Genomic DNA, 70,569 nt, shown 5'->3' on the forward strand with positions numbered 1-70,569 from the left:
CACATGATTCAGCAGATTGTGTGTCGAACGCGGACATGTAAACAAACAAAAATATTGGTGAATAACTTTAACTGCTTTGTTGTAGGTCGGGGGACTTATGCTACCGATGCGCATAATAAAACCCGTTTGGCACGCTTCGAATAAATTAGGGTGATATTATGTGTTGTGGTTGTTGTTGTTGTTGTTGCTATTTATACAACACAAGCGATCGTATTATGTTTTAGTTCAAACAAACAAAAAAAAAAATAAAAATAAAATAAAAAAACAGTGGGTTGTGATCGCAGCTGTATAACCTCAGCCAAAAGCCCTTAATCTAAACATATTTTGAGTTACGTTATGTGGGAGGTTCGAAAGGAGTGGGCCAATATTGTCCCCTTCGTATATGACCCAAGTTTGATATTTGCATAATATCGTTCATATATCCTTGCTTTATATGAGATGTGTGATGATTTTTGGAAATTTTTGAAATTTTTTTAACAAAAATTGATGATATATTTTCAGGTGTATATTGAATATATATGAACTTTTTTTGTTCCGAGACTCCCAATGAAATTTGATCTAGAATAATTCTTCCTTTAACACTTTTCCCCAAAAATTAAGTATAAGGGTTGATTTTGACTTGGATTGAAAACGTGTTAAATGAACAGCAAGAAAGGCAAATACATAATTTTCACATGTCCAACATAAATTTCGAATGTAGTTTTCATAAAAACTATTAATCTTAGCTGTATGATTTGTTCTGAGATTTTTAGTGAAATTTTGTGTAGAATATTTCTTCTTTTGAAACATACCGCCTAAAATGAAATTTTATGTTGCATTCAGGCTTCAACTCGAAAAAAGTCCAAGGAAAAATTCATAAACAAAATTTGCCAATATTTTTTCGTTTTTTTTTTTTTTTTTTTTTTTTTTTTTGGCATCATCGATGTAATTATTTTGTTGATATACAGTGAAAATAGAGATATCGTTTCTTTGGTGACATATAGTGAAATTTGGTAAGGAATATTTTTGTCCTTGACATCATCCTTCTAAAATTTTGCTTTGTGGGAGATTTTTGCATAAATTCACATAAGGTACGGTTTTAGCCTCAAAATGTGTTTACATAAGATTTAGACTTTTGACATTCTCTAGGATCTATAGTAGAATTTTATGATAAATAATTTTGTGGAATATTTTTATTTGCTACGATACCCCGTTTAAAAGGAGTTTTTAACCATATTTTCACAAAAGTACCAAATAGACCCCTTTGTTGGGTCCTCCGAAATATTCTTCGTTTTTTTTTTTTTCTGCAATATTTCTGAAGACAATATATACCTAAAATGCCCACCTTGCGAGAAATCTTCGTCCGGAAAAGTGTGGAAGAGGATGGAACTTGCCGCTTCCATTTGGGTTACTTTGCACTCTAAATTTTCAAAACGCCGATACACGTGTCTTCTTTTATACCTCCACTTCCATATTCTGTTGGATTTTCGCAGTAATTATTGAATTTTGTCGCACAGTGATATGGCTATCCAAAATGCTAGGTTTCTGCCCTGTCCTAAAATTTAACCTCATGCGAAATTTCGTCGGTCTTTAATGCGACTGCAAAATCAGGACATTTTTCTGCTTTTGGTCCATTTTAACACTTAACAATATTTTGCGATCATCTTCAAACACGATAGGGGTATATTTTGACCCTAACCCAACATTCATTAAAAATTTCTTGTGGTAGGGTGTAAAAAAACATTATGAAACGAAGAGCGAAGACAAAGAAGTCTATCTGGAATTCGTCCTGTATGACTTCTAACCCAAAATCCTAGGAGTTTCGTCCGAAAAATACTACAATAATAGCCACAAATAGCCACAAATAGCCACAATTCTATGTTATCTGTGATATTTTGAAAATTAGAATCAAGATCCTTATCTTACTTAGGATGTATTCAGACTTCTGTGAACAGAAAAAAATTAAAAGTGCAACCTTCTACCGACGACATTTGGAGAATTTCTTCAATTTCTTCAGATTTTGGATCATTTTGTAGCCGGCTTTTCATAAAAGACATTTTGAGGGGTTTAAATAGAAAATGAAGGTCATTTACTGTCAGCAGATCATGTAAGATCTTTCAGCGAGGATAGACCACACAGATATCTTCTACGACTATTTGAGGTCTATTGGGGGTCTCAATAAAGATTTTTTTGTTAGTTATATAAATTGAAAAAAAATTAGGATTTTTGTAAAAATTGTTGGAGTTTTTGTTGTCTGAGAATTTTTAAGGACAATTAGCCAAATATTCAAGGATTTGTTAAGAAACTTCTTTTAACTAATTCCTCTATGGTGGGGTAAAATAAATTGATTTATTTTACCAGGACAAAAAGCCAAAAATGGGGATTTTTAAGTTTTTTTTTTTTAAGGACGAAAAGCAGGATCCCTTATTTTTTTAAATTAAAATATAATCTACGATTCAAGGATTTTTTAAGAAACTTCCTTCAACAATTTTCTCTATAGATATAAAGAAACCAGTGGAGTAGAGATATTGAAATATTCTATCAAGGACAAAAATATTTTTTTTTTTCAAGGACGAAAAGAAGGTAATATGGATTTATTTACTAATTACAATCTACAATTTTATGTAAGGATTATGAAAATACCATTTTGACATTTTTGGAGGTAGGAAATTTTGTTTAAATGGTATCAAAGGACGATCATCCAAAAAAAAAAAAAAAATATATATATATATATAAATATATATATATATATATATATATATATATATATATATATATATATATATATATAATATATATATATATATATATATATATTAAAAATTATAACTAAGGATAATTGACGAAAAAGTCGGTGATTTTTAAGATTTTTCTTCCAAAGACCAGAAAAAAGGGGATTTTTATGATTTGTTTTTCAAGGATGAAAAGCAAGAAATATGGAATTTTACGAATTTTGAAAGGATCAACAAAATAAAAATATGACATTTTGGGAGATACAAGATTTTTGAAGAATAGTTTCAAAGGACCATGGGACAAAAAAAACTTATGAAGAATTTTTTTTTTTATAAAAGACAATAGGGCAATATATCGGAGATTTTTAATTTTTTTCAAGGACCAATGGCTTAAAAGGCAAGTTTTTTCCACGAATTTGTAAGAGGTTCTCAGCCAAATTATATGCGATTTTTCCAAGGACAATTAACCAACAAATTGGGAATTTTTATGGGATTGAGGTTTATGAAAAATGTTTTCAAGGATCATCAGCCAAATAATCGATGATTTTTTAAGATATATTCTCCGGAACCAACCACCAAATAATCTCTAAAGACAATAAATATAATTAAAAAATAAATAAAAAAATAATTATAAAAATATTATAAAATAATAAAGAAATAAAAAAATAATAAAAACATAATATATAAAAATAAAAATAAGAAAACTATTAAGAACGTTTTATCAAGGATAATAGGACAAAGATAACATTTTTTGGGGATTTTAAAAATAAAAAAAAATATGCTTTCCAAGGAGCATCATATTTTTCAAGAATTGTTTAAAAACCATAAACAAAATCTAAAAATTTCCTAAGAATTTTTTAATGATTTTTTTATAGATTTTTTTTTCAAGGACCAAAGGCTGGAATTCGTATTTTTTCCATGAATTTTTAAAATTTCCATCAATCAAATAATCAGTGATTTTTTCAAGTAACTAAACAACAATTCGAGGATTTTATGGGGATTGAGTTTTTAAAGGAAGTTTTCAAGGATCATTCAACCAAATTATTTTTTAAGTATTATTCTTTTTATCAATATTATATAAAAGTTAAAAAAAATATACTAATTATGAAGTAATAAAAAATAAAATAATAATATAAAATTTTAAGAATTGTTTATCAAGGATAATAGGCAAAAAATCGGGATCAGAATAAAATTCAAAAATTTTTAAAGAGATTTTCCAAATTACCCCATTCATAATATAATCAATCTACTAACTTTTTGCGATAAGAAATTGTTAAAGAATACTTTTCAAGGACTTGTTAAGAACATTTTGTGAAGGACAATAGGCCAAAAAATCTGTGATTTTTATACCCTAAACCACAAGGTGGTCAGGGTATTATGTCTTTGTGCATTTGTTTGTAACAGGCAAAAGGAAACGAGATAGACCCATAGTTCCTTTTGATGATCTGCATAGAATCACATTCTGAGTCGATTTATGCATGTCCGTCCGTCCATCCGTCTGTCCATGTATTTTTGTGAGCAAAGTACAGTTCACATTTATTACCCGATCCAGATGAAATTTTGCACAAATCATTTGTTTGGCCCAACGACGAACCCTATTGAAATTGGAGATAATCGGTAAAAATTTAGATATAGCTCCCATATATATCTTCGTCCGATTTGCCTTATATTGTACACCAAACGTGTAATATCAGTATCGAATAGTATGGAATTTTGCACATACAACCAAATTAGGCCTGAAAATAAATATGCCAAATTTAATCGAAATCGGTTCAGATATAGCTATAGCTCCCATATATATTGTTCATCCGATGTGTTACATTTGTCCTCCGCTGCCGTAATATGCACTCTGTAACAACAATATTTGGGGAAATATATCAAATGCAGCTCAGAAATACCTTTGCTAAATTTTATCGAAATCCGTTCAGATTTGGATATAGCTCCCATATATAACTTCGTCCGACTTACCTTTTATTGTGCACCAAAAGTCTAATATTTGTTCAACTGGGATGAAATTTGGCACTTACGACCAAATTGGGTCTAGAAACTAGTATGTCAAATTTGGTGAAGATCGGTTCAGATATAGCTATAGCTCCCATATACATTGTTCATCCGATTTGTTGTATTTGTTACCCACAGCCGTAATATGCACTCCATAACAACGATATTCAGGGAAATATATCAAACAGAGCTCAGAAATATATTTGCTAAATTTTATCGAAATCCGTTCAGATTTGGATAAAGCTCCCATATATAACTTCGTCCGACTTACCTTTTATTGTGCACCAAACGTCTAATATTTGTCCAAATGGGATGGAATTTGGCACTTACGACCGAATTGAGTCTAGAAGCTAGTATGTCAAATTTGGTGAAGATCGGTTCAGATATAGCTATAGCTCCCATATATACTGTTCATTCGACTTGTAACCCACAGCCGTAATATGCAGCCCGTAACAACGATATTCAGGGAAATATATGAAATACAGCTCAGAAATATTTTTGCCAAATTTTATCGAGATCGGTTCCGATTCGGATATAGCTCCCATATATATCTTTATCCGATTTCAAATAAATTGTGCACCAAATGGCCAATACAAGTCCGAATATAAAAAATTCAAATGTTTCGGCATATTTTGTCCTTTGAACTTTAAATTATAATTATAATCATAGCGTGTAAGATTGAATTCTTCCATAAAACCTATTAATTGTTATGTGGAGCTCTACTAAATTAGCAAAGTGGTGTAGGGTATCATAAAGTCGGCCCCGACCGACTTTAAGCCTTTTTTTACTGGTATTAGAATTTTTTTAAGAACAAAAATCTGGCAATAAATTTCTTTCCACGAATATTTTAAAATCTCTATCAGTCATATAATCGATTATTTTTTTTAAATATTTTTTCCGGTACCAACCACAAAAAATCTGTATATTTATTATATATAAGTAAAAAAAAAATAAAAATTTCAAGAATTTTTTTTTTATTATTTTAAAGAACTTTTTCAAGGACTCTCAGCTTAAATTTCTAAAATTTAAAAAAAAAAGTTTCGATCCACCATCATTTTTTGGGGACTAGAAATTTTTAGAGAGTAGTTTTCAAGGACCTTCAGTCAAACTATATAGGATTTGCTGTTAGGAATTATTTGCCATTTTCTAGAATTTTCAAAGTATTTCCTGCAAGGTCCTTAAACCAAATGGTTAAAAATTTTCCAAGGGAAATACACCAACATTTTTTTTTTTTGATTTTTTGAGGATTGAGGTTTTTTTTAGGAATAATCTGTCTCAAACTTTTAATGGAATCTCTTCTTGAACCACCAGCCAAAAAAATCACTTCATATACATAAAATCTGCTCAATGTTTTTTTTTTTACAAAATAATTTGAAATTTGTTTCTAGTACTGGTTGCCGAGCACAATATTTGAAAAAAAAAAATAGACAGATTGTCTGGAGAAGCTTTTGAATTATCTAATCTCGTTTCATGGCTCCTCTCGAGAATATTATTGTTCATAATATATTTTAATCTTCCTCAATATCGCCGAAATCTTATCAGGGACAAATAGGCATCAAGGAAACATGTGGCTAAGTACCATCCAAATAAATTCAAATTGATTAGCATGACTTGGCACAATGGTAGGGGGGGGGGGGGGGGGGGGTCTTAATAATGGCCAGCATAAATAAAATGAAATTTTAAAAAATTCAAATCCTGCAATAAATCTACCCCTAATTCATAATTCTTGTGTCATAACATAAAATTGCAAAAAAATCTCCAATATTTTGCACATCATTCAATTCCCACGTTTATCGCTTGCAAGCTGCCTGCCATCTTTTTTGACTTCTAGTTTTTTTTATTATTGTTATTATAACTATTTTTATTTTATTTATTTTTTTTCTAAAATCTTTATCAACTGCCACCCATTTCAATTCTCCGCCGCTTATCACCAAAGTGTGTCGTCTCATTAGCAGAATAATTACAAGGCAAAAAATCGCAAAATATCACAACGTTATCAACGAGGAACAATAATTTTTTTTTTTCGAAAATTTTGCCAAATCATTTAGCGTGCGAGTTAAAGACCTCCTCTGAGAACGGTGGCATCTAATAAAACAAATAAATTTACACAAATAAAAATAAAAGCATTTTAAGCGCTGTGACTAGACATTTTCAGAGCTGTTATCATCAAGTCTTTTTGTTGTTTTATTTAAACTCGCCCAGTAAAAACAATAACAATAACCATATAATACGAAGGATGACAAAGTGAAAATCGAATATTTGGTCTGTGTCGGGAGCTACGCGAAGATGGGGAGGTATAGGTGGTTTGTGATACTACAGAGACTAGAGGAAGGGATGCAAGGGGAAAGGGGAGATATTTTGAGCAAAATGAGAGAGAGTGACTGAGAGAGAGATAGAGAAATTAAAGCCAAGTGATCTTCTTCCAAAATATGTCAGATATTTTTCTTTCCTAGGAGACCAAGTATTTTTCTTGGTCTTCTCTGGCAGAAGACCATCTGCTCTTCTATGGCAGAAGACCTCCTGGTCTTCTGTGGAAGAAGGCCTCCTGGTCTTCTCTGGCAGTAGACAACCAGGTCTTCTAGGGCAGAAGACCACCTGGTCTTCTATGGCAGAAGACCACCTGGTCTTCTATGGCAGAAGACCACCTGGTCTTCTATGGCAGAAGACCACCTGGTCTTCTATGGCAGAAGACCACCAGGATTTCTATGGCAGTAGACCACCAGGTCTTCTATGGCAGTAGACCACCAGGTCTTCTAGGGCAGAAAACCACCAGGTCTTCTAGGGCAGAATACCACCTGGTCTTCTAGAGCAGAAGACAACCTGGTCTTCTTTGCCAGAAGACCACCTGGTCTTCTATAGGAGAAGACCACCTGGTCTTCTATGGCAGAAGACCACCTGGTCTTCTATGTCAGAAGACCACCTGGTCTTCTATGTCAGAAGACCACCTGGTCTTCTATGGCAGAAGACCACCTGGTCTTCTCTGGCAGTAGACAACCAGGTCTTCTATGGCAGAAGACCACCTGGTCTTCTATGTCAGAAGACCACCTTGTCTTCTATGGCAGAAGACAACCTGGTGTTCTCTGGCAGTAGACAACCAGGTCTTCTAGGGCAGAATACCACCTGATCTTTTAGGGCAGAATAGCACCTGGTCTTCTAGGGCAGAATACCACCTGATCTTTTAGGGCAGAATACCACCTGGTCTTCTAGGGCAGAATACCACCTGGTCTTCTAGGGCAGAAGACCACCTGGTCTTCTATGGCAGAAGACCACCTGGTCTTCTATGGCAGAAGACCACCAGGTTTTCTATGGCAGTAGACCACCAGGTCTTCTAGGGCAGAAGACCACCTGGTCTTCTATGGCAGAAGACCACCTGGTCTTCTATGGCAGAAGACCACCTGGTCTTCTATGGCAGAAGACCACCAGGTTTTCTATGGCAGTAGACCACCTGCTCTTCTAGGGCAGAAGACCACCTGCTCTTCTAGGGCAGAAGACCACCAGGTCTTCTATGACAGAAGACCACCTGCTCTTCTAGGGCAGAAAACCACCTGCTCTTCTAGGGCAGAAGACCACCTGGTCTTCTAGGGCAGAAAACCACCTGCTCTTCTAGGGCAGAAGACCACCTGCTCTTCTAGGGCAGAAGACCACCAGGTCTTCTATGACAGAAGACCACAAGGTCTTCTATGACAGAAGACCACAAGGTCTTCTATGACAGAAGACCACCTGGTCTTCTATGGCAGAAGACCACCAGGTCTTCTAAGGCAGAAGACCACCAGGTCTTCTATGGCAGAAGACCACCAGGTCTTCTACGGCAGAAGACCACCAGGTCTTCTATGGCCCTGTGGTCTTCTCCCATTGAACATTTTCCCAGATTTCCTCCCAACTGTAGTTGATCCTGAAGTCGCTGCAGTCTACCCCTAAATTTCTCCCTGTAAATGCTACGCATTTACACCTCCAAGGGTGCTTTGTTTTCGTCTAATGGAATTTATTAACAACAACAACAACAAAATTGTTATATTGCACTCGAACGCCACGCTATTATCAAAACATACAAACAATTGAAAATCCAATTGAATTCTCTGATAAGAAGAAGATGCTTACAACAACAAAAACACTCCCTCAAGTGCGGTATATATAATTCAGGATTGCTGGGTAGCTGTTCAGTTAGTCCGGTTGGTTGCATTGCATCAAGGCATCAAGTTACATTATGGAGACATCGGGAGTTTTGATATATCTCATTTTGGTCATTGCCTCGGCTGTGGTTTATTTGCTGAGAAGGAATCTAAGCTATTGGAAGAGGCTGGGTATACCCCATGAGGAACCAACGGCCCTGATGGGCAATATGAATGGGTTGAGGACCCAGCGGTGTATGGGTGACATTTTGGCCGATTATTATAGGAAATTTAAGGGCTGCGGACCCTTTGCCGGCATTTTCAACGGCCAGAGACCCGGGGTGGTGCTGCTGGACAAACAACTAATCAAGCAGGTCTTGATCAAGGATTTCACACAATTCACCGATCGTGGTCTGTATTACAATGAGAAATCGGATCCTTTGACTGGACATCTGTTCTTTTTGGATGGCGATAAATGGCGGAACTTGCGCAACAAGCTCTCTCCCACCTTTACCTCGGGTAAAATGAAATATATGTACCCGACAGTAGTAAATGTGGCCGAGCGTTTTATGGAAGTTTTGGCTCAAAAGGTCCGAGAAAATCCCATTGTGGATGTACGCGATATGCTGGGACGTTTCACCGTGGATGTGATCGCCAGTGTGGCCTTTGGCATTGAATGCAATAGCCTGAGAAATGCTGAGGATAAATTTCTGCAGCTTGGCAGGAAATCTATTGAAGTACAGCGCCATAATGCCCTGATCATGACATTGATTGATGGGTTTCCCCGCCTATCCAGAATGCTGGGCATGCGCACTTTGCCCCAGGATGTCCATGAGTTTTTCATGCAGACCATCCGGGAAACGGTGGAATATCGTGAGAGGAATAAAATCCAAAGAAGTGATTTTCTGAATATTCTGATTGAACTGAAGAATACTGTGGATGATAAGTCAGGGCTGGGAGGTATGGAACTGGAAGAGTTGGCTGCCCAGGTATTTGTTTTCTTTTTGGCTGGTTTTGAAACCTCCTCGTCGACCATGGCCTATGCCTTGTATGAATTGGCCCAAAATCAGCAGATACAGGAGAGATTAAGGGAGGAGATCAATGAGGCATTTGAGGGTGATACAAAACCAAGCTATGAGACCATAATGAATTTGAGTTACCTGGATCAGGTGATATCGGGTGAGTTGTATTCAAAAAACATTTTTTTCAGATGTTAATTCCCCTCCTTTCCCCTCTCCAGAAACTCTACGCAAATACCCCATTTTACCCTTCTTAAATCGCCAGGCCTTAAATGACTATGTGGTGCCTGGACACCCCAAATTTCGAATACCCAAGGGAACACCCATCTTCATACCCGTCATGGGCATACAACATGATCCGGAATTCTATCCCCAACCCGATGAATTTGATCCGGAACGTTTTTCACCAGATATGGTGAAGCAACGTGATTCCATCGAATGGATGCCCTTTGGAGATGGGCCCCGAAACTGTATTGGCGCCCGATTTGCCAAAATGCAAACCCGCCTTGGCTTGGCATGTGTTTTGAAATATTTTCGGGTTGTAGTTTGCTCAAAGACCCCATTGCACTTGACATTTCAGGCAAAGCCTTTGGTGTTGACACCACGGCATGATGTCTACCTGAAATTGGAGGCGATTTAGGGGTGGGAGATTATCTCTCTAAAGTTTAATATAAATCAGGACTGATTTTTTTTTGTTTTATAGTTTTGTAGTTTTAAAATAAATAAATGTATTTAATAAAATTTAAAAAAAGAAATTAAGAGCTAAAATCTCCCCAGGAGGAGACCTTTTTCGCATAGAAAAAAAATCTACCTCAGGAGGAGACTTTTTTTCGTATAAAAAAAATCTACCTCAGGAGGAGGAGACTTTTTTCGTATTGAAAAAAAATCTCGTACAGAAAAAAATCTCCTCATTAGGAGGAGACTTTTTTCGTACAGAAAAAATCTCCTCATTAGGAGGAGACTTTTTTCGTACAGAAAAAAATCTCCTCATTAGGAGGAGACTTTTTTCGTATAGAAAAAAATCTCCTCATTAGGAGGAGACTTTTTTCGTACAGAAAAAAATCTCCTCATTAGGAGGAGACTTTTTTCGTACAAAAAAAAATCTCCTCAGGAGGGGAGACAAAAAAAAAATCTCCTCAGTTGGAGGAGACTTTTCTCCGTATAGAACAAAAAATCTCCTCAGGAGGAGACTTTTTGCGTATAGAAAAAAATCTCCTCAGGAGGGGAGACTTTTTTCGTATAGAAAAAAATCTCCTCAGGAGGAGGAGATTTTTTCGTATAGAAAAAAATCTCGTCAGGAGAAGGAGACTTTTTTCGTACAGAAAAAAATCTCCTCAGGAGGAGGAGACTTTTTTCGTATAGAAAAAAATCTCCTCAGGAGGAGGAGACTTTTTTCGTATAGAAAAAAATCTCCTCAGGAGGAGGAGACTTTTTTCGTATAGAAAAAAATCTCCTCAGGAGGAGGAGACTTTTTTCGTATAGAAAAAAATCTCCTCAGGAGGAGGAGACTTTTTTCGTATAGAAAAAAATCTCCTCAGGAGGAGGAGACTTTTTTCGTATAGAAAAAAATCTCCTCAGGAGGAGGAGACTTTTTTCGTATAGAAAAAAATCTCCTCAGGAGGAGGAGACTTTTTTCGTATAGAAAAAAATCTCCTCAGGAGGAGGAGACTTTTTTCGTATAGAAAAAAATCTCCTCAGGAGGAGGAGACTTTTTTCGTATAGAAAAAATCTCCTCAGGAGGAGGAGACTTTTTTCGTATAGAAAAAAATCTCCTCAGGAGGAGGAGACTTTTTTCGTATAGAAAAAAATCTCCTCAGGAGGAGGAGACTTTTTTCGTATAGAAAAAAATCTCCTCAGGAGGAGGAGACTTTTTTCGTATAGAAAAAAATCTCCTCAGGAGGAGGAGACTTTTTTCGTATAGAAAAAAATCTCCTCAGGAGGAGGAGACTTTTTTCGTATAGAAAAAAATCTCCTCAGGAGGAGGAGACTTTTTTCGTATAGAAAAAAATCTCCTCAGGAGGAGGAGACTTTTTTCGTATAGAAAAAAATCTCCTCAGGAGGAGGAGACTTTTTTCGTATAGAAAAAAATCTCCTCAGGAGGAGGAGACTTTTTTCGTATAGAAAAAAATCTCCTCAGGAGGAGGAGACTTTTTTCGTATAGAAAAAAATCTCCTCAGGAGGAGGAGACTTTTTTCGTATAGAAAAAAAATCTCCTCAGGTGGAGACTTTTTTCGTATAGAAAAAAAATCTCCTCATGTGGAGACTTTTTTCGTATAGAAAAAAAATCTCCTCAGGAGGAGATTTTACGTATAGAAAAAAATCTGCCTCAGGAACTGAGGAGACTTTTGTCGCATAGAAAAAAATCTGCCTCAGGAGCTGAGGAGACTTTTGTCGCATAGAAAAAAATCTGCCACAGGAACTGAGGAGACTTTTTTCGCATAGAAAAAAATCTGCCTCAGGAACTGAGGAGACTTTTTTCGCATAGAAAAAAATCTGCCTCAGGCACTGAGGAGACTTTTTTCCGTATAGAAAAAAATCTGCCTCAGGCACTGAGGAACGTCGCAAAAAAGTCTCAAAAATTTCAATTTTCACTTCTCCAAACTTCAAATTGGCCATAAAAAATGCTCCGTCATTACCCACCAATCAAATCCGCACATGCCACCTATAGCGTTCACCTCTTATTTCTGCCGAATCATTATCAAAGTTCTTGTCATGAATACCAAAATTTCGTCTACTTTATTGCCCTATCATCGCAAAAGCGACGTCGCGTCGCAAAATAATCAGTAATCATGAGTTGACACATGTTATAAAAGCTTCTCGACTTCGGCAAACGAAGTCCAGTCCGCAACAAACCACACCGCGACTAACATGGAATTTACAAGCGTGCTTTTATACCTTCTCACCGCTCTCATTTCGGTGGCGGTGCTATTTTTACGGCGAAATCTGAATTATTGGAAGAAGCGTGGCATCCCTCACGATGCCCCGCACATGTTGTTCGGCAATATGCAGGATTATCGTACCAAACGATCGCTGAGCCAAATTATGGCGGATTATTATATGAAATTCAAGGGTACCGGACCCTTTGCTGGGCTCTATTTGGGACAACGTCCGGTGGCCCTGCTCTTGGATATACCCACCATTAAGAATGTGATGATCAAGGATTTCAATAACTTCACCGATCGTGGCATGTACTATAATGAGAAGGAGGACCCATTGACGGGCCACCTGTTCTTCATCGATAGCCATAAATGGCGTAGCATGAGAAATAAGGTATCGCCGGCCTTTACCTCGGGCAAAATGAAGTTTATGTATCCCACGGTGTTGGAGGTAATATCGGATTTCATGACTGTTCTGGATGAGCATGTCCAAAAGGGCGCAAATGGAGCGGTGGATGTTCGTGATTTGCTGGGCCGCCTGGGCACTGAGATCATTGGACGTGTGGCCTTTGGCATTGAGTGTAACAGTTTGAAAAATACCGAAGATGAATTCGTGCGCCTGGGACGTAAATCCCTTGAGGTCCCGCGCCACAATAGTTTGATCATGGCTTTCATTGATAGTTTCCCCAAGCTGGCCAGGGCCTTGGGCATGCGCATCCTCCCCGAAGATGTCCATCAATTCTTTATGAAAACCATTGTGGATACGGTGAAATATCGTGAGGAGAATAAGATTCAGCGGAATGACTTTTTGAATATTTTAATTGAATTGAAGAACAACAAGGAGGACAAATCGGGTCTGGGTGGTCTGAGCTATGAGGAGTTGGCTGCCCAGGTGTTTGTCTTCTTTTTGGGTGGTTTTGAAACCTCCTCCTCCACGGTGACATTTGCTCTCTTTGAGCTGGCCCAAAATCAGGAAATGCAGGAACGTCTACGCCAGGAGGTCAAAGAGACTTTGAAGAAATGCGATTCCGAACAATTTACCTATGAAAGTCTATCGGAAATGCCCTATCTCAATCAGGTGTTGTGTGGTAAGTGAGAACCCATTGAAAACCTTTTCTAAAACAAAAATAACTTCCTTTTCTCCCCTCCCAGAATCCCTGCGCAAATACCCCGTGGTACCATTTCTAACACGCCAAGCCCTCAAAGACTATGCCATACCCGGCTACCCGAAATACACCATTGAGGCAGGCACAATGGCCTTCATACCCACTCTGGGCATACACAACGATCCCGAACTCTATCCCAATCCAGAGCAATTTGATCCCGAACGTTTCTCCCCCGAAATGACACGCAATCGCGAATCTGTCGAATGGTTGGGTTTTGGTGATGGACCACGCAATTGCATTGGCCTTCGATTTGGTAAACTCCAGTCACGCCTCTCGTTGGCCAATATTGTTAATCGTTATCGTTTCACTTTGAGTTCGAAGACGAAAGTTCCGCTCGAGTTCAAACCCGAAGCACCAACTATGTCTACGGTACATCCGATTTATTTGAATTTTGAAGAGATTTAAGGAGACTGTTTTAGAAAATAAAGAAAAAATTGTTATTCATTTATTTTAAATATGGATTTTTTAAAGAATATTTTTTCCAAAGTCCAACAAAGGCGTGGATTTTTTAAAGAATATTTTTTCCAAAGTCCAACAAAGGCGTGGATTTTTTAAAGAATATTATTTTCCAAGGACCATCAAAGGCGTGGATTTTTTAAAGAATACTTTTTTCAAGGACCACCAAAAGGCGTGGATTTTTTAAATAATATTTTTTCCAAAGTCCAACAAAGGCGTGGATTTTTAAAAGAATATTATTTTCCAAGGACCATCAAAGGCGTGGATTTTTTAAAGAATACTTTTTTCAAGGACCACCAAAGGCGTGGATTTTTTAAAAAATTATTTTTCAACGACCACCAAAGGCGTGGATTTTTTTAAAAATAATTTTTCAAGGACCACCAAAGGCGTGGATTTTTTAAAAAATAATTTTTCAACGACCACCAATGGCGTGGATTTTTTAAAAAATAATTTTTCAAGGACCACCAAAGGCGTGGATTTTTTAAAAAATAATTTTTCAACGAACACCAAAGGCGTGGATTTTAAAAAAAATAATTTTTCAAGGACCACCAATGGCGTGGATTTTTTAAAGAATATTTTTTTCAAGGACCACCAAAGGCGTGGATTTTTTTAAAATTTTTATTTCAAGGACCACCAAAGGCCTGGATTTTTTAAAGAATATTTTTTTCAAGGACCACCAAAGGAGTGGATTTTTTTAAAAATATTTTTTTCAAGGACCACCATAGGCGTGGATTTTTTAAAGAATATTTTTTTCAAGGACCACCAAAGGCCTGGATTTTTTAAAGAATATTTTTTTCAAGGACCAAAGGAGTGGATTTTTTAAAGAATATTTTTTTCAAGGACCACCATAGGCGTGGATTTTTTAAAGAATATTTTTTTCAAGGACCACCAAATTCGTGGATTTTTTTAAGATTTTTTTTTCAAGGACCACCAAAGGTGTGGATTTTTTAAAGAATATTTTTTTCAAGGACCACCAAATTCGTGGATTTTTTTAAGATTTTTTTTTCAAGGACCACCAAAGGCCTGGATTTTTTAAAGAATATTTTTTCAATCAACACCAAAGGCGTGGATTTTTTAAAGAATATTTTTTCAATCAACACCAAAGGCGTGGATTTTTTAAAGAATATTTTTTCAATCAACACCAAAGGCGTGGATTTTTTAAAGAATATTTTTTCAATCAACACCAAAGGCTTGGATTTTTTAAAGAATATTTTTTCCAAACTCCAACAAAGGCTTGGATTTTTTAAAGAATATTTTTTCCAAACTCCAACAAAGGCGTGGATTTTTTAAAGAATATTTTTTTAATCAACACCAAAGGCTTGGATTTTTTAAAGAATATTTTTTCCAAACTCCAACAAAGGCGTGGATTTTTTAAAGAATATTTTTTCCAAACTCCAACAAAGGCGTGGATTTTTTAAAGAATATTTTTTCCAAACTCCAACAAAGGCGTGGATTTTTTAAAGAATATTTTTTCCAAACTCCAACAAAGGCGTGGATTTTTTAAAGAATATTTTTTCCAAACTCCAACAAAGGCGTGGATTTTTTAAAGAATATTTTTTCCAAACTCCAACAAAGGCGTGGATTTTTTAAAGAATATTTTTTCCAAACTCCAACAAAGGCGTGGATTTTTTAAAGAATATTTTTTCCAAACTCCAACAAAGGCGTGGATTTTTTAAAGAATATTTTTTCCAAACTCCAACAAAGGCGTGGATTTTTTAAAGAATATTTTTTCCAAACTCCAACAAAGGCGTGGATTTTTTAAAGAATATTTTTTCCAACTCCAACAAAGGCGTGGATTTTTTAAAGAATATTTTTTCCAAACTCCAACAAAGGCGTGGATTTTTTAAAGAATATTTTTTCCAAACTCCAACAAAGGCGTGGATTTTTTAAAGAATATTTTTCCAAACTCCAACAAAGGCGTGGATTTTTTAAAGAATATTTTTTCCAAAGTCCATTAAAGGCGTGGATTTTTTAAAGAATATTTTTTCCAAACTCCAACAAAGGCGTGGATTTTTTAAAGAATATTTTTTCCAAAGTCCATTAAAGGCGTGGATTTTTTAAAGAATATTTTTTCCAAAGTACATTAAAGGCGTGGATTTTTTAAAGAATATTTTTTCCAAAGTCCATTGAAGGCGTGGATTTTTTAAAGAATATTTTTCCAAAGTCCATTTAAGGCGTGGATTTTTTAAAGAATATTTTTTCCAAACTCCAACAAAGGCGTAGATTTTTTAAAGAATATTTTTTCAAGGACCACCAAAGGCGTGGATTTTTTAAAGAATATTTTTTCAAGGACCAACAAAAGCGTGGATTTTTTAAAGAATATTTTTTCAAGGACCAACAAAAGCGTGGATTTTTTAAAGAATATTTTTTCAAGGACCAACAAAAGCGTGGATTTTTTAAAGAATATTTTTTCAAGGACCAATAAGGCGCGGTTTTTTTAAAGAATATTTTTTCAAGGACCACCAAAGGCGCGGATTTTTTTTAACGAATATTTTTTCAAGGACCAATAAGGCGCGGATTTTTTAAAGAATATTTTTTCCAAAGTCCAACAAAGGCATGGATTTTTTAAAGAATATTTTTTCCAAAGTCCAACAAAGGCATGGATTTTTTAAAGAATATTTTTTCCAAAGTCCAACAAAGGCGTGGATTTTTTAAAGAATATTTTTTCATGGACCACCAATGGCGTGGATTTTTTAAAGAATATTTTTTTCAAGGACCACCAAAGGCGTGGATTTTTTACAGAATATTTTTCAAGGACCACCAAAGGCCTGGATTTTTTAAAGAATATTTTTTTCAAGGACCACCACAAGCGTGGATTTTTTAAAGGATATTTTTTCCAAAGTCCAACAAAGGCGTGGATTTTTTAAAGGATATTTTTTCCAAAGTCCAACAAAGGCGTGGATTTTTTAAAGAATATTTTTTCCAAAGTCCAACAAAGGCGTGGATTTTTTAAAGAATATTTTTTTCAAAGTCCAACAAAGTCGTGGATTTTTTAAAGAATATTTTTTCCAAAGTCCAACAAAGGCGTGGATTTTTTTAAGAATATTTTTTTCCAAAGTCCAACAAAGGCGTGGATTTTTTAAAGAATATTTTTTCCAAAGTCCAACAAAGGCGTGGATTTTTTAAAGAATATTTTTTTCAAAGTCCAACAAAGTCGTGGATTTTTTAAAGAATATTTTTTCCAAAGTCCAACAAAGGCGTGGATTTTTTTAAGTATATTTTTTTCCAAAGTCCAACAAAGGCGTGGATTTTTTAAAGAATATTTTTTCCAAAGTCCAACAAAGGCATGGATTTTTTAAAGAATATTTTTTCCAAAGTCCAACAAAGGCATGGATTTTTTAAAGAATATTTTTTCCAAAAACCAACAAAGGCGTGGATTTTTTACAGAATATTTTTTCAAGGACCACCAAAGGCCTGGATTTTTTAAAGAATATTTTTTTCAAAGACCACCACAGGCGTGGATTTTTTAAAGGATATTTTTTCCAAAGTCCAACAAAGGCGTGGATTTTTTAAAGAATATTTTTTCCAAAGTCCAACAAAGGCGTAGATTTTTTAAAGAATATTTTTTCCAAAGTCCAACAAAGGCGTAGATTTTTTAAAGAATATTTTTTTCAAGGACCACCACAGGCGTGGATTTTTTAAAGGATATTTTTTCCAAAGTCCAACAAAGGCGTGGATTTTTTAAAGAATATTATTTCCAAAGTCCAACAAAGGCGTAGATTTTTTAAGAATATTTTTTTCCAAAGTCCAACAAAGGCGTGGATTTTTTAAGAATATTTTTTTTTCCAAAGTCCAACAAAGGCGTGGATTTTTTAAGAATATTTTTTTTTCCAAAGTCCACCAAAGGCGTGGATTTTTTAAAGAATATTTTTTCCAAAGTCCAACAAAGGCGTGGATTTTTTTAAGAAAATTTTTTTCCAAAGTCCAACAAAGGCGTAGATTTTTTAAGAATTTTTTTTCCAAAGTCCAACAAAGGCGTGGATTTTTTAAGAATATTTTTTTCCAAAGTCCACCAAAGGCGTGGATTTTTTAAAGAATATTTTTTCCAAAGTCCAACAAAGTCGTGGATTTTTTAAAGAATATTTTTTTCAAGGACCACCAAAGGCGTGGATTTTTTAAAGAATATTTTTTTCAAGGACCACCAAAGGCGTGGATTTTTTAAAGAATATTTTTTTCAAGGACCACCAAAGGCGTGGATTTTTTAAAGAATATTTTTTTCAAGGATCACCAAAGGCGTGGATTTTTTAAAGAATATTTTTTCAAGGACCACCAAAGGCGTGGATTTTTTAAAGAATATTTTTTTCAAGGACCACCAAAGGCGTGGATTTTTTTAAGAATATTTTTTTCAAGGACCACCAAAGGCGTGGATTTTTTAAAAAATAAATTTTCAAGGACCACCAAAGGCGTGGATTTTTTAAAGAATATTTTTTTCAAGGACCACCAAAGGCGTGGATTTTTTGAAGAATATTTTTTTCAAGGACCACCAAAGGCGTGGATTTTTTGAAGAATATTTTTTTCAAGGACCACCAAAGGCGTGGATTTTTTAAAGAATATTTTTTCCAAAGTCCAACAAAGGCATGGATTTTTTAAAGAATATTTTTTCCAAAGTCCAACAAAGGCATGGATTTTTAAAGAATATTTTTTCCAAAGTCCAACAAAGGCATGGATTATTTAAAGAATATTTTTTTCAAGGTCCAAAAAGGCGTGGATTTTTTAAAGAATATTTTTTCCAAAGCCCAACAAAGGCGTGGATTTTTTAAAGAATAATTTTTTCAAGGACCACCAAAGGCATGGATTTTTTAAAGAATATTTTTTCCAAAAACCAACAAAGGCGTGGATTTTTTAAAGAATATTTTTTCCAAAAACCGACAAAGGCGTGGATTTTTTAAAGAATATTTTTTTCAAGGACCACCAAAGGCGTGGATTTTTTAAAGAATATTTTATTCTACGACCAGCATAGGCTTGGATTTTTTAAAGAATATTTTTTCAACCAACACCAAAGGCGTGGATTTTTTAAAGAATATTTTTTTCAAGGACCACCAAAGGCGTTGGATTTTTTAAAGAATATTTTATTCTACGACCAGCATAGGCTTGGATTTTTTAAAGAATATTTTTTCAACCAACACCAAAGGCGTGGATTTTTTAAAGAATATTTTTTTCAAGGACCACCAAAGGCGTTGGATTTTTTAAAGAATATTTTTTCAAGGACCACCAAAGGCCTGGATTTTTTAAAGAATATTTTTTTCAAGGACCAGCAAAGGCGTGGATTTTTTAAAGAATATTTTTTCAAGGACCACCAAAGGCGTGGATTTTTTAAAGAATATTTTTTCAAGGACCACCAAAGGCGTGGATTTTTTAAAGAATATTTTTTTCAAGGACCACCAAAGGCGTGGATTTTTTAAAGAATATTTTTTTCAAGGACCACCAAAGGCGTGGATTTTTTAAAGAATTTTTTTTTCAAGGACCACCAAAGGCGTGGATTTTTTAAAAAAATTTTTTTTCAAGGACCACCAAAGGCGTGGATTTTTTAAAGAATATTTTTTTCAAGGACCACCAAAGGCGTGGATTTTTTAAAGAATATTTTTTTCAAAGACCACCACAGGCGTGGATTTTTTAAAGGATATTTTTTCCAAAGTCCAACAAAGGCGTGGATTTTTTAAAGAATATTTTTTCCAAAGTCCAACAAAGGCGTAGATTTTTTAAAGAATATTTTTTTCAAGGACCACCACAGGCGTGGATTTTTTAAAGGATATTTTTTCCAAAGTCCAACAAAGGCGTGGATTTTTTAAAGAATATTTTTTCCAAAGTCCAACAAAGGCGTAGATTTTTTAAGAATATTTTTTTCCAAAGTCCAACAAAGGCGTGGATTTTTTAAGAATATTTTTTTTTCCAAAGTCCAACAAAGGCGTGGATTTTTTAAGAATATTTTTTTTCCAAAGTCCACCAAAGGCGTGGATTTTTTAAAGAATATTTTTTCCAAAGTCCAACAAAGGCGTGGATTTTTTTAAGAATATTTTTTTCCAAAGTCCAACAAAGGCGTAGATTTTTTAAGAATATTTTTTTCCAAAGTCCAACAAAGGCGTGGATTTTTTAAGAATATTTTTTTCCAAAGTCCACCAAAGGCGTGGATTTTTTAAGAATATTTTTTTCCAAAGTCCACCAAAGGCGTGGATTTTTTAAAGAATATTTTTTCCAAAGTCCAACAAAGTCGTGGATTTTTTAAAGAATATTTTTTCCAAAGTCCAACAAAGTCGTGGATTTTTTAAAGAATATTTTTTCCAAAGTCCATCAAAGGCGTGGATTTTTTAAAGAATATTTTTTTCAAGGACCACCAAAGGCGTGGATTTTTTAAAGAATATTTTTTTCAAGGACCACCAAAGGCGTGGATTTTTTAAAGAATATTTTTTTCAAGGACCACCAAAGGCGTGGATTTTTTAAAGAATATTTTTTTAAAGGATCACCAAAGGCGTGGATTTTTTAAAGAATATTTTTTTCAAGGACCACCAAAGGCGTGGATTTTTTAAAGAATATTTTTTTCAAGGACCACCAAAGGCGTGGATTTTTTTAAGAATATTTTTTTCAAGGACCACCAAAGGCGTGGATTTTTTAAAAATAAATTTTCAAGGACCACCAAAGGCGTGGATTTTTTAAAGAATATTTTTTTCAAGGACCACCAAAGGCGTGGATTTTTTGAAGAATATTTTTTTCAAGGACCACCAAAGGCGTGGATTTTTTGAAGAATATTTTTTTCAAGGACCACCAAAGGCGTGGATTTTTTAAAGAATATTTTTTCCAAAGTCCAACAAAGGCATGGATTTTTTAAAGAATATTTTTTCCAAAGTCCAACAAAGGCATGGATTTTTAAAGAATATTTTTTCCAAAGTCCAACAAAGGCATGGATTATTTAAAGAATATTTTTTTCAAGGTCCAAAAAGGCGTGGATTTTTTAAAGAATATTTTTTCCAAAGCCCAACAAAGGCGTGGATTTTTTAAAGAATATTTTTTCCAAAGCCCAACAAAGGCGTGGATTTTTTAAAGAATATTTTTTTCAAGGACCACCAAAGGCATGGATTTTTTAAAGAATATTTTTTCCAAAAACCAACAAAGGCGTGGATTTTTTAAAGAATATTTTTTTCAAGGACCACCAAAGGCGTGGATTTTTTAAAGAATATTTTTTTCTACGACCAGCATAGGCTTGGATTTTTTAAAGAATATTTTTTCAACCAACACCAAAGGCGTGGATTTTTTAAAGAATATTTTTTTCAAGGACCACCAAAGACGTTGGATTTTTTAAAGAATATTTTTTCAAGGACCACCACAGGCGTGGATTTTTTAAAGGATATTTTTTCCAAAGACCAACAAAGGCGTGGATTTTTTAAAGAATATTTTTTCCAAAGTCCAACAAAGGCGTAGATTTTTTAAGAATATTTTTTTCCAAAGTCCAACAAAGGCGTGGATTTTTTAAGAATATTTTTTTCAAGGACCACCAAAGGTGTGGATTTTTTAAGGAATATTTTTTTCAAGGACCACCAAAGGCGTGGATTTTTTAAAGAATTTTTTTTTCAAGGACCACCAAAGGTGTGGATTTTTTAAGGAATATTTTTTTCAAGGACCACCAAAGGCGTGGATTTTGTAAAGAATATTTTTTTCAAGGACCACCAAAGGCGTGGATTTTTTGAAGAATATTTTTTTCAAAGACCACCACAGGCGTGGATTTTTTAAAGGATATTTTTTCCAAAGTCCAACAAAGGCGTGGATTTTTTAAAGAATATTTTTTCCAAAGTCCAACAAAGGCGTAGATTTTTTAAAGAATATTTTTTTCAAGGACCACCACAGGCGTGGATTTTTTAAAGGATATTTTTTCCAAAGTCCAACAAAGGCGTGGATTTTATAAAGAATATTTTTTCCAAAGTCCAACAAAGGCGTAGATTTTTTAAGAATATTTTTTTCAAAAGTCCAACAAAGGCGTGGATTTTTTAAGAATATTTTTTTTTTCCAAAGTCCAACAAAGGCGTGGATTTTTTAAGAATATTTTTTTTCCAAAGTCCACCAAAGGCGTGGATTTTTTAAAGAATATTTTTTCCAAAGTCCAACAAAGGCGTAGATTTTTTAAGAATATTTTTTTCCAAAGTCCAACAAAGGCGTGGATTTTTTAAGAATATTTTTTTTTTTCCAAAGTCCAACAAAGGCGTGGATTTTTTGAAGAATATTTTTTTCAAAGACCACCACAGGCGTGGATTTTTTAATGAATATTTTTTTCAAGGACCACCAAAGGCGTGGATTTTTTAAAGAATATTTTTTTCAAGGACCACCAAAGGCGTGGATTTTTTGAAGAATATTTTTTTCAAGGACCACCAAAGGCGTGGATTTTTTGAAGAATATTTTTTTCAAGGACCACCAAAGGCGTGGATTTTTTAAAGAATATTTTTTTCCAAAGTCCAACAAAGGCGTAGATTTTTTAAGAATATTTTTTTCCAAAGTCCAGCAAAGGCGTGGATTTTTTAAAGAATGTTTTTTCCAAAGTCCAACAAAGGCGTAGATTTTTTAAAGAATATTTTTTTCAAGGACCACCACAGGCGTGGATTTTTTAAAGGATATTTTTTCCAAAGTCCAACAAAGGCGTGGATTTTTTAAAGAATATTTTTTCCAAAGTCCAACAAAGGCGTAGATTTTTTAAGAATATTTTTTTCCAAAGTCCAACAAAGGCGTGGATTTTTTAAGAATATTTTTTTTTTTCCAAAGTCCAACAAAGGCGTGGATTTTTTAAGAATATTTTTTTTTCCAAAGTCCACCAAAGGCGTGTATTTTTTAAAGAATATTTTTTCCAAAGTCCAACAAAGGCGTGGATTTTTTAAGAATATTTTTTTCCAAAGTCCACCAAAGGCGTGGATTTTTTAAAGAATATTTTTTCCAAAGTCCAACAAAGTCGTGGATTTTTTAAAGAATATTTTTTCCAAAGTCCAACAAAGTCGTGGATTTTTTAAAGAATATTTTTTCCAAAGTCCAACAAAGGCGTGGATTTTTTAAAGAATATTTTTTTCAAGGACCACCAAAGGTGTGGATTTTTTAAGGAATATTTTTTCAAGGACCACCAAAGGCGTGGATTTTTTAAAGAATATTTTTTTCAAGGACCACCAAAGGCGTGGATTTTTTAAAGAATATTTTTTTCAAGGACCACCAAAGGCGTGGATTTTTTAAAGAATATTTTTTCAAGGACCAACAAAAGCGTGGATTTTTTAAAGAATATTTTTTCAAGGACCAATAAGGCGCGGTTTTTTTAAAGAATATTTTTTCAAGGACCAACAAAAGCGTGGATTTTTTAAAGAATATTTTTTCAAGGACCAATAAGGCGCGGTTTTTTTAAAGAATATTTTTTCAAGGACCACCAAAGGCGCGGATTTTTTTTAACGTATATTTTTTCAAGGACCAATAAGGCGCGGATTTTTTAAAGAATATTTTTTCCAAAGTCCAACAAAGGCATGGATTTTTTAAAGAATATTTTTTCCAAAGTCCAACAAAGGCATGGATTTTTTAAAGAATATTTTTTCCAAAGTCCAACAAAGGCGTGGATTTTTTAAAGAATATTTTTTCATGGACCACCAATGGCGTGGATTTTTTAAAGAATATTTTTTTCAAGGACCACCAAAGGCGTGGATTTTTTACAGAATATTTTTTCAAGGACCACCAAAGGCCTGGATTTTTTAAAGAATATTTTTTTCAAGGACCACCACAAGCGTGGATTTTTTAAAGGATATTTTTTCCAAAGTCCAACAAAGGCGTGGATTTTTTAAAGGATATTTTTTCCAAAGTCCAACAAAGGCGTGGATTTTTTAAAGAATATTTTTTCCAAAGTCCAACAAAGGCGTGGATTTTTTAAAGAATATTTTTTTCAAAGTCCAACAAAGTCGTGGATTTTTTAAAGAATATTTTTTCCAAAGTCCAACAAAGGCGTGGATTTTTTTAAGAATATTTTTTTCCAAAGTCCAACAAAGGCGTGGATTTTTTAAAGAATATTTTTTCCAAAGTCCAACAAAGGCGTGGATTTTTTAAAGAATATTTTTTTCAAAGTCCAACAAAGTCGTGGATTTTTTAAAGAATATTTTTTCCAAAGTCCAACAAAGGCGTGGATTTTTTTAAGAATATTTTTTTCCAAAGTCCAACAAAGGCGTGGATTTTTTAAAGAATATTTTTTCCAAAGTCCAACAAAGGCATGGATTTTTTAAAGAATATTTTTTCCAAAGTCCAACAAAGGCATGGATTTTTTAAAGAATATTTTTTCCAAAAACCAACAAAGGCGTGGATTTTTTACAGAATATTTTTTCAAGGACCACCAAAGGCCTGGATTTTTTAAAGAATATTTTTTTCAAAGACCACCACAGGCGTGGATTTTTTAAAGGATATTTTTTCCAAAGTCCAACAAAGGCGTGGATTTTTTAAAGAATATTTTTTCCAAAGTCCAACAAAGGCGTAGATTTTTTAAGAATATTTTTTTCCAAAGTCCAACAAAGGCGTGGATTTTTTAAGAATATTTTTTTTTCCAAAGTCCAACAAAGGCGTGGATTTTTTAAGAATATTTTTTTTTCCAAAGTCCACCAAAGGCGTGGATTTTTTAAAGAATATTTTTTCCAAAGTCCAACAAAGGCGTGGATTTTTTTAAGAATATTTTTTTCCAAAGTCCAACAAAGGCGTAGATTTTTTAAGAATATTTTTTTCCAAAGTCCAACAAAGGCGTGGATTTTTTAAGAATATTTTTTTCCAAAGTCCACCAAAGGCGTGGATTTTTTAAAGAATATTTTTTCCAAAGTCCAACAAAGTCGTGGATTTTTTAAAGAATATTTTTTCCAAAGTCCAACAAAGTCGTGGATTTTTTAAAGAATATTTTTTCCAAAGTCCAACAAAGGCGTGGATTTTTTAAAGAATATTTTTTTCAAGGACCACCAAAGGCGTGGATTTTTTAAAGAATATTTTTTTCAAGGACCACCAAAGGCGTGGATTTTTTAAAGAATATTTTTTTCAAGGACCACCAAAGGCGTGGATTTTTTAAAGAATATTTTTTTCAAGGACCACCAAAGGCGTGGATTTTTTAAAGAATATTTTTTTCAAGGATCACCAAAGGCGTGGATTTTTTAAAGAATATTTTTTTCAAGGACCACCAAAGGCGTGGATTTTTTAAAGAATATTTTTTTCAAGGACCACCAAAGGCGTGGATTTTTTTAAGAATATTTTTTTCAAGGACCACCAAAGGCGTGGATTTTTTAAAAAATAAATTTTCAAGGACCACCAAAGGCGTGGATTTTTTAAAGAATATTTTTTTCAAGGACCACCAAAGGCGTGGATTTTTTGAAGAATATTTTTTTCAAGGACCACCAAAGGCGTGGATTTTTTAAAGAATATTTTTTCCAAAGTCCAACAAAGGCATGGATTTTTTAAAGAATATTTTTTCCAAAGTCCAACAATGGCATGGATTTTTAAAGAATATTTTTTCCAAAGTCCAACAAAGGCATGGATTATTTAAAGAATATTTTTTCAAGGTCCAAAAAGGCGTGGATTTTTTAAAGAATATTTTTTCCAAAGCCCAACAAAGGCGTGGATTTTTTAAAGAATATTTTTTTCAAGGACCACCAAAGGCATGGATTTTTTAAAGAATATTTTTTCCAAAAACCAACAAAGGCGTGGATTTTTTAAAGAATATTTTTTCCAAAAACCAACAAAGGCGTGGATTTTTTAAAGAATATTTTTTTCAAGGACCACCAAAGGCGTGGATTTTTTAAAGAATATTTTATTCTACGACCAGCATAGGCTTGGATTTTTTAAAGAATATTTTATTCTACGACCAGCATAGGCTTGGATTTTTTAAAGAATATTTTTTCAACCAACACCAAAGGCGTGGATTTTTTAAAGAATATTTTTTTCAAGGACCACCAAAGGCGTTGGATTTTTTAAAGAATATTTTATTCTACGACCAGCATAGGCTTGGATTTTTTAAAGAATATTTTTTCAACCAACACCAAAGGCGTGGATTTTTTAAAGAATATTTTTTTCAAGGACCACCAAAGGCGTTGGATTTTTTAAAGAATATTTTTTCAAGGACCACCAAAGGCCTGGATTTTTTAAAGAATATTTTTTTCAAGGACCAGCAAAGGCGTAGATTTTTTAAAGAATATTTTTTCAAGGACCACCAAAGGCGTGGATTTTTTAAAGAATATTTTTTCAAGGACCACCAAAGGCGTGGATTTTTTAAAGAATATTTTTTCAAGGACCACCAAAGGCGTGGATTTTTTAAAGAATATTTTTTTCAAGGACCACCAAAGGCGTGGATTTTTTAAAGAATTTTTTTTTCAAGGACCACCAAAGGCGTGGATTTTTTAAAGAATTTTTTTTTCAAGGACCACCAAAGGCGTGGATTTTTTAAAGAATATTTTTTTCAAGGACCACCAAAGGCGTGGATTTTTTAAATAATATTTTTTTCAAAGACCACCACAGGCGTGGATTTTTTAAAGGATATTTTTTCCAAAGTCCAACAAAGGCGTGGATTTTTTAAAGAATATTTTTTCCAAAGTCCAACAAAGGCGTAGATTTTTTAAAGAATATTTTTTTCAAGGACCACCACAGGCGTGGATTTTTTAAAGGATATTTTTTCCAAAGTCCAACAAAGGCGTGGATTTTTTAAAGAATATTTTTTCCAAAGTATAACAAAGGCGTAGATTTTTTAAGAATATTTTTTTCCAAAGTCCAACAAAGGCGTGGATTTTTTAAGAATATTTTTTTTTCCAAAGTCCAACAAAGGCGTGGATTTTTTAAGAATATTTTTTTTTCCAAAGTCCACCAAAGGCGTGGATTTTTTAAAGAATATTTTTTCCAAAGTCCAACAAAGGCGTGGATTTTTTTAAGAATATTTTTTTCCAAAGTCCAACAAAGGCGTGGATTTTTTAAGAATATTTTTTTTTCCAAAGTCCAACAAAGGCGTGGATTTTTTAAGAATATTTTTTTTTCCAAAGTCCACCAAAGGCGTGGATTTTTTAAAGAATATTTTTTCCAAAGTCCAACAAAGGCGTGGATTTTTTTAAGAATATTTTTTTCCAAAGTCCAACAAAGGCGTAGATTTTTTAAGAATATTTTTTTCCAAAGTCCAACAAAGGCGTGGATTTTTTAAGAATATTTTTTTCCAAAGTCCACCAAAGGCGTGGATTTTTTAAGAATATTTTTTTCCAAAGTCCACCAAAGGCGTGGATTTTTTAAAGAATATTTTTTCCAAAGTACAACAAAGTCGTGGATTTTTTAAAGAATATTTTTTCCAAAGTCCAACAAAGTCGTGGATTTTTTAAAGAATATTTTTTCCAAAGTCCATCAAAGGCGTGGATTTTTTAAAGAATATTTTTTTCAAGGACCACCAAAGGCGTGGATTTTTTAAAGAATATTTTTTTCAAGGACCACCAAAGGCGTGGATTTTTTAAAGAATATTTTTTTCAAGGACCACCAAAGGCGTGGATTTTTTAAAGAATATTTTTTCAAGGTTCACCAAAGGCGTGGATTTTTTAAAGAATATTTTTTTCAAGGACCACCAAAGGCGTGGATTTTTTAAAGAATATTTTTTTCAAGGACCACCAAAGGCGTGGATTTTTTTAAGAATATTTTTTTCAAGGACCACCAAAGGCGTGGATTTTTTGAAGAATATTTTTTTCAAGGACCACCAAAGGCGTGGATTTTTTAAAGAATATTTTTTCCAAAGTCCAACAAAGGCATGGATTTTTTAAAGAATATTTTTTCCAAAGTCCAACAAAGGCATGGATTTTTAAAGAATATTTTTTCCAAAGTCCAACAAAGGCATGGATTATTTAAAGAATATTTTTTTCAAGGTCCAAAAAGGCGTGGATTTTTTAAAGAATATTTTTTCCAAAGCCCAACAAAGGCGAGGATTTTTTAAAGAATATTTTTTTCAAGGACCACCAAAGGCATGGATTTTTTAAAGAATATTTTTTCCAAAAACCAACAAAGGCGTGGATTTTTTAAAGAATATTTTTTTCAAGGACCACCAAAGGCATGGATTTTTTAAAGAATATTTTTTCCAAAAACCAACAAAGGCGTGGATTTTTTAAAGAATATTTTTTCCAAAAACCAACAAAGGCGTGGATTTTTTAAAGAATATTTTTTTCAAGGACCACCAAAGGCGTGGATTTTTTAAAGAATATTTTTTTCTACGACCAGCATAGGCTTGGATTTTTTAAAGAATATTTTTTCAACCAACACCAAAGGCGTGGATTTTTTAAAGAATATTTTTTTCAAGGACCACCAAAGGCGTTGGATTTTTTAAAGAATATTTTTTCAAGGACCACCAAAGGCCTGGATTTTTTAAAGAATATTTTTTTCAATGACAAGCAAAGGCGTGGATTTTTTAAAGAATATTTTTTCAAGGACCACCAAAGGCGTGGATTTTTTAAAGAATATTTTTTTCAAGGACCACCAAAGGCGTGGATTTTTTAAAGAATTTTTTTTTCAAGGACCACCAAAGGTGTGGATTTTTTAAGGAATATTTTTTTCAAGGACCACCAAAGGCGTGGATTTTTTAAAGAATTTTTTTTTCAAGGACCACCAAAGGTGTGGATTTTTTAAGGAATATTTTTTTCAAGGACCACCAAAGGCGTGGATTTTGTAAAGAATATTTTTTTCAAGGACCACCAAAGGCGTGGATTTTTTGAAGAATATTTTTTTCAAAGACCACCACAGGCGTGGATTTTTTAAAGGATATTTTTTCCAAAGTCCAACAAAGGCGTGGATTTTTTAAAGAATATTTTTTCCAAAGTCCAACAAAGGCGTAGATTTTTTAAAGAATATTTTTTTCAAGGACCACCACAGGCGTGGATTTTTTAAAGGATATTTTTTCCAAAGTCCAACAAAGGCGTGGATTTTTTAAAGAATATTTTTTCCAAAGTCCAACAAAGGCGTAGATTTTTTAAGAATATTTTTTTCCAAAGTCCAACAAAGGCGTGGATTTTTTAAGAATATTTTTTTCAAGGACCACCAAAGGTGTGGATTTTTTAAGGAATATTTTTTTCAAGGACCACCAAAGGCGTGGATTTTTTAAAGAATTTTTTTTTCAAGGACCACCAAAGGTGTGGATTTTTTAAGGAATATTTTTTTCAAGGACCACCAAAGGCGTGGATTTTGTAAAGAATATTTTTTTCAAGGACCACCAAAGGCGTGGATTTTTTGAAGAATATTTTTTTCAAAGACCACCACAGGCGTGGATTTTTTAAAGGATATTTTTTCCAAAGTCCAACAAAGGCGTGGATTTTTTAAAGAATATTTTTTCCAAAGTCCAACAAAGGAGTAGATTTTTTAAAGAATATTTTTTTCAAGGACCACCACAGGCGTGGATTTTTTAAAGGATATTTTTTCCAAAGTCCAACAAAGGCGTGGATTTTTTAAAGAATATTTTTTCCAAAGTCCAACAAAGGCGTAGATTTTTTAAGAATATTTTTTCCAAAGTCCAACAAAGGCGTGGATTTTTTAAGAATATTTTTTTTTCCAAAGTCCAACAAAGGCGTGGATTTTTTAAGAATATTTTTTTTTCCAAAGTCCAACAAAGGCGTGGATTTTTTAAAGAATATTTTTTCCAAAGTCCAACAAAGGCGTAGATTTTTTAAGAATATTTTTTTCCAAAGTCCAACAAAGGCGTGGATTTTTTAAGAATATTTTTTTTTTCCAAGGACCACCAAAGGCGTGGATTTTTTAAAGAATATTTTTTCCAAGGACCACTAAAGGCGTGGATTTTTTAAAGAATATTTTTTCCAAGGACCACCAAAGGCGTGGATTTTTTAAAGAATATTTTTTCCAAGGACCACCAAAGGCGTGGATTTTTTAAAGAATATTTTTTCCAAGGACCACCAAAGGCGTGGATTTTTTAAAGAATATTTTTTTCAAGGACCACCAAAGGCGTGGATTTTTTAAAGAATATTTTTTTCCAAAGTCCAACAAAGGCGTGGATTTTTTAAGAATATTTTTTTTTCCAAAGTCCACCAAAGGCGTGGATTTTTTAAAGAATATTTTTTCCAAAGTCCAACAAAGGCGTGGATTTTTTAAAGCTAAGTTTTTTGCAAGGACCACCAAAGGCGTGGATTTTTTAAAGAATATTTTTTGCAAGGACCACCAAAGGCGTGGATTTTTTAAAGAATATTTTTCAATCAACACCAAAGGCGTGGATTTTTTAAAGAATATTTTTTCAATCAACACCAAAGGCGTGGATTTTTTAAAGAATATTTTTTCAATCAACACCAAAGGCGTGGATTTTTTTAAAGTTTTTTTTTTTCAAGGACCACCAGGCCTGGATTTTTTAAAGAATATTTTTTCAAGGACCACCAAAGACGTGGGTTTTTTAAAGAATATTTTTTCAAAAACCAAAGGGGCAATAGAATGGATTTTTTAAATATTTTTTCAAGGACCAAAGGAGCAATAAACTTGGATTTGTTAAAATTTTTTTAAGGACCAAAGGAGCAATAAACGTTGATTTTTTAAAGAATATTTTTTCAAGGACCAAAGGACAAACAAGCAAATTTTTTAAATAGTTTTTCAAGGACCAAAGGACAAACAGGAATAGATTTTTCAAATACTTTTTTAGGGAGCAATAAACCTGGATTTTTTAAATATTTTTTCAAGGAACAAAGAAGCAATAGACGTGGATTTTTTAAATATTTTTTCAAGGATCAAAGGACAAACAAATATAAATTTTTTAAAGACATTTTTTTCAGACCTCCGAAAATGGATTTTTTATTAAATTCCTATTAGTACCACAGGGCTGGTATATTTTTTTAAACCTGCAAACATGGGTGATTTTTTTCATTTCCTAAAAAATACAAGGGCCTGGATATTTAAATATATATTTTATATTTTTTTATAGAGAAGAATATTCTTGTTTACATTCCATTTACTTAGGGTAGGTCTGGTGGTGTTTTTGTTTTGGTTTTTTTATTACTTTTGCCAATTTCGTGTGTTTTGACAATCATCATTGCGGTAGGTCAAAATATTCAATTCACACCACTTCAAATTAATCATTTTGTAGAGTCATTCCGATTCGTACACCCCCAGTGGTTTGTCTACGCCGTCGAAATGATTTGACAGTTTTTCTAATTTTGTTTAACTAATGCCATGACTTGCCCGAAAAAAAGCTGAATGATAAGCTGAAATCGCAATTTTTCGCAAGCAGCGAAAGAAAGCAGAGCGTCCATGAATATAAAAAATTCAGGCAGTCGTGTTTGTTGCGCAGTACCAAGCTATTCGAGCTAGGTGTGATCGTTATCCACGTGAAAGAAGAGAATAAAAAATTAGCGAAGCAATAAAAAAATTATGGATTTCGGTTCATTTCTTTTGTATGCCCTTGGGGTGTTGGCCTCTTTGGCCTTGTATTTTGTGCGCTGGAATTTCGGCTACTGGAAGAGGCGTGGCATACCCCATGAAGAACCCCATTTGGTGATGGGCAATGTCAAGGGTTTGAGGAGTAAATATCACATTGGTGAAATTATTGCCGATTATTATCGGAAATTTAAGGGATCGGGACCCTTTGCCGGCATTTTCTTGGGCCATAAACCCGCTGCTGTCGTATTGGACAAGGAGCTAAGAAAACGGGTTCTCATTAAGGATTTTTCCAATTTTGCCAATCGTGGTCTGTATTACAATGAAAAAGATGATCCGCTGACCGGCCACTTGGTAATGGTGGAGGGTGAAAAATGGCGTAGCCTCAGGACAAAACTCTCACCCACCTTTACGGCTGGAAAAATGAAATATATGTACAACACGGTGCTGGAGGTTGGACAACGCCTGCTCGAGGTGATGTATGAAAAGCTGGAGGTCTCCTCGGAATTGGATATGCGTGATATTTTGGCCCGTTTCAATACCGATGTCATTGGCAGTGTGGCCTTTGGTATTGAATGCAATAGCCTGAGGAATCCCCACGATCGTTTTCTGGCCATGGGAAGGAAATCCATTGAAGTGCCCAGACATAATGCCCTGATTATGGCCTTCATCGATAGCTTCCCAGAGTTGTCAAGGAAACTGGGCATGCGCGTTTTGCCAGAAGATGTCCATCAATTTTTCATGTCCTCCATCAAGGAAACGGTGGACTATCGGGAGAAGAACAATATTCGGCGCAATGATTTTTTGGATCTCGTCCTGGATTTGAAAAATAATCCGGAGAGTATCTCCAAGCTGGGGGGCTTGACATTCAATGAATTGGCTGCCCAGGTGTTTGTATTCTTCCTGGGGGGCTTTGAGACCTCCTCTTCGACAATGGGGTTTGCCCTCTATGAATTGGCCCAAAATCAGCAGCTGCAGGATCGTCTACGCGAGGAGGTTAATGAGGTGTTTGATCAGTTCAAGGAGGATAACATTAGCTATGATGCTCTCATGAATATACCCTATTTGGATCAGGTATTGAATGGTAAGTCAGAAATAAAAAAATTAATTTTCAATTAATATTTGAAATTTTCATTTTTTTCAGAAACACTCCGCAAATACCCCGTCGGCAGTGCACTGACCCGCCAGACCTTGAACGACTATGTGGTGCCGCACAATCCCAAATATGTGTTGCCAAAGGGCACCCTGGTCTTCATACCCGTCTTGGGCATACACTATGACCCCGAACTGTACCCCAATCCCGAAGAATTTGATCCCGAACGTTTCTCCCCTGAAATGGTGAAACAGCGTGACTCCGTCGATTGGCTGGGTTTTGGTGATGGTCCGCGCAATTGTATTGGCATGCGTTTTGGTAAAATGCAATCACGTTTGGGTTTGGCTTTGGTTATCAGGCATTTCCGTTTTACGGTATGTTCCCGCACCGATATACCAATGCAAATTAATCCCGAATCGCTGGCATGGACACCGAAAAATAATCTGTATTTAAATGTTCAAGCTATAAGAAAGAAAATTAAATAAATCGAAGGATATATGTAAGTTTCGAGCATTAAAAAATTTAAAATTTTTATGGTTTCCACTTCTTTGAAATTTGTCCTGGGCAGCGCCATCTGTGGACCAGCAATTAAATCAAAGTAAGTTTGTGTCTGCACTAGAATTACAAAATTTTTAAAAGCTTTTATTTAGTTATTAAAAATCAAAGCTTTTATTAGAACAAAAAGAAAGCTTTTATAATTTATAAAAAAGCTTTTCTTATTAAAAGCTTTACCGTTCTTGGACAGACATCTATCTCATCAATGAACACTAGGCAACAATTTTTTGTTTTGTGAAATATAAAAGATATATATTTTTTCGTGGCTAAAAATATATACAGGGGTTATAAAACTATCCACAGTGGCGGAAAAAAATGCCCACAGTGGTGAATAAAATTATGAAGAGTGGTGGGAAAATTATCCACAATGGTGGAGAATATTATGTAGAGTGGTGGGAAAAAAATTGGTTAAAATCATTCACGGAGGTGAATAACCCTATCCACGGTGGTGGATAAAATATCCACAGTGGTAGATAAAGATATCCACAGTGGTGGATAAAATTATGCACCATTGGTGGACATAACTATCCACGGTGATGGATAAAATTTTCCAGGGATGTGAATAAAATTATTCACGGAGGTGGATAAAAATATCCACAGTGGTGGATAAAAATATTCACAGTGGTGGAAAAAAATTTATTCACCGTGGTGGATGAAAATATTCACAGAGGTGGATAAAATTATCCAGGGAGGTGAATAATATTATCCACGGAGATGGATAAATATATCCACAGTGGTGGATAAAATTATCCACAGTGGTGGACAAAAATATCCACAGTGGTGGATAAAATTATCCACAGTGGTGGATAAAAATATCCACAGTGGTGGATAAAAATATCCACAGTGGTGGATAAAACTATCCACAGTGGTGGATAAAAATATCCACAGTGGTGGATAAAACTATCCACAGTGGTGAACAAAAATATCCACAGTGGTGGATAAAATTATCCAGTGTTGTGGAAAAAAGTTATCAATTTTGGTGGATAAAATTATTAAATTTATTCATCGTGATGGATGAAAAAATTCACAGTGGTGATTAAAATTATCCACAGTAGTGAATATAATTAACCACAGTGGTGGATAATATTATTCACGAAGGTGAATTATATTATCCACGGCGGTCGATAAATATATGTCCACAGTAGTGAATAAATATATCAACTGTGGTGGATAAAATTATCCACTGTGGTGGAAAAAAATTATTCACAGTGGTGGATAAAATTATCCACAGTGGTGGATAATATGATTCACGATGGTGAATATAATTATCCAGGGTGTTGAATAATATTATCCACGAAAATTGATAAATATATCCACAGTGGTGGGTAAAAATATCTACAGTGTTGGATAATATTACTCACGGTCGTGGTTAAATTATCCAAGGAGGTGAATAATATTATCCACGGAGGTGGATAAATATATCCACAGTGGTGGACAAAAATATTCAAGGAATTGACAAAACTTTTTCATAATGGTGGATAAAATATCCACAGTGACGGATAAAATTATCCACTGTGGTGGAAAAAAGTTATCCATTTAGGTGGATAAAAATATCCACTATGGGGGAAAAATTTATTCACCATGGTGGATGAAAATGTTCACAGTGGTGGATAAAATTATCCATTGTGGTGGATAAAATTATCCATAGTGGTGGATAATATTATTCACTATGGTGGATAAAATTATCCAGGGAGGTGAATAATATTATCCACGGAGGTGGATAAATATATCCACAGTGGTGGATAAATATATCCACAGTGGTGAAAAAAGTTATTCATTCTAGTGGATAAAATTTTCCACGGTGGTGGATATAATTATTCAGGGAGGTGAATAAAATTATCCACTTAGGTGAGAAAAATTATCCACAGGGACGGATAAAATTATTCACGTTGGTGGATAAAATTATCCTCCTTCAAAGTGGTAGATAATATTATCCCCCTTGGTGGAAAATAAGATCCACCATGTTGATGCATAAGTTTTTTTCAACACTGTTTATTCTTGTCAACTCTCGTCCTCTCCTCAAAATTCATCGCTCTCACTCTCCCTCGCTTCGGCTCTCTCTCAATATCTTATCGTTTTCCGATAAGATATCCTCCCGCCCCAAGAAAAGAGTAACTCAACATTAGTTGGACAAATCAAAGATGATTTGACGAAAATTTCAAAACTTTATAAATGCAATGATTAAACATAAAATGTTTTCAGTTTGGTTCGGATATTCGTCGGTGGAGGTGGTGGTGTTGAGAAAAAAACATTATGGCAATCTTCATGATATTATTATATATTCTCTTGGCCCTCATAGCCTATGTGGTGATATCGTTTCGCAAACGTTCAAGTTATTGGAAAAGTCAGGGAATAACCAATGAGGAGCCCCATCCCCTGCTGGGTAATATGGTGGGTTTGGGTAAAAGCAAAAGTTTCGGCGATGTCTGGCAGGAATACTATGAAAAGTTCAAGGGCAGCGGTCCCTTTTTGGGTTTCTATTTTTTCCACCGACCATCGGCTTTTCTATTGGATCCGGCTTTAATTAAAAATGTGCTGATTAAGGATTTTAATAAATTTACCGATCGTGGGTTCTTCCACAATCCCAAGGATGACCCGTTGTCGGGACAGCTGTTCCTGATCGATGGCAACAAGTGGAGGCGTATGAGGAATAAGTTATCACCCACCTTTACCTCGGGTAAAATGCGGTTTATGTTTCCCATTGTCACCCAGATTTGTGAGGAATTTGTGGAGGTTTTGGCAAAGGCGGCGGAAGAAAATCCCGTTGTGGAAATGCGTGAAATGTTGGCCCGTTTCACCACCGATGTGATAGGGTCCTGTGCCTTTGGCATTGAATGCAATAGCCTGAAAAATCCCAATGCCATATTTCGGGTATATGGGCGCAAGGGCCTGGAGGAGCAACGTCACGGCCGTTTGGTTATGGCCTTCATGAATAGTTTTCCCGAATTGTCCAAAGCATTGAAAATGAAACTCTTCCCCGAGGATGTCATCCAGTTCTTTTTGCGTATAGTCCGGGAGACAGTGGAATATCGAGAGAAGAATAATGTGAGGAGAAATGATTTCATGGATATGTTAATCGATTTGAAGAACAAGAAGTTAATTAAGTCGGAACATGGTGATGATTTGACAAATTTAACGATGGAAGAGATAACGGCCCAGGCTCATGTTTTCTTCAATGCCGGCTTTGAAACCTCCTCGACGACAATGGGTTTTGCCCTCTATGAATTGGCCCAGAATCAGGAAATGCAGGATCGGGTGCGTCAGGAGATTCGTGATATGTATGAAAAATGGGAGAATAAATTTTCGTATGAAAGTATGAAGGATATGCCTTATTTGGAGCAAATTATTGCAGGTAAGTGGGCAGTTTCTTTGGAAGATATATTAAAATTTAAAAAGAAAATAAAAAACTGAAACTAAAAAAAAATAAAATTTAATTAACCAATAATAATTTTTTAAATTTATTAAAAATTCTTGTCGTGTATTAAAAATTGAAATATATCAAAAAAATATATAATTAATAATAGTATTATTATTTTTACATAATTTTTAAAATATTTCTGATACCTTTTTTTGAAGTAAAAAAATATTTTTTATTAAAATTTTTTAATTAAAAAATTTTATCTAAAAAAATATATTTTTTTTATTAAAAACTCTTGTCGTGTATTAAAATTTGAAATATGTCAAAAATATACTTTTAACTAATAATAGCATTTTTTTAGTAACTTTGATGTATTTTGATATATATTATTATTATAAAAATATTATTTTATTAAATTCTTTAATTGAAAAATTTTATCTTAAAAAAATATTTTTAATTTTTTTTAATAGTAATTTATTAATTAAAAACTCTTGTCGTATATTAAAATTTGAAATACGTTGAAAATATATTTTTAACTAACAATAGTGTTTTTTTTTTAATAACATTGATACATTTTATATTTTTTAGTTTTATTATATATAAAATATTTATTTATTTTTTTCTATATTTTGTTTATTTATTTATTTTGATTATAAAATATTATTTTCAACAATTTTTTTTATAATAATTGTTTTATAAATTTATAAAAAATTATATATATTTTTAAATATTTTTTACATTATTTTAATTTTTTAAATTTAAAAAATATTTATTTTTTTCTATATTTTTGTTTTAATTGGAAAATTTTATTTTAAATCTAACATTTAAATTGAAAATATATTTATTATTATTTTTTTAATATTTTTTTATTTTTTTTAATTGGAAAAATTTATTTTAAATAAAAAAATAATTTTTATTTATTTTTATTTTATATTTAATATTTTTTTCTATATTTTATTTATTTATTTTTTTAATTATAAAATTTTATTTTGAACAAAAAAAAAATATTTTTTTATATAATTATAAAAAATATAATTATTTTTTAATAAATTTATAAAAAAAATTTATATATTTTTACATTATTTTAAATTTTTTTAAATTTTAAATTGAAAAAATATTTGTTTCCATATTTCATTCATTTTTTAATTAGGAAATTTTATTTTAAATAATAAAAACTAATTTTTATTTATTTTTATTTTATCTATTTATTTTTTTATATTTTATTTTTTTAATTATAAAATTTTATTTTGAACAAAAAAAAATTATTAATAATTGTTTCATAAATTTATAAAAAAAAAAAATATATATATTTTTGAATATTTTTTGAATTATTCTAAATTTTTTAAATTTTAAAATGAAAAAATATATAAAAATATATTTTCAATATTTTCTTCATTTTTTTAATCGGAAAATTTTATTTTAAATAAAAACATATATTTTTTTATTTTATTTATTTAATATTTACTTATTTTTTCTATATTTTATTTATTTATTGTTTTAATTATAAAATTGTATTTTGAACAAAAAAAAATATTTTTTTTATTTTTTTATTAATAATTGTTTTATAAATTTATAAAAAAAAATTTATATATTTTTATATATTTTTTATATTATTTTAAATTTTTTAAATATTAATTTGAACAATTATTTATTTTTTTTTTCTATTATTTCTATTATATTATTTACTAAAAATTAAAACATATCAAAACTATATTTTAAACTAATATTAATATTTTTATTTTTCATATACATATTTAAAAACAAAATTGATACATATTTTTATATTTTTTAAATTGAAAACATATTTTTTATTTGTTTTTCTATTTGTTTATTATTTTTTCTATATTTTATTTATTTTTTCTTTTAAATTATAAAATTTTATTTTGAACAAAAAATATTTTTTTTTTATTTTTTATTAACAATTGTTTTATAGATTTATGAAAAAAATTATATATTTTTAAATATTTTTTACATTATTTTAAATTTTAAATTGAAAAAATATTTTTTTAATATTTCATTAATTTTTTTAATTGAAAAAAAATTAATAAAAAATATATTTTTTTTAATTTTTATTTTATTTATTTATTTTTTTCTATATTTTATTTATTTATTATTTTAATTATAAAATTTTATTTTGAACAAAAAAAATATTTTTTTTACTTCGTATATACTATTTCATTTATATATATCTTTTTTTTCTTAATTGGAAAATTTTATTTTAAATTAAAAAAATATATATATTTTTTTAATTTTTTTGATTTTGGTGTCCCAAACAAACATTCTAATACTGTTTGTTTTTAATAATAATTCTTTTTTTAATTTATGAAAAAATATGTTTTTGTTTAATTAAAAAATTCTTTTCTTATATTATAAATTAAAACACATCAAAAATATATTTTTAATTAATATTAATATTTTTATTTTTCATATACATATTTTTAAAAAAATATTTGATACATTTTTTTAATTTTTTAAAATTGAATAACAATTTTTTATTTGTTTTTCTGTTTTTTTTTTTAATATTTTTTATATATTTTTTGTTTGATTTTGATTGATTTAGAATTAAAAAAAATATTTATACTTCTTCCAGAAACCCTTCGCATGTACACCGTCGTTCCCGTGCTCAATCGCCAAGCCCTCGAGGACTATGTGGTGCCGGGGAACCCCAAATACGTGATCAAAAAAGGCATGCCGGTTCTCATTCCCGTTGTGGGCATTCATCACGATGAACGTTACTACCCCGAGCCGCATAAATTTAATCCCGACAACTTTGCCCCCGAATTGGTGGCTCAACGTGATTCCATTCTTTATATGCCCTTTGGCGAGGGGCCACGTAACTGTATTGGTATGCGTTTCGGCAAAATGCAGACTACAGTTGGTCTGGCGATGTTATTGAAAAATTTCAAATTTTCTGTATGCTCGGAAACTCAAATTCCGCTGCAGTATGATAAGAAGAGTTTCCTGATTAGCTCGGAGAGGGGTATAACGCTCAGGGTGACGAGGATTTGAGTAGAGACGTTTCAAGTCATACCCCTGTCAGTAACATGATATCGATAATTTGCCAGCAATAATCACTCTTTATTAGTCGTTTAGTTAATAGTGACGTCACAACCAGTTTGCTGTGTAATGCCATGTTCGACAACTGCAACAACAACACCAAAAATTTCAATACTGTTCTAGCTATAAATATCAATAACCAAAGATAATTATAGGTTTCCGTATTTCCTCTAAGATTTTAATATTTTTAGACAATGTATGAACGTTTTTTTTTTCACATAACAATAAAAAAATACAACAACAAAGACAATAATAATTGTTTATAAACAATTTTCAGCATTCTCTCAATGCCCACAGGGTGACCAGTTTAAGAAGATTTTTTTAAAACACAAATATTTTCACAAAAATATAAAGGCCATTAACGTGGATTTTTCAGGAATATTTTCCAGGGGATATGGGTCCTTGGGATTTTGGATTTTGCAGGAACATCAAAGCCATCAATTTGGGACAGATTTAGGGACTGTCAAGTCAAATCAGAATAGTTTACAAGGAGTTAAAAGGATTTCTTCAGGGACTATTGAAGCAAATCATTAGCAATTGGAGTATATAAAAAATATTTTTTAAATATCTGAATTGCTGCTGATTTTTTGAGGCGAAATATTGAGTTTTCAGATTTTGTTTGTTCCCAGACCCCTAATGAAATTCGTTGCTTAATATTTTTCTCTTTAACATTGAGTTCATAAAATGAAATTTTATGGGAGATTTTAACTCATTTCCCTTAGCAGTGCTACCAAACCTGAAAAAAAGACTATTTTTCATAATAGCGAATTGATGTGGATTTTTTTTAGCGAAATATTCAATTTCCAAATTTAATTTCTTCTGAGACCCCTAGTGAAATTCGATGGCCAATATTTCTTTCTTTAACATAAAGCTCATATAATGAAGGCTTATTGGAGATTTTGGCTCATTTACCCCACGTCTCACGTAATACTAAAGTAAGTCAAAGCATTGAAGATTTTTTTTACATGCGTCTAAATTGCTGCTGATTTTTTAATACGATATATTAAGTTTCCAGATTTATTTTGTTCTGGTACCTCTAATGAAATTCGATGCATAATATTTTTCTCTTTAACATAAAGCATATAAAATTAATATTTATTAGTGATTTTGGCTCAACTCGGTCCACACCTCACTTAACCGTAATGCCAGTCAGAATAAATAAAACATTTCTTTATATAAATTTCTGCCGATATTTTAATAATATATGTTGAGTTTTCACAATTCATTTGTTCCCAGACCCCTAGTGAAATTCGATGCTTAATATTCTTTTCTTTAACACCAAGCTCATAGAATGAAGTCTTATGGGTGATTTTGGCTAAACTCGACCCTTGTATTAATTAACAGCAAATCAAAACAAAGAAAATTATTTTATATATTCTGAAATTGCTGCTAATATTTTAATGATATATGTTGAGTTTCTAAATTTCTTTTGTTCTGGGACCTCTAATGAAATTCGATGCTTAATATTTTTCTCTTTAACATAAAGCTCACAGAATGAACCTTTGTGGCCGATTTTGGCTCAATTCCGTTCACGCCTCAGTTAACTGTAATGCAAGTCAATATATACATGTTTTATATATGCCCGAATTGTTGTTAATATTTTTATGGTATATGTTGGGTTCCCAGATTTCGTTTGTTCGGAGACCCCTAGCGAAATTCAATGCTTAATATTATTTTCTTTAACTGCAAGCTCATAGAATGAAGTCTTATGGGTGATTTCGGCTAAACTCGGACCATGTCTCAACTAACAGCAAAGGAAATCAAAACAAATCATTTTTTTTATATTTTCCCAAATTTTATTTGATTTTTTAATGCAAAATATTGAATTTCAAGATTTCGTCTGTTCTGGAACCCCTAGTTAAATTTGATGTCAAGTAATTTTCTCTTTAACATCAAGTTGATAGAGTGAATTCTTATGTGTGATTTTGGTTAAATTCCACCCGTGCCTCATTTAACTAGTCAAAATTAACATTTTTATATATACCAGAATTGTAGTTAATATTTTTATGGTATATGTTGAGTTCCCAGATTTCGTTTGTTCGGAGACCCCTAGTAAAATTTTATGTCAAGTATTTTCCTTTTTAACATCAAGTTCATATAATGACGTTTTATGGGAGATTTTGAGTCAGTTTGATCAAGCAAATAAAAATACAAGAATCTCTGTTTTATAAGCCGGAATTTCCGTTGTTTTAACGATTTGTGTTGAGTTTCAAGATTTATTTTGTTTCTAGACCCATAATAAAATTCGATGCCGAATATTTCCTTCATTGTCAGCAAGCCCATAAAATGAAGTTTTATAGGTGATTTCCCCCTCCGTCTACGAACCCTTAAGTAATTAAAAATCGAATTTCTTCCTGGGAAACAAAGAAATGAAGGTGGAATTTTATTGAAAACCATAACATCTACGCATATACTTTATTCTGGAGTTGATAGTGAAATTCGACAAAGAATATTTTTTTCTTTGGGTTCATACCCCGAAAAGTATGCTACATGTGTCTTTGGAATGTCAGCTTAAAAGGAGGGCTACTCAATTTATGACCAAAACATTTTAAAAAATATTTAATTTTTGACTCTGGGTTTTTAATGATTTGTGTTGAGTTTCAAGATTCATTTTGTTTTGAGACCTACAGTAAAATTCGATGTTGAATATTTCCTTCTTTACAATCAAGTCCATAAAATGAAGTTTTTTTGAGTGATTTCCCCCATTCGTCAACTAACCTTAAAGTAATTAAAAATCGAATTTCTTCCTGGGAAACAAAGAAATGAAAGTGGGATTTTCCTCAAAACCATAAAATTTATGCATAAACTTTATTCTGGAATTGATAGTGAAATTCGATATAGAATATTGTTTCTTTGGGATTCAGGTGCCTAAAAGTATGCTACATATGACTTTGGAATGACAACTCAAAAGAAGTGTCACAACAATTTATGAGCAAAACATTTTAAAAAAGATTTCATTTTTGACGCTGTGTTTTTGATAATTTTTTTTGAGTTTTCAAATTTCTTTTGTTCTGTGACCCCCAATGAAATTCGATGCTGAATATTTCTTTCTTTGCCACTAAGTCCATAAAATGAAGTTTTATGGGTGATTTCGCCCAGCTCTTCTATTAACATTAAAGTAATTAAAAATCTATTTTTTATTGAAATTTTTGAAAGTGAAATTTTATTAAAATCCATGATACTTACGTATACAGTTTATTCCAAGTTCAATAATGAAATTCGACATAGAATATTTTTTCTTTTGGGCTCATACCCCGCAAAGTATGCTACATGTGACTTTGGAATGCCAAATAAAAAGGAATGTCACGCAATTTAAGAGAAAAACATCTTAAAAAAGATTTCGTTTTTGATGCTGGGTTTTTAATGATTTATGTTGAGTTTCTAGATTTCTTTTCTTCAGAGACCCCTAGTGAAATTCGATGGTGAATATTTCTTTCTTTGCCATGAAGCCCATAAAATGAAGTTTTATGGGTGATTTTGGCTCAATTCAACCTGCGCCTCTATCAACCCTATAGCAAGTCAAAATACAAAAAACTCTTATTATATTTTTCAAAATTGCTGGTGATTTCTTAAGGATTTCTGTAAAGTTTCTAGATTTACTTTGTTCAGAGACCCCTAGTGAAATTTGATGCCAAATATTTTCTTCTTTAGCATCAAGCTCATAACATGAAGTTTTATGGGTAATTTCGTCCCGTTCTTCCACTAACCATAGGGTAAGTCGTAATCTATTTTTTTTTCTTGATAAACAAAAATTAATATAAATAAATTTAATTTTCTTAAAACCCATGGCATTTACGCATATAGTTTACTTCGTGATCGATAATGAAATCTGTCGTAAAATATTTTTTCCTTTGGGCTCATACCCCAAAAGGTATGCTACATGTGACTTTGGGATGTCAAATTAAAAGGAGTGCCACACAATTTATGGAAAAAAATAAAACAAAATTTCATTTTTGCTGTTGAGTTTTTAATGATTTATGTTGAGTTTCTAGATTTATTTTGTTCAGAGACCCCTAATGAAATTCGATGCAAAATATTTTTTTCTTTAACATTATCCCTATAAAAGGAAATTTTGTGGACGATTTCGCACCGTTCTTCCACTGAGCTCACTAATTTTTTCTAGATAAACAAATAAGTAAGATTTAAATTTTCTTAAAACCCATGATATTTACATATATAGTTTATTCCAAGATCAATAATGAAATTCGACATAGAATATTTTTTCCTTTGGGATCATACCCCTAAAAGTATGCTTCATGTGACTTTCGGATGGCAACTCAAAAGGAGTGCCACATAATTTATGGAAAAAAATTAAAAAAAAAATTTATTTTTGCTGTTGATTTTTTAATGATTTTTGTTGAGTTTCTAGATTTATTTTGTTCAGAGACCCCTAGTGAAATTCGATGCCGAATGTATTTTTCTTTAACATAATGTTCATAAAATTCAGTTTTATAGGTGATTTTGGTTTAATTCCACTTGTGCATCCATTAAAATACAAAAACCTCTTTTTATATGTCTCCATTGGTGGTGTTTTCTGAATGGTTTATGTTATGTTTCCAGATTTCTTTTGTTCAGAGACCCCTAATGAAATTCGATGCTGAATATATTTTTCTTTAACATCATCCCCATAAAATTATATTTTATGGGTGATTTCGCAACGTTCTCCCACAAACCTTTGATTTAATTTTTTATTTATTTATTTACTTTTTTTTTTTTTTTTTTTGATAAACAAATAATTTGAACCACAATTTTCTAAAAACTTATGATATTTATGTATGTAGTATATTCTGGAATTTATAGTGAAATTTGGTATAGAATATTTTTTCCTTTGGGCTCATGCCCCTAAAAATATGCTACATGTGACTTTCGGATATCAAATCAAAATAAGGGCCACACAATTCATAGAAAAAGAGGAAAATAACATTTCATGTTTTCATACCAATTTTTTGTTGGTATATTTTGGTTATACAGATACCACTACTTCAGAGACTTATTTTTGTCTTTGACTACATTCTTCTAAAATGAAGCGATGAGAGAAAATTTGCTACCATTTAAAAAATACCTTCTAAATGTCCTTTATAGAGTGAAAGCTAAAAAAATATAAATATACCTGAGCCAAATTCACGGTATACAATGACATAAGTTTTGGTACGATTTAGTACTCTTTGTACCCTTTTAGTACTAACTTTAACTTTTCTTTGTTGCTAATATCAAAATCACAGAGTTCAATAAATAGGAGGCTTTTAGAAGGTTTTTTATAGGTAGACTACAACATTAAGTTCTTCTAAACCTAAAAGTCATCCCGAAGATCTCCATTACATAAAAGACTTCCAGAATGATTTTCATTCCAAAACGATCTCCTTAGGTCTCCTAAAGGTCTTAAATGTCAAAAAAAAAAAATTTACTGATCCGCAGTTCGATGTTGACTTTTATCGCATAGCCTCAGCATTCATGCCTTGGCTTTGATCTACACACAAGCGTTGTTGTCCAGTGTCGTTCCGACGGTGAAAAAAGCTTTCTTAATAATATGTTTGTCTGTCAAATTATTTTTCATATTATTTGTTTGTTGCTATTATCGTTGTTGTTGTCTTTTTTAATCTACGTCGTACTTTTCATCCCAACTGGAATGAAATCACTTTATTTTGGAACTGTTTGCCTTGTTGGCGATCAAGGCCAGCAGAGAACAACAACAACAATAAAAACCAATTAAATACGAAAAAAATAATTAACAAAAAAATACAAAATAGCACAAAATCATAAAATGTTTTGAATCATTAAAAACATATACAGTGGAACCTGGTTATGACGACAAGTTCTCTACATAAATAAAAATTTTGGAATTTCATAAAAATTAAATAATTTCCATAAAAAACTTAAGGTTATGAAACCCCATTTTGTAGGTTATTTTAGGAGGGTTCCACTGTAAAGAAATTGTTTATATCACGACTATTTACTATAGCTGTGACGGAAACCTACCTCAATACTATTTTAGCTTGGCTGTGTTGGCGTTGCCTTTTTAGTTTTGTTGTGTTTTTTTTTTTTTTTCATTAACCCATTGAACTCGCTACACCTGTATGGCTCTCCAAGGTTAATGACCCCATATATATATCTACAAATAATAACTATATTTTTCATATATAATTTATTCAATCTCTATCGTTATATTTTCTCCACCTTCAAAAAGACTGCGCCCTCTGCGGACACTAAGAAATTTGTCTTATCCAATTTTACGGGAATTTGCGTCTTATCACACACAGAGAATTTGAAATTTTTCAACAGCAACGCCAATCCAATCATGGTTTGCATTTTTCCAAAACGCATGCCAATACAGGTGCGTGGACCATCACCAAAGGATAAATTCAGCACCGAATCACGAGCCGCCACCTTTTCGGCTGCAAAATTGTCCGGATTGAAGACATTGGGTTGGGGGAAATAACGCTCATCGCGATGTATGGCACCGGCGGGGATAATAACGGGCATATCCTTTTTAATCACCAACTTGCTGTTGCCCGGCACCGGGTAGTCTTCGACAGCTTGGCGATTTAGGAAGACCACAATGGTGTAGAGACGAAGGGTTTCTGAAAGCAGAGAGAAGGAGAGAGAGTGGATGAGATTTTAAGGAAAAATTATTTTTAAGGAGGAAGATGTACTGGAGGTCTGCAAAATGTAGAAGCTATATAGAGGATCTACTTCTGATGATCTACTATCCGATACATAGAAGAGCTCCGAAGGGTCTCTTAGACTGAGAAGACCTCCTGAGGATCTTCTATAAATAGAAGACTTTGGGGGTCTTCAATCCATAGAGTATCTCTTAAAAGTCCTCGATAAATAGAGGAAGGATTCTGAGGAACTTTTAGACTGAGAAGACCTTCTGAGGGTCTTCTACACCAAGAAGACATCATAAGAGCCTTCTACACCGAGTGGACCTCCTAAGTGCTTCCAGGCCTAGAATACCCCCGAAAAGCTTTCTGGACTAAGAAGACCTTCTGAGAGCCTTCTAAACCGAGAAGAAAAGTCCTCGATCCATAGAGGAAGGATTCTGAGGAACTTTTAGACTGAGAAGACCTTCTGAGGGCCTTCTACACCAAGAAGACATAATAAGAGCCTTCTACACCGAGTGGACCTCCTAAGTGCCTTCCAGGCCGAGAAGACCGCCAGATGGCCTTTTGGGCCGAGAAGACCTCCGAAAAGTTTTCTGGACTAAGAAGACCTTCTGAGACCCTTCTAAACCGAGAAGAACTCTTAAGGGTCTCCTGGGCTAAGAAGACCACCTGGGGTTCTTTTAGACTAAAAAGAACATCTGAGGCTTTTCCAGAACTTCAGATGGTCTTCTAGACCGAGATGACCACTTAAGAGTCTTATAGACCAACAAAACTCCCTGAGGGCTATCTAGACCGACAAAAACCCATTAAGGGGTTTCTAGACGAAAAAATACCTCCTGAGGGTTTTTTAGACCGAGAAGACTCCCTGAGAGTCTTCTTGAACGAGAAGACCGCCTGAGTGTCTTCTAGGACAAAAAGACCTCCTGAGGGTTTTCCTGACTGAGAAGACCGCATGAAGGTTTTCTAGACCGCGAAGACCACCTGAGAAGACCAGAGGGCTTTCTATATGTTGAAGAGCTTCGGAGGGTCTTTTGGATTTAGAAGACCTCTTGAGGTTCTTCTATCCAGAGGGTCTTCTGAATCCCCTGGACTTCCTGAGGGCTTTCTTAGTCGACGAGACCTCAGATAGTCTTCTGGATCTAGAAGACCACTTGGTGATCTGTTAGACCAAAAAGATCCCCTGAGGGTCTTCTAAACTGACAAGAGCACCTGATGGTTTTCTAGACCGAGAAGACCTCCTGAAGGCCTTTCTGCACGGAGAAGACCTCCTGAAAGTCTTCCAGACTGAGAAGACCACCCGATGGTTTTCTTCTGGACCAAGATGATCTCTGAAAGTCATTCTGGACTGAAAAAAAACTTCTGAGGACTTTTTAGGCCTTGAAGACTTCCAAAGTCATTCTGGACTGAAAAGTCCTTCTAAGGATCTTCTAGACGCAGAAGAATTTCTGAGGGTTTTCTGAACGAGAAGACCTACTGAGGGCCTTTAAGACCGACAAGACCTCCGAAAGTCATTCTGGGTTGGAAAGAACTCCAGATGGAGGGTTTTCTGGAACGAGAAGACCTACTGAGGGCCTTTTAGACTGAAAAGACCTCCGAATGTCATTCTCGGCTGGAAAGCCCTCCAGATGGACTTCTAGACCAAGATGACATCCGAAAGTCTTTCTGGACTGAAAAGACCTTCTGAGAGGTTTCTGGGACGAGAGAACCTTCGACAGTCATTGTGGATCGAAAATGCCTTCTGTGGGTCTTCTGAACCAAGAAGACCTCCAAAAGTCTTTCTGGGTTGGAAAGAACTCCAGATGGAGGGTTTTCTGAACGAGAAGACCTACTGAGGGCCTTTAAGACCGACAAGACCTCCGAAAGTCATTCTGGGTTGGAAAGAACTCCAGATGGAGGGTTTTCTGGAACGAGAAGACCCTCTGAGGGCCTTTTAGAACGAAAATAGATCCGAAAGTCATTCTGGGCTGGAAAGACGTCCAGATGGACTTCTAGACCAAGATGACCTCTGAAAGTCATTCTGGGCTGAAAAGACCTTCTGAGGGCCTTCTTGGCCAAAAAGACCTCCTGAGGGTCTTTTAGACCAAAAAAAAAACCTCCTCAGGGTCTTCTTGGCCGCTTCCTGACTAAGTGACTTCCTGAGGGTCTTCTAGGTCGAATAGACCTTCTGAAGACCTCCTGATTGTCATGAAGACCTCCTAAGAGCCATACATCCATAAAATACTATCTGAGGGTCTTCAATTCATGGAAGTCTTCCCGAGGGTCTTCAATGTACAGAAGACCATCTGAGGGCCTCTCTTCATGAAAGGTCTTCTAAAAGCCTAGTTCTGCCAGAATACTCCCCTTCTTTATCCCCATCTTCCCACTTACCTTGCATAACCTGATCCAAGTACACCATTTCCTTCAAGCACTCATAGCTGAACTCCTTATGTCTCTCCAATACCGACACAATTTCCTCTCTTGCCCGATCCTGGAACTCCTGATTCTGGGCCAGCTCATACAGAGCAAAACTCATTGTCGTCGATGAAGTCTCAAAGCCAGCCAAAATAAAAACAAATGCCTGGGCCGCTACCTGACCAAATGTCAAGTTGGTCAACTCTTCGCCATCCTCACTCTTCATCAGCCTGTTGTTCTTCATGTCGATCAACATTTCCATGAAATCGTTCCGTTTGATATTGTTCTTCTCACGCATTTCCATGGTGTCCCTGACAATGTCCATAAAGAATTTCTCCACATCGGGCATGGTTTCGGTTATTCGCAAATAATGAGCTAATTCGGGGAAGCCAAAACGCAGGGCCAGACCCAAAACGCCATAACGTTGTACCACGAAAGCGCGACGACACATGTTGCGAAATTCGGGATTTTTCCCCTTCAAACAGTTCATTTCCAGGCCAAAGGCACAGCTGCCAATGACATCGATGGTAAAACATGCCGCCAAATCTTTGACATCTATATCAGGATCTGTGGTGATTCTCTCCTCGACCACATCAACCATGTCTTGCCCCAGCTTTGTGACGAATGGGAACATACCCTTCATTTTGCCCGAGGTAAAGGTGGGAGTTAATTTGGTGCGCATATGCCTCCATTTGTTGCCATCCAAATTGAAGAGATGTCCCGACAGGGGATCATCCTCTTCGTTACAGTACAAACCACGATCGGTGAATTTGGAGAAATCCTTGATGAGTATTTGCTTCAGCAACTGGGGATCGGTGACAAACGCTGCCGGTTTGGTGAACCAATAGAAGCCCACAAAGGGTCCAGAATTTTTGTATTTTTCATAGTACTCCCTTAGGATTTGTTCGACGGTTTTCGAGGTCATGGCTCCACTGAGGCTGCCCAGCAGCCAATTGGGTTTGTCACAGGCTATACCCTGCGACTCCCAGTAGGTATAGCGTTTGTGCAGCAAATAGCCCACATACATGAGTAGCAGGATGACCGCGGTCATCAGCAGGGTTGTGAGATCCATATTGAGGTCTTTTATTTTTTTTTTTTTTGTTTTTGAATAAATCTCAGAATTTTTCTCGCAATTTTATTTCACCTTGCTCCAACGAGAGTTCTTTTTTGATACGACCACCGCCAAATTAGATTTAAAACTGACAGGCATTCTATGGCGAACGATATGTTTTAAAGCTTTCATTTGATCTGAAATTTCACATATTGTACTTTGTATTTGCTTTTTGGGCGCCGTAAAAGGGAAGTGAGATATTTGCCGGTACATGCATCTGTGATGCCATAATAAAACAAACACCTTGACAATCACTTTGTCCAGACTGAGCGAGCAAAACAAAATTGAGAAAAATAAAAACAAACAACAAAACAAATAATAAAATTTAAAAACTTTCTTTAATGTATTCAAAACACACACGCATACTTAGAACGCGCAAATTAATTTTGAAATAAAAAAATTCAATTGTTTAAAAGACAGTGGATCGGCGTTATAAAGGACGATCTTACCAAATTTTTAAAAACTCAGATATATTGATATTATATTAGTCATCGAGGACACATTGATTTTCGGATTCTATTTTGTTTTTAATTATTTAGTTATTATTTTTTCAATAATAATATCTCACGGTAATTGTTTTTTTTTTTTTTTTTTTTGAAAAATCAGAATTTTCGGGCCTTCAGAAATTAAAATTTGAAAAATGTTTGGACACTCGGATTTTTTACGTTTTTTATATCTTTAGACAGAGCGTATATTTCATTTGATACGACCAAAACAAGCCTTATTGAAATAACAATTCTAGATCTTTGGCTTCTTTGGACCAAATCTATTTCAGGACATTAGACCATTAGACCTCCTGAGGATTTTCTAGACCTAGAAGACCTCCTGAGGATTTTCTAGATCGAGAAGACATCCTGAAGGTTTTCTACACCGATGAGATCTTCTGAGGGTCTTCTGGGACGTGAAGATCTACTGAGAGCTTTATAGACCGTGCAGTCCTCACCTGGAAACATTTAAATATGCAATGTCCTTTGAAAGAAAATTAAAAAAAAAAAAAAATTAAAAATCCACGTTTGTTTTTCTTTGGAAAAAATATATTTTTTTAAAACGTTGAAAAAATATTTATTTTAAAATCCACGTTTTTTTTAAATCCACGTTTGTTGATCGTTGAAAAAAATATTTTTTTTTAAATCCACGATTTTTTTTAAATCCACGTTTGTTGATCGTTGTTTATCCTTGGAAAAAATAGATTTTAAAAATCGAATTTCTTTAATCGTTGGAAAAAGTGTTTTTTTTTAATCCAAGTTTGGTGATCCTTGGTAAAAATATGTTTTTTAAAAATCCACGGATCATCTACATTGAAAAAATATTTTTTAAAAAATCCACGGATTCCAAGGATCATCAACATTGAATTTTTTTTTTTAATCCTCTTTTGATCCTTGCAAAAACTTTTTTTAAAAAATCCCATTTCTTTGATCCTTGGAAAAAGTTTTTTTTTTTTTAATTCACGTTGGTGATCCTTGGAAAAAAATATTTAAAAAAAACACGTTTTTTGATCCTTGGAAAAAATATATATTTTTTTAAATCCAAGTATTCCAAAAATTTGTTTAGAGGATTTAGAGTAGTTATGTATAGAAGTTTTTGGAACCGTCCATGGCCCTAGGGGATAGGTAACTGTTTTAATTGAATATAAGTAAATAAAAAATATTTTTTTTTAAAAAGTGAGAGTCTTATAGACGGAGAAGACCTCTAAAAGGCTTTCGGAACTGAGAAGGCCTCCTGGAAGCCTTGTAGACAGTGAAAACCTCTTGAGGGTCTTCTAGATTGAAAACACCTCATGAGGGCCTTCTGGTACGAGAAGTCTTTCGAAAGTCATTCTGGAATGAAAATACCTTCTGAGGGTCTTTTATGCCGAAGAGTCTTCTAGACCGAGAAGACCTCTTGAAGGTTTTCCAAACAGATAAGACCCACTAAGGGTTTTCCAGACTTCCTGAAGGAGAAGACCTCCTGAACCTTTTTCAAGGCTAAAATACATCTCTATATATATAAGAGCTCCGGAGGGCTTTCTATATATAGAAGAGCTCCGAAAGACCTTCTGGACTTAGAAGATCTCTTGAGGTTATTTTATTGCCTAATCGAAATAACAATTCTAGACCCTCTTTGGTCTTTTTGGACCAATTTTGTTTCAGGACATTTGAAGTCGACCTATGGGCGTACGTTCGCCCATCTGGCTGGATGTAAAGGACAATAACTTTCAAAGTGAGCATCAGATTTGCTCCAAACTTGCTACATCGTAAGACTAATATGAAACATAGATCCAGTTAGGAGATGAGCAACATAGGTTCACTCCTTACCGTTCCTCCCCCACGGAACATTAAATTTGGCAAATATCAATATTTTTTGCAATACCAGCTAAGGTGCGAAAATTAACAATATCGGCTCACTCCGCTATAGTACCTGTCCGAGCAAGGGGTAAAACTTTTGAAAAATTGTATATCTCATGAAATTCGAAATAAGTACCCGATTCTTTTAACATTTCACACAACACCATATTTCTATCAACACAAGGTCTGGTATAGAGATGAAATATGGGGCAGCACTCCTTCTGGTACCTCCCCCACAAAGCGGTTACAATTTTGATTAATCGCAACGCTTATAAACTGCGAAATAATCATTCGATTCTCTTGAAATTTCACACATCACAATAGGACTACAGATATCAGTCCACCTCTTCCAACGAAGGAGTCACACTTGGTGTGAGATGGGATATATCGGATTATTCCTTCTGGTACCTCCCCCATAAAGAGGTCAAAATTTTGAATAATTATATATCTCATTAAATACTAAATAAGAGTCCGACTATTTTCGTATTTCCCACAATCCAACATTTCATTCAAAACAAAAACTGAAGTGAATATGGGATATATCGGCTTATTCTTTCTGGTACCTCCCCCACAATTATTATTACTCTCATAAAATTCGAAATAAGCACCCGAAATTAAAACTCCAAATTACTCCAAAAAAATCCTTTAACAATTCAAAATTGGTAATCTGAAGATTCTCCCCAAAAATACTTCAAAATTCAGGATTGTTGGTCAAAAAGTCATCCCCAATTTTTTAAAAAAATCCAAAATTAGTCCCCAGAAAAAAAATATTTAAAATCTAAATTTGGTAGTCTAAAGAATTCAGGATTATTGCTCTAAAAATCCAAGATTGGTTGTCTGAAGATCCTCAACAGAAATTCTTCAAAACTTCCTTTTTGGAGTATAAATTCTCCTCCCAAAAGTCCTGTAAAAATTCAAGATTGGTGGCCTCAAGGACTTCCCAAAATCCTTAAAAGTTCAGGATTATGTGGTCTTAAAGTCCCCTCCAAAAATCGATGATTATTCCTCCCCAAAAGATCATTTAATTCAAAATTAGTCCTCAAAAACAAAAATCCTTTAAAAATTCAAAATTGATTGTCTAAAGATCCTCTTCAAAAATCCTTCAAAATTCAAGATTATTGGTCTATAAATCCTCCCAAAAAATCCTTCAAAATTCACGATTTGTGGCCTCAATGTATTTTTGAAAGTTCTCCCCAACAATCCTTTATGAACCACGTTTTTAAGCTTTTAAGTAATTCCAAAAAATCCTTTCAAAATCAACAATTATTGATCCCAAAGTCCTCCCCAAAGTTCCTATAAGAATACAAAACAATTGGTCACAAGGTTTTCTGCTAAAAAGCCTTTTAAAAACTTTCGTCACTGGGTAATAGTTCCTCACCAAAAAAATCTAAAATAAATCCCTAGAAAAATCCTTTGGAAAAATTAAGTAATCCACAAATAAATACTTTTAAACAATGCGATTGGTGTTTCTAAGGATCTCCCTAAAAATCGTTTGGAATTTAGGGATATTGGTCTATTCCTTTTTGATGTTTTTAAAGTTCTGCCAAAAATATCCCTTTATTTCCCAAATTATTGCTCTCAGACTCCTTCAAAAATAATCCTTCATGTGCCCCAGAGTCCTTCAGAAAAATATCTTTAAAACCCCAAAATTATTTGTCTCAAAGTCCCTCTGAAAGAAAATTAAAAAAACATTTCTAAATAACCAGTGCTGCTCAAGAGCAAGAGCCCGCTCACCAGTCAATTTCCCTTTGCTTTTAGAAATCATCAACAAATAAGTGTTAAAACATTATTTATTTCTTTATTGTTAGTTATAAATTTCGTTAAATAAAATATTAATTTTCTCTCAAATGCTCTCTTTTGCGGCCTCATGTGCTAGCACACGGCTCTGAGCAGAACTGTAAATAATCCCACAATTATATTTCATTCCCTTCTCTTCAAATCCTCTCCACACGCAAATAAATACCGCTCTCCGGCGCCACAATGATGCTCTTCTTATCCAACTTCAATGGAATTTGAGTTTTTTCACAGACCGTGAAACGGAAGTTCTTCAACAGCAATGCCAATCCGATCATAGCTTGCATTTTACCAAAACGCATGCCGATACAGTTGCGGGGACCATCACCGAAGGATAAATTTAACACCGAATCACGTTCGGCAACTTGAGAAGCGGTAAAATGTTCGGGATTAAAAACATCCGGTTGGGGATAGTAACGTTCATCGCGATGCAGAGCTGCGGCGGGTATAACAACAGCCATGCCTTTTTTGATGACATATTTGGGATTATCGGCGACCACATAGTCTTCGGAAGCCAGACGATTAATGGTGGGTATGGTGGTGTAGAAGCGCAGGGTTTCTGAAAATTAAAAAAACAAATCTAAAGGATAAAAAAAGTTGACATGTAGATGGCGCCAATGAAAATGTAAGATTTATAAGAAGATTGCTCATGACATAAGTTTCCAAATGTCTCCCATTCATAAAAGAGCTTTAAAGAGACTTCTATGAATGAAAGAGCTTTGCATAGACTTCTAATGGGCTTTTATCGAAAGAAAAGCTTTCAATAGACATATACGATTAGAAGAGCTTTTGGGGGGCTTCCTTAAGCAGTAGAGCTTTTAAGGGAATGATAGAAAGAGTAGGGGCTTTTAAGGTACATCAATGGATAGAAGAACTTTTAGAAAAATTACAAAATGGAAGAGCTTTTTAGAACACTTTTAGGGGACTCCTATGAATACAAGGGTTTTTGGGGGACTTATATGAATATAAAAGCTTTGAAGGGACTTCTATAAATAAAAGAACTTCTTCTATGAATAAAAGAGCTTCTCTGTAGAAGAACCTTTGGTGGACCTATAATTTTAGAAGAGCTTTTAATAGACTTTTAAGGGCCTTCTAAGGGACTTCCATGAATACAAAAGCTTTTACAGGACTTGTATGTATAGTGTAATTTTGAAGGGATGACTGAAAAGCTTTTAAGAGACTACTATGAATAGAAGAGCTTTTAAGGGAGTTCTTTGAATAGAAGAACTTTTGGGGACCTATAATAATAGAAGAGCTTTTAAACTGATTTTAAGCAACGTCTATGAATATAAGAGCTTTTAAGGGACTTAGAAGAATGAAAGAACTTTCAATGAACCTTCAAGGGACTTTTATGAATACAAGAGCTTTTAAGGGACTTTTATAAATTCAAGAGCTTTTGAAAGCATCTATAAATAAAAAGCTTTCAAAAACCCTTTAAGGGATTTATATGAATACAGGAGTTTTTAAGGGAATAGAAAAGCTTTGAGGGACTTCTATGAATGGAAGAGCTTGTAATGGGTAACTTTGAACTATGAATAGAAAAGCTTTTAAGAGACTACTATGAATATAATTACAGAAGAGCTTTAAAAATGCTTTTAAGATACTGCTATGAATATGAGAGCTTTTAAGGGACTTCCTTGAATAGAAGAACTTTTGGGAGAGTTATAAGAATGGAAGAGCTTCCAATGAACCTTCAATTGGCTTATATGAATACAAGAGCTTTTAAAGGACTTTTATGAATTCAAGAGTTTTTGAAAGACTTCTATAAATAGAAAAGCTTTCAATTAACCTTTAAGGGACTTATATGAATACAAAAGCTTTTTAGGGACTTCTATGAATAGAAGAGTTGCTAAGGCATATCTGAAAATATAAAAGCTTTAAAGGGACTTCAATGAATAGAAAAGCTTTTGAGGGACTTCTATGAATAAAAGAGCTATTTCGAGACTGGATATGGATATAAGAGCTTTTAAGGTGACTTCCATCAAGGAGCTTTTAAGATACTTGAGGAGACTTAAGAGCTTTTAGGAGACTTTTATGGGTATAAGATCTTTTAAGGGACTTCTATGAATAGAAGAGTTGCTAATGCATATCAAAAAATATAAGAGCTTTAAAGGGACTTTTGGAGGACTTCTATAAATGGAAGAGCTTGTAATGGACTTCTATGAATCGATGGGCTTTTAAGGAACTTCTATAAATAGCAGAGCCTTTAATAGACTTTTGAGGAACTTCAATAAATTGAAGACCTTTAAAAAATTGCCATGATTAGAAGAGCTTTTAAGGAAGTTCTATGAATAGAAAAGCTTTTAAGGGACTTATATGAATAGAAGAGAATCTAGGAGATTTTTATGGATATAAGAGCTTTTAAGGGGACTTCCATGAATATAGGAGCTTTTAAGAGACTTAGGGAGACTTAAGAGATTTTAGGAGACTTTTATGGATATAAGAGCTTTTAAGGGGACTTCCATGAATATAGGAGCTTTTAAGAGACTTAAGGAGACTTAAGAGCTATTAGGAGACATTTATGGATATAAGAGCTTTTAAGGGGACTTCCATGAATATAGGAGCTTTAAAGAGACTTAAGAGCTTTTAGGAGACTTTTATGGATATAAAAGCTTTTAAGGGAACTTCCATGAATAAAGGAGCTTTAATGGACTTCTTTGAATGCAAGATATTTTAATGAACTTCTATGAACAGAAGAGCTTTTTAATGACTATTAGAGCTTTAAATAGACTTTATAAATAAAATCGTTTTTAGAGGACCTATAGGAATAGAAAAGCTTTCAATGAACTTTTTAGGGACTTCTATGACTGGAAGAGCTTTAAGAGAATATAAATAAAACAGCTTTTTATGGATAAAAGATTTTTTCTGGGACTTCCACGAACAAAAAAGCTTTTAAGAGAATTTTATGAATAAGCGAACTTTTTAGGTACTTCTCTGAATACAATAGCTTTTAAGCTTACCCTGTATCACCTGCTCCAAATACACCATTTCCTTTAAGCACTCATAATCAAATGTCCCATTATGGGCCTTCAAAACGTTCCCCACTTCCTCCCTCGCCCTCTGTTGCACCTCCAAATGCTGCGCCAATTCATAGAGGGCAAAACTCATTGTTGTCGATGAGGTTTCGAAGCCGGCCAGCAGAAAAACAAAAGCCTGCGCGGCAATTTGACCAAATGTCAAGTTGATGAACTCCTCTCCCGACTCATCCTTTATCAGCTTATTATTTTTCAAATCGATTAACATATCCATAAAATCGTTTCTCTTTACATTCTCCCGCTCACGATAGTCCACGGTCTCTTGGACAATTTGCATAAAATATTTCTCCACATCGTCCAGGGTCTCTTTCATGTGCAGCCGACGACAAAGATCGGGAAAACTGAAACGTAGTACAAATCCCAAGGTCCCGTAGCGCTGCTCATTCAGGGCTTTGCGGCCCATTTTTAAAAATTCCGCATCGGAATTTTTCATGCAATTCATGTTGAGACCAAAGGCACAGGTGCCAATGACATCGCTGGTAAAAAAGGCTGCCAAATCGCGAACTTCCACCACATCGTCGTGGTTTTTCAAACGCTCACCCACCACCTCAACCAAATCGTAACCCAATTTTATGACCAATGGAAACATGGCCTTCATGCGGCCAGATGTAAAGGCAGGAGATAATTTGTTTCTCATATTCCGCCATTTATTGCCACTCAAGTTGATCAACTGGCCCGACAGGGGATCATCCTCTTCGTTGCTAAAGAAGCCACGATCGGTGAATTTGTTGAAATCCTTAATGAGAATCTGTTTGATCAATTCCGGATCCAAGACAAAAACCGCCTTCTTATGTAGCCAATAGAACCCAGCAAAGGGTCCAGCGGAATTTCTATATTTCTCATAGTATTCCCTGATGATTTGATTAAAGGAACGACTCGTCGAGAGACCCCTTAAATTGCCCAGCAGCCAATTGGGCGGTTCACAGGCAACACCCTGATGACGCCAGTAATTGAAATGTTCACTCAATAAACGGCCAATGTAAGCAATTAAAATGAGCAGAACACTGAGTAGTATTGCCAGAGCGATCATCATGAATTAAAAACAAAAGCAACAACAACAACAATAGCGTACAATAATTAATTAAAAGATTTGATGAACTTATCGCAGCCGTTGTAAAAATAAGACTAATGCACCGAAGCACCGATGTCTAATGAAAGCTTTTCAAATGGGGGGGATAAAATGAGAGAATAAAAATGCTTGTTTACTCAGAGAAAATAGTTAATGATCGGAGGGGTAGAAATTTTGTTTCAAGAGATTCTGAATTTTTCCAGCGCAAAATTGTTGTAAACTGCAACCTCAACACTTGTTCTACGAAAATTTGAAATAAAAGCTTCTTTAGAAAAAAAAATTTTATTGAAAAAAAAAAATTGTAATTAAATATTATTTTTAAAAAGTGACGTGACTTTTCTGGCCCATTTTCAGCGAATTGAAGAAATCGAAAAAAAAATCGAAAATGGGAAATTCGAATTTTTTTGGTATGAAAACCCAACAATGGAAACCGAAATTCACTCCATTTGGGCTGGCATTAGCCATTATTGGCACAAAAAACCTGAAGTCGGATCAGGGATATATATGGGAGCTATATCTAAATCTGAACCGATCTCCATAAAATTTGGCAAAGGTAGTTCCGAGCTCTATAAGATATCTGGAACCAAATATCATTGTTGTCGAATGCATATTTCGAATGTGAAGGACTTAAAACCCCAAATCGGATGAAACATATGTAGGGGAGATATAGCTATATCCGAACCGATTTTCTCCAAATTTGATGGACTTGCTTCTAGACTGAATTCGGTCGGATATGCCAAAATTAAGGTCATTTGGACTAATATTGGCCATTAGGTGCACAATTACCCCAAAATCGGTTGAAGATATATGTATGGGAGCTATATCCAATTCTGAACCGATCTTGATACAATTTGACAGAGGCATTCCTGAGCTGTATCTGACATCTGGTACCAAATATCATTCTTGTGGAGTGCATATTCCGCATGTGAAGGACTTAAAACCCCAAATCGGATGGAACATATATATGGGAGCTATAGCTATATCTGAACCGATTTTATCTAAATTTGATTATCTTGCTTCTAGACTGAATTTGGTCGGATCTACTAAAATTCAGGTCATTTGGACTGATATTGGCTATTTGGTGCACAATTAAGCCGAAATCGGTTGAAGATATATGTATGGGAGCTATATCCAAATCTTGGCCGATCTCCGTAAAATTTGGCAGAGGTATTTCTGGACTGTATCTGATGTCTGGTACCAAATATCATTCTTGTGTAGTGCATATTACGCATGTGAGGCACTTAAAACCCCAAATCGGATGAAACATATATATGGCAGCTATAGCTATATATGAACCAATTGTCTCCAAATTTGATGTACTTGCCTCCAGACTGAATTCGGTGGGATGTACCAAATTTCAGGTCATTTGGACTGATAATGGCCATTTGGTGCCCAATTAACCCAAAATCGGTTGATGATATATGTATGGGAGCTATATCCAAAACTGAACCGATCTTGCTACAATTTGGCAGATGTATTTCTGGGCTATATCTGGCATCTGGTACCAAATATCATTGTTGTCGAATGCATATTACGCATTTGAGGGACTTAAAACCCCAAATCGGATGAAACCTATATATATATATATATATATATATATATATATATATATATATATATATATATATATATATATATATATATATATATATATATATATATATATATAGGAGCTATAGCTATAACTAAGCCGATTTTCTCCAAATTTGGTTAACTTGCTTCTAGACTGATTTTGGTCGGATGTACCAAAATTCAGGTCATTTGGACTGATATTGGCCATTTGGTGCACAATTAAGCCGAAATCGGTTGAATATATATGTAGGGGAGCTATATCCATGTATCTGAACCGATCTTAACAAAATATAATACACTTATTTCAGAGCTGCATCTGATATCGGGTACCAAATATCATTGTTGTCGAATGCATATTACGAATGTGAAGGACTTTAAACCTTATTTTTATAGGAGACCTCCAGAAGGTGGTATATCCACATCTTACCTCTACAGACCTGGAAAAAGCTTTCGGTTTTTGAAAAACCATTAGGGGGAGTGCAAAATTCCAAGAACCTCTTGTAAATCTTCTTTCTAGAACTCTGAAAAGAGTTATATTCATGAAATCTCTCTGGACGTCGTCTATTTTTAAGAAACTGTAAGCGGTTCTTGAAAATTTACCAAGAAACCTTTGGAGACCACCCAAGGAACTGTTGGAACAAAAAAAAAACAACTCTAGTTTTGAAATCTTTTCCAGAGGTAGACATTTGTACCATGATTCCGAGAAGGTATATTTTTTTCTTGGGGGACGGACCCGGATATCCGGATATTTTACCCAAAATTTCGGTTCGAAGACCCGGGTTTGGATCCGGATCTACTAATCTGATATTGGCAATATAGGCATCGTTTGAAAGCTAATTAGAATATCTATCCAACGAATGGTCACCTTAAAAGTTCGGGTTGCAGACCCGGGTTGGATCCGGATCTACTAAACCGGTATTGGCGATATGGGTATCGTTTGAAAGATATAAAAAATACCTATCCATCACATTATGTTAGCTTTCAGATGACCCCGATACCCAGATATTTGATCCAAAAGTTCGGTTCGAATACCCGGGTTAGATCCGGATCTACAAATCCGATATTAGCATAATTTCATAGGTAATAAAAATACCTATTCAACAAGTGGTCACATTAAAAGTTCGGGTTCTAGACCCGGGTTTGATCCGGATCGTCCAAACCGCATTGGCGATATGGGTATCGTTTAAAATATATAAAAACCTATCCATCACATTATGTTAGCTTTCAAATGGCCCCGATACCCGGATATTTGATCCATAAATTCGGTTCGAAGACCCGGGTTAGATCCGGATCTACTAAATTGGCAATATAGGCATCGTTTAAAAGCTAATGAAAATACCTATCCAACGAATGGTCACATTAAAATTTCGGGTTCAAGACCCGGGTTAGATCCGGATCTACTAATTCGATATTGACGATATGGGTATCGTTTGAAAGCTAATGAAAATACCTATCACATTACGTTAGCTTTCAAATGACCCGGATATTTGTCCCAAAAGTGCGGGTTCATGACCCGGTTTAGATTCGGTTCTACTAAACCGATATTTGCTATATGGGTATCGTTGGAAAACTAATGAAAATACCTATCCAACAAGAGATCACATTACGTTGGCTTTCAAATGACCCGGATAATTGATCCAAAAGTTCGGTTCGAATACCCGGGTTAGATCCGGATCTACTAAACCAATATTGGCGATATCGTTTGAAAGCTAATGAAAATACCTATCCAACAAAAGATTGCATTACGTTAGCTTTCAAATGACCCGGATACCCGGATATTTGATCGAAAAGTTCGGTTCGCCGACCCGGGGAAGATCCGGATCTACCAAACCAATATTGGCAATATAGGTATCATTTGAAAGCTAATGGTAACATCTGTTCAGCAAGTGGCCACATTAAAATTTCGGGTTCCAGACCCGGGTTAGATCCGGATCTTTCAAACCGATATTGGCGATATGGGTATCGTTTGAAAGCTAATGAAAATACCATTCCAACAAGAGATCACATTACGTTAGCTTTCAAATGACCCGTATATTTGGCCCACAAGTGCGGGTTCATGATCCGGATCTACTAAAACCGATATTGGCAATATAGGTTTCGTTTGAGAGCTAATGAAAATACCTATTCAACAAGTGGTCACATTAAAAGTTCGGGTTCAAGACCCGGGTTAGATTCGGATCTACTAAACCGATTTTGAAAGCTAATTAAAAGCTAATTAAAATAACTTCCCAAGAAGTGACCACAATACGGCGTCAGCTTTCAAATGATAAATATATTGTCCATTTCGGTTTAGTACGTCCCGATCTATGCCGGGTCTTAAACACGGACTTTTGGGTTGAATATTCGGGCATCCGGGTGCGTCCCCACAAGATAAAATATTATCCCGGAATCAGGATATGAACTCATATCTCTGAAAAAAGTTGAAAAAAATTCGAAAGTTTTTACTAAACTAAACCGAACTTTTAACCATAACCATAGGTCTTCTCCCCAAAGAATACTTCGATAGCTTTTAGAATTTCATTGGAGACCTATGGAAGTTCTACTATCCAAAACTTAAAACGATCTTTTATCTATTGAATTCTTTTACAGGATTTTAATTTCGTAGCAGACCCTAAGGTGGTCTTAAAGACCTTTTATCTCTTGAATAACCCTCAAAGCTCTGTTCTCCCCGAAAATCGCATGTTCTCCCCGAAAATCGCAATCGCATTGTAATAAAACAATTTTCAATCAAGTTTTAATATTGAAATTTTGTAATTTTCCACCAATCCGAATCCTATTAACTTCTAACAGCGGAACTACTTTAATCTGGTTTCAATAATCAAGTTCAATGAAAACTACAATATTTTTCGCAATTAGTTTCAAATAAAATTATATTTCAGTTACAGTTGCGAATTCAAGCGAACAACAACACAAACCTCAAATGTGCGGATAAAAAGTTTTGAAAAGTTAAAAAAAAAATGGTTTCAATTTATTTTGCCCTCATTGCCCTGCTACTAATTTTCCATTACCTTGGGCGACATTTTTCGTATTGGCAACGTCGTGGCATACCCTGTGCTCCGCCAAATTGGATTTTGGGAAACTTTGGCGATGCTGTGAGCCGAAAATCCCTTTGCCAATTATTTCGTGATTACTATGAGAAATATAAGCAGAAGGGAGGACCCTTCGTGGGTTTCTATTGTTTCGCACAGCCCACGGTAATGGTGATGGATCCGGAATTGATACGTCGTATTCTTATAACCGATTTCCCGAAATTCAACACCCACATGATGTACTGCAATGAGAGAGATGATCCCCTGACGGGCCAGTTGTTTAACTTGACTGGCGATAGATGTGTTTTCCTGAAATATCAAAGAAACTGGGTATCAAAGAAACCCTACCCGAGGTGGAGAAATTTTTCATGAAACTTGTCCAAGACACCATGGAACATAGAGAGGAACATGGGGTAAGGCGCAATGATTTTATGGATATGTTAATGGAGCTTAAGGGGTCCGGAGAGGATCCTACAGATTTGTCCTTCAATCAAGTGGCGGCCCAGGCATTTCTCTTCATGTTGGCGGGCTATGAGTCCTCAGCCAGCGCCCTCACTTATGCTCTTTATGAATTGGCACAAAATCAGGAGGTGCAACAAAAGGCAATGCATGAAATTATGGAGGTCTTGAGGAGGCATAATGGAGGACTGGACTATGAAGCTCTGAAGGAATTGGGGTATTTGGAGCAAATTATGCAGGGTAAGGCATACAAATATTTGATTTTAAAAAATTGTCAAAGATCCGTTAAAAAAAATCAGAACTTAAATTTATTCCCTTTATCTGCTTCCAGAAACCCTTCGCCTATATCCTCTTGGTTATGTATTGACTCGCCAGGCCTTAGAGGATTATAGAGTAGCCCAGCACCCAAAATATTTCATCAAAAAGGGCACACCCATTTTCATACCAGCCGGGGCCATTCATCGTGATGACCGATACTTCAACAATGCCAACAAATTTGATCCCGATAATTTTAGTCCAGAAGCTGTTAAGTTAAGAGATTCAATTCTCAATCTATCCTTTGGCCAGGGCCCGCGCAGCTGTATTGGTCTACGTTTTGCCAAAATGGTAACTCTGATTAGTCTAGCAATGTTGTTGAAGGATTTTAAGTTTTCCACATGTGCTTCGACCCCAATTCCATTGGTGTTCAAGGCCCGAAATTTTATAAATTATCCGGAAAAGAAAATTGTTTTGAAAGTTGAGAAAATTTAAGGAAAATAAAGGTGGAAATTATTTTTTGAAAAAAAAAAAAATTAAGAAGCCACCAGTGGATTTTTGCGTAGATTTTTTAAAGATTTTTTTTTTCAAGTATCAACAGTGGCGTGGATTTCTTAAAGAATATTTTTTCCAAGAACCGACAGAAGTGTGGATTTTTTAAAGAATATTTTTGTTCAAAGACCAAAAGAGGCGTAGATTTTTTAAAGAATATTTTTTCAATCAACAACAGAGGCGTGGGTTTTTTAAAAAATATTTTTTCTATCAACAACAGAGGCGTGGATTTTATAAAGAATACTTTTTCAATCAACAACAGAGGCGTGGATTTTTTAAAAAATATTTTTTCATGGGCCAACAGAGGCGTGGATTTTTTAAAAAATATTTTTTCTATCAACAACAGAGGCGTGGATTTTTTAAAAAATATTTTTTCTATCAACAACAGAGGCGTGGATTTTATAAAGAATATTTTTTCAATCAACAACAGAGGCGTGGATTTTATAAAGAATACTTTTTCAAGGACCACCAAAGGCGTGGATTTTTTAAGGAATATTTTTTTCAAGGACCACCAAAGGCGTGGATTTTTTAAAGAATATTTTTTTCAAGAACCACTAAAGGCGTGGATTTTTTAAAGAATATTTTTTTCAAGGACCACTAAAGGCGTGGATTTTTTAAAGAATATTTTTTTCAAGGACCACCAAAGGCGTGGATTTTTTAAAGAATATTTTTTTCAAGGACCAACAGAAGCGTGGATTTTTTAAAGAATATTTTTTTCAAGGACCAACAGAAGCGTGGATTTTTTAAAGAATATTTTTCCATCAACAACAGAGGCGTGGATTTTTTAAAGAATATTTTTTTTCAAAGACCAACGGAGGCGTGGATTTTTTAAAGAATATTATTTTCAATCAAAAACAGAGGCGTGAACTTTTTAAAGAATATTTTTTCAACCAACAACAGAGGTGTGGATTTTTTAAAGAATATTTTTTTCAATCAAAAACAGAGGCGTGAACTTTTTAAAGAATATTTTTTCAACCAACAACAGAGGTGTGGATTTTTTAAAGAATATTTTTTTCAATCAAAAACGGAGGCGTGAACTTTTTAAAGAATATTTTTTTTTTCAATCAAAAACAGAGGCATGGTTTTTTTTAAAAAATATTTTTTTCAATGAAAAACGGAGACGTGGATTTTTTAAAGAATATTTTTTCAAGGACCAACAGAGTCGTGGATTTTTTAAAGAATATTTTTTTAAGGACCAACATAGGGGTGGATTTTTTAAAGAATATTTTTTTCAAGGACCAACAGAGAAGCATAGATTTTTTAAAGAATATTTTTTTTCAAAGATTTTTGAGAATATATTTCCCAAGGACCAACAGAGGTGTGTTTTTTTTAAAAGATTTTTAAGTACTTCTTAAAGGATTAAAAACCCCGGCTTTTTCAAGATTTTTTAAACATTTTTAAAGGATTTTTCCAGGGCTTAAAACCCCCGGAATTTTTAAGAATTTTCTTTCCAAGATATTTTAAAGAATTTTTCCAAGGATTAAAAAAACAATTTCAAGGATTTATCTATGAATTAAAAAAACAAAAAACAGGATTTTTTTAAGATTTTTTTTGGGATTGCTGAGGGTTTTTTCCAAGTTCTTAAATACCCGAAATGCAGGAATTTTACATTTTTAAAAGGATTTTCCATGGGATTTTTCAATAACCAACAGAGAAGCGTGGATTTTTTAAAGAAATTTTGTCAAGGATTTTTAAGGAACTTTTTTAAAAAACCCGGATTTTACAAGATTTTTTTAAACATTTTTTAAGGGATTTTTCCAAGGATTGAAATGCCTAAAAAACTGGAATTTTTTAGAATTTTCTTTCCAAGATTTGTTAAAGAATTTTTCGAAAGATTAAAAGAACCAAAAAACCGGGTTTTTAAAGTATTTTTCAAGAATTTTTCTAAGAATTAAAAAAACACAAAAACATGAATTTTTTTCAGAGATTTTTGAGGGTTTTTCCAAGGACTAAAATACCCAAAATCCTGGAATTTTACACTTTTAAAGGGATTTAAAGGGATTGAAAAAAACATCGAATTTTTATCAAGGAGTTTTAAAGGATTTTCTCAAGGATTAAAGGTAAAAACAAACTGTAATTTTTAAGAATTTTTTTCAAGGATTTCAGAGATTTTTTCAAAATCCGGAGTTTTTTAAAATATTTTTTGAGGGACTTTCAGAGGATAAAAATACTTATAAACCCAGGCTTTTGAAGATTTTTTTCAAGGATTTTCAAGGATTAAAATACCAAAATAACTGTATTTAAAAAATTTTTTCAAGGATTTTAACGAATTTTTAAATCCTTTAAAACCCAGGCTTTTTTAAGATTTTTCCAAGGATTTTAAGAGATTTTTCAAGGATTAAAAACACGAATTTATTAAAAATTTTTAAGAGATTCTTCCAACGATTAAAAAATCCAAAAAAAAAAACCGGATTTAAGGTATTTGTCCAAAGATTAAAAATTCAAAAAAAAAAACTTGAAATTTTTAAGATACTTTCAAGGGTTTTTAAGGAATTTTTCCATGGATTGAAATACCAAAAATTTAAAACCTTGGATTTTTTAAGATTTTTTCAAGGATTTTTAAAGGGTTCTTCAAAGAAATAAGAGCACGAATTTATTAAAATTTTTTAAAGGATTTTTAAAGATTTTTCCAACGAATAATAAAAAATTTAAGGTATTTTTCCAAGAATTAAAAACCAAAAAAAAAACTTGAAATTTTTAAGATTTTTTCAAGGATTTTTAAGAAATTTTTCCATGGACTCAAATTTCAAGAACTTGGGAATTTTAAGATATTTTTTCAAAAATTTTAAGGAATTTTCCATGAATGGAAAAATTAAAACCTGTAATCTTTTCAAGGATAAAAAAACCAATAATTTAATTTCTCAAGGACAAATTTCAACGATTTCAACGATAAACAACTAGGAATTTTTAAGGTAATATCAAGGATTTTTCCAAGGATTAAAATACCAAAAAACTATTTTTCAAGGACCAAAAGACCAACAAACTTTCCTTTTTAAAGAATTTTTCAATTTTTTTCTTTTGTTTTTCAAGGACCAGGCGAGGATTTTCATGGAATTTTGTTTTTTCAAGGACCACCAAATGCAAATTTTTAAAAATATCCTTTATGAAATTAAAGTGTTTCCAAACGTTGGCTTTTTTATGGAACACATGCTTGTCCAAAAGTGAATTTTTAAAGGATCACAAGGTAGTCTAAATGTAGAGTTCTTAAGGATTTTTTTTAATGATCACAAGGTGGTCTAAACGTGGATATCTTATTTACTTTTTAAGGATTTCTTAGTTACAAGAAGGATCACAAGGTTGCCCAAACGTGGAATTCTTAAGAACTTTTTTGAAGGATCTGCCATAAGGATGTTTTTATTTTTTTCATTTTTTTTAATTTTTTTTTCATTTTTTCCTAATTTTTTTAAAATTTTTAATTTTTTTAAATTACTCTCCGATTTATTTGACGATTTGTGATCTTCATAAGAACAAATTAAACAATTGTTTTTTCTTTATCACATCTTCATTCCGTTGAAGGATCTGCCATAAGGATATTTTCATTTTTTTTAATTTTTCAATTTTTTATTTGTTTATTATTTTTTTTTCAATTATTTTAATTTTTTTTTTTTCATTTTTTTATTTTTTTTTTAATATTTTCCTAATTTTTTTTTTAAATTTTATTTTTTTTAATTACTTTCCGATTTTTTTGATGATTTGTGATCCTCATAACAACAAATGAATAATAATTTTTTTCTTTATCACATCTTCATTCCGTATCATTTCTTATCATCCCTCTACAACTTCTCCACCTTCAAGGGCACTCCATTGCCGGGACACAAAATAATACCCTGTTTACTGTAGACCATCGGTATGGGCGTCTCCTGGCACACCGAAAATTTAAAATTCTTCAAAAGCACCACCAGACCAACAATAATTTGCATTTTCCCAAATCTCACACCAATACAATTACGAGGTCCATCGCCAAAGGGCAGGTGGAGAATCGAGTCACGTTGAGCCACTTTTTCGGCAGAGAAATTTTCCGGATCGAATACCTTTGGCTGGGGAAAGTAACGTTCATCGTGTTGTATGGCTTCTATGGGTATGAGGACGGGCATACCCTTGGGTATGACATATTTCGGGTGATCCGGTACTGGGTAGTCTTCGGAGGCCACCCGGTTCAAAAATGGGGCAATGGAGTGGATGCGTAGAGTTTCTAGGGGGGAATTGGGGGAAGTTTTATTAGAAAATTATAGAAAATATGAAAGATGAGATTCTCTTACCATTTATCACCTGTTCCAGGTACGTTAACTCCCTCATGCATTCATAGGAAAATTCCTGATTATGTTTTCCCAAAACCTCGGATATTTCATTTCTCACTTTCTCCTGTATCTCCTCATGCCTTGCCAATTCGTAGAGAATAAAGGCCAGGGACGATGCAGAGGTCTCATATCCCGCCAGTAAAAATAAATACGCCTGGGCAGCTATCTCCCCAAAACTCAGCCGAATCAGCTGCTCTCCTGTATCCGACTTCATCAGGGGTTTATTTTTCAAATCGATTAGCATATCCATGAAATCATTGCATCTGATATTGTTCTCCTCGCGATATTTCACTGTCTCACCAATCAGATCCATGAAATACTTCTCCACATCGGGCATGGTTTCCTTGCAGTGCAACCTCTGGGCCAATTGGGGGAAATTCAAGCGAAATGCCACTCCCAACACCCCTCCCCGCTGCTCAATCATACCCTTGCGTCCCATTGTACGGAATTCCGATTTAGGATTTTTCAAACTGTTCGTCTCGATGCCAAAGGCACAGCGACCAATGACATCGGAGGTGAAACGGGCCATCAAATCCCATATCTCAATGGCCTGCGACTGACCGACGTCCTCCCGCAGCACCTGAACCACTTCTTCACTAATTTTCACCATGGTAGGGAAAATAATTTTCATCTTACCCGAGGTAAAGGCAGGTGTCAACTGGACACGCATATTCCGCCACTTGGGTCCATCCAAGTTAAACAACTGCCCCGACAATGGATCATCTTCGGTATTGTGGAACATACCCCGAGCACTGAACTTGGAGAAATCTTTTATCAAAATGCGCTTCACCAGCTGTGGATCCACAATCACGGCCGAGGGTTTGGTGAACCAATAGAAACCAAAAAATGGTCCCGTCATCCGGTATTTGTCATACACCTCCTGGACACACTCGCCGAGTGACAAATTCGCGGCAAGGCCCTTAAAGTTGCCCAACATCCAGTGGGGAGGATCATGGGCAATATTCTGGCGATTCCAATAGTTGTAGTGCTCTCGAACGCGATAAAATAAATAACCAACCACCACAACTACAGTGGCGATAAAAATCGTTAGGAAAACCATTTCTGCGGTGAATAATTCTGAAATTCTTGCCTGCCAGCCAGCAAAACGCTCTCAAAACAACTAACGCAATAGAATAGAGTGTCGGAGTTATAAAGCTTTTTTGTCGCCACTCTCAATTGGGGAAATGACAGAGTGAAATGTGCGACCGATAAAAGTTCAATGGGTTTTTGCAAAATTTGAAGAGAGGCCGGAGAGACCGGCGAGTGGTGGATGCATTAAATAAACAATGGCACAGTGTTTCGAAACCGAAAATCTTATGGAGTATATTTTTTTAAATGAAAACACAACTTGGGATTTTAAAGGGTATTTCGGGGACCAATATAGCCATAATTTCGGATTTTTATAAAAACCAATTTTTAAGGTTTTTTAAGAATATTTAAGGATTTTCAAGGATTAAAATAACAAAAAACTGGATTTTTTAGGATTTTAAGGGTTTTCCATGGATTAAAAACGAACAAAACCGGAGTTTTTTAGATTTTTTCCAAGGATTTTTAAGCGATTAAAGTACCAAAAAGATAGCTTTTATGATTTTCTTCTTTTAAGATTTTTATAAGATTTTTTTAAGGATTAAGGACTTTTTCAAAAGATTAAAATCCGAAAAAAATTGTATTTTTTTAAAGTTTCTTTTTGAGAATTTTAAGGCCTGGTTTTTTTGAGATTTTTCCAAGGATTTTCTAAGGGATGTTCCAAGGATTAATATACCAAAAAGGCGGATTTTTTAAGATTTTATTTTCAAAGAAGGAATTTTTAAGAGATTTTTCCAAGGATTAAACTACCAAAAATCTGGGATTTTTTAAAATTTTTTTTAGGACTTTTAAGATAAGTTTTCAAGGATTTAATTACCGAAAATCTTATAAGATTTTTTGCTAGGATTTTTAAGGGAAAATCCCTTAAAATTAAAAAACCTGAATTTTTTTAAGATTTTTCCAAAAAATTTTAAGATATCTTCCAAGGATTTAAATACCAAAAAAAGTTGGATTTTTTACGATTTTTTTTTTTTGTCATTTTCAGTGATAAGGCCGGTAAACGAGGATTTTTAATTTTTTTTAAGATATTAATTTTTAACGATTTTTTTAAATAGTGGTTTTTTGGAAAAAATTTCAAGGACAACCAGATGACCAAATGTGCATATTTTAAAAGAATTATTTCAAGGACCAAACTTTGAATTTTTCAAAAATAAAAAATAAGAAAAAATTTGGATTTTATAAAAGATTATTTTAATTTTTTAATGACTAAATGTGGATTTTTTATAAAATTTTTTCAAGGAACAA

General features: G+C 33.8%; 8 protein-coding genes across 9 annotated transcripts; 5 read left to right on the forward strand and 3 right to left on the reverse strand.

Moving 5' to 3' along the window:
* The first annotated feature begins 8,870 nt into the window (after positions 1-8,870).
* CYP6A24 (cytochrome P450 6A1-like) lies at positions 8,871-10,595 on the forward strand. Its single transcript, XM_059123643.1, has 2 exons — positions 8,871-10,000; positions 10,062-10,595. The coding sequence occupies exons 1-2, from the start codon at positions 8,917-8,919 to the stop codon at positions 10,478-10,480; spliced, it is 1,503 nt and encodes a 500-aa protein (XP_058979626.1). The 5' UTR covers positions 8,871-8,916; the 3' UTR covers positions 10,481-10,595.
* Positions 10,596-12,410: 1,815 nt separating this feature from the next.
* Positions 12,411-33,281, forward strand: LOC101889365 (cytochrome P450 6A1-like). Of its 2 annotated transcripts, XM_059123468.1 has the most exons (4): positions 12,411-13,804; positions 13,869-14,284; positions 31,661-32,768; positions 32,829-33,277. In XM_059123468.1, exons 1-4 carry the CDS (start codon positions 12,709-12,711, stop codon positions 33,260-33,262), a joined length of 3,054 nt encoding a protein of 1,017 aa, XP_058979451.1. In that variant the 5' UTR covers positions 12,411-12,708; the 3' UTR covers positions 33,263-33,277. The 2 variants fall into 2 exon arrangements, with proteins under 2 accessions (XP_058979451.1, NP_001274159.1); NM_001287230.1 differs by lacking the exons at positions 12,411-13,804; positions 13,869-14,284 and having other exon boundaries at positions 31,603-32,768; positions 32,829-33,281.
* Positions 33,282-35,284: 2,003 nt separating this feature from the next.
* Positions 35,285-40,017, forward strand: LOC105261855 (cytochrome P450 6a9-like). Its single transcript, XM_059123724.1, has 2 exons — positions 35,285-36,684; positions 39,281-40,017. The coding sequence occupies exons 1-2, from the start codon at positions 35,586-35,588 to the stop codon at positions 39,697-39,699; spliced, it is 1,518 nt and encodes a 505-aa protein (XP_058979707.1). The 5' UTR covers positions 35,285-35,585; the 3' UTR covers positions 39,700-40,017.
* A 5,853-nt stretch (positions 40,018-45,870) lies between these two features.
* On the reverse strand, positions 45,871-49,900 carry LOC101891408 (probable cytochrome P450 6a21). Its single transcript, XM_059123656.1, has 2 exons — positions 48,717-49,900; positions 45,871-46,325 (listed from the first exon to the last, which is right to left on the reverse strand). The coding sequence occupies exons 1-2, from the start codon at positions 49,810-49,812 to the stop codon at positions 45,907-45,909; spliced, it is 1,515 nt and encodes a 504-aa protein (XP_058979639.1). The 5' UTR covers positions 49,813-49,900; the 3' UTR covers positions 45,871-45,906.
* Positions 49,901-53,947: 4,047 nt separating this feature from the next.
* On the reverse strand, positions 53,948-58,034 carry LOC101889539 (probable cytochrome P450 6a21). The gene is given in 2 exon segments (NM_001308965.1): positions 53,948-54,528; positions 56,930-58,034. Coding segments are annotated over 2 exon segments (1,524 nt in total). The 3' UTR covers positions 53,948-54,109.
* A 4,514-nt stretch (positions 58,035-62,548) lies between these two features.
* On the forward strand, positions 62,549-63,019 carry LOC131802826 (probable cytochrome P450 6a23; the record flags this gene model as incomplete). Its single annotated transcript, XM_059123491.1, has 1 exon — positions 62,549-63,019. A coding segment is annotated over exon 1 (417 nt), but the record flags the coding sequence as incomplete, so codon positions are not given.
* A 4-nt stretch (positions 63,020-63,023) lies between these two features.
* LOC101889704 (probable cytochrome P450 6a21) lies at positions 63,024-63,893 on the forward strand. Its single transcript, XM_059123563.1, has 2 exons — positions 63,024-63,373; positions 63,465-63,893. The coding sequence occupies exons 1-2, from the start codon at positions 63,043-63,045 to the stop codon at positions 63,881-63,883; spliced, it is 750 nt and encodes a 249-aa protein (XP_058979546.1). The 5' UTR covers positions 63,024-63,042; the 3' UTR covers positions 63,884-63,893.
* Positions 63,894-67,704: 3,811 nt separating this feature from the next.
* On the reverse strand, positions 67,705-69,378 carry LOC101890041 (cytochrome P450 6a9). Its single transcript, XM_005184334.4, has 2 exons — positions 68,200-69,378; positions 67,705-68,132 (listed from the first exon to the last, which is right to left on the reverse strand). The coding sequence occupies exons 1-2, from the start codon at positions 69,296-69,298 to the stop codon at positions 67,714-67,716; spliced, it is 1,518 nt and encodes a 505-aa protein (XP_005184391.2). The 5' UTR covers positions 69,299-69,378; the 3' UTR covers positions 67,705-67,713.
* Positions 69,379-70,569: the final 1,191 nt, after the last annotated feature.

Source organism: Musca domestica, unplaced genomic scaffold, assembly GCF_030504385.1.
Source record: "Musca domestica strain aabys unplaced genomic scaffold, Musca_domestica.polishedcontigs.V.1.1 25, whole genome shotgun sequence".
Taxonomy (NCBI): Eukaryota; Metazoa; Arthropoda; class Insecta; order Diptera; family Muscidae; genus Musca; species Musca domestica.

What these genes read in the sequence shown, in the direction of transcription:
- CYP6A24 (XM_059123643.1), top strand. Translation starts at nt 8,917, where the DNA reads ATGGAGACATCGGGAGTTTTGATATATCTCATTTTGGTCATTGCCTCG. An exon ending in CCTGGATCAGGTGATATCGG is followed by an intron (nt 10,001 to 10,061) that starts GTGAGTTGTATT and finishes TCCCCTCTCCAG; the next exon opens with AAACTCTACGCAAATACCCC.
- LOC101889365 (XM_059123468.1), top strand. Translation starts at nt 12,709, where the DNA reads ATGGAATTTACAAGCGTGCTTTTATACCTTCTCACCGCTCTCATTTCG. An exon ending in TCTCAATCAGGTGTTGTGTG is followed by an intron (nt 13,805 to 13,868) that starts GTAAGTGAGAAC and finishes CTCCCCTCCCAG; the next exon opens with AATCCCTGCGCAAATACCCC. An exon ending in ATTTGAATTTTGAAGAGATT is followed by an intron (nt 14,285 to 31,660) that starts TAAGGAGACTGT and finishes ATAAAAAATTAG; the next exon opens with CGAAGCAATAAAAAAATTAT.
- LOC105261855 (XM_059123724.1), top strand. Translation starts at nt 35,586, where the DNA reads ATGGCAATCTTCATGATATTATTATATATTCTCTTGGCCCTCATAGCC. An exon ending in TTTGGAGCAAATTATTGCAG is followed by an intron (nt 36,685 to 39,280) that starts GTAAGTGGGCAG and finishes TACTTCTTCCAG; the next exon opens with AAACCCTTCGCATGTACACC.
- LOC101891408 (XM_059123656.1), bottom strand. Translation starts at nt 49,812, where the DNA reads ATGGATCTCACAACCCTGCTGATGACCGCGGTCATCCTGCTACTCATG. An exon ending in CTTGGATCAGGTTATGCAAG is followed by an intron (nt 46,326 to 48,716) that starts GTAAGTGGGAAG and finishes CTCTGCTTTCAG; the next exon opens with AAACCCTTCGTCTCTACACC.
- LOC101889704 (XM_059123563.1), top strand. Translation starts at nt 63,043, where the DNA reads ATGAAACTTGTCCAAGACACCATGGAACATAGAGAGGAACATGGGGTA. An exon ending in TTTGGAGCAAATTATGCAGG is followed by an intron (nt 63,374 to 63,464) that starts GTAAGGCATACA and finishes ATCTGCTTCCAG; the next exon opens with AAACCCTTCGCCTATATCCT.
- LOC101890041 (XM_005184334.4), bottom strand. Translation starts at nt 69,298, where the DNA reads ATGGTTTTCCTAACGATTTTTATCGCCACTGTAGTTGTGGTGGTTGGT. An exon ending in CCTGGAACAGGTGATAAATG is followed by an intron (nt 68,133 to 68,199) that starts GTAAGAGAATCT and finishes ATTCCCCCCTAG; the next exon opens with AAACTCTACGCATCCACTCC.